At 45.6% G+C, this 72,089-nt stretch overlaps 1 protein-coding gene across 1 annotated transcript; it reads left to right on the top strand.

Annotated features, from left to right (window-relative positions):
* The first annotated feature begins 23,667 nt into the window (after positions 1 to 23,667).
* Positions 23,668 to 59,357, top strand: LOC111140313 (TNF alpha induced protein 8 like 3). Its single transcript, XM_022492598.1, has 2 exons — positions 23,668 to 23,760; positions 58,431 to 59,357. The coding sequence occupies exons 1-2, from the start codon at positions 23,709 to 23,711 to the stop codon at positions 58,991 to 58,993; spliced, it is 615 nt and encodes a 204-aa protein (XP_022348306.1). The 5' UTR covers positions 23,668 to 23,708; the 3' UTR covers positions 58,994 to 59,357.
* The last annotated feature ends 12,732 nt before the right edge of the window (positions 59,358 to 72,089 follow it).

Genomic DNA, 72,089 nt, shown 5'->3' with positions numbered 1-72,089 from the left:
AAATATCTTTGGAACCTGCTGCCTTCTCTCCAGCTCCACTGCACCAACCTCGTTTATCATTTCTCACTGGACTACTGGCCTCCCCACAAACATTCTTGCCCCTCAAGTCTTTCTCCACACTGCAGCCATGAGGTTATTGAAAAAGAACTCTGACAATGGGTCTCCATACCAGTTTAAAACACTTCCTGGCTTCCCATTACTCCTTGGGAAGAAAACAATACTTACCTTTCCAGCAGCACAGTGGGTGTCACCTTCTGTTTCCCTCTGAGATCAGCTGCTTTTTGACCTTTTGGGCAATTCTTTTAATACACCCCACTCTCCCCCTCCACCACAGACCTTTTATATCCACCTCTCCAATTCATAACTCCCAGCAACATTTCTTAAATCCCTTTTTTGTCCCCTCTCTTCCTCCAAACATACTCCAGAGCTTCTAATTTGCCATATGCCTGTTTGGCCCGACATGTTGGACATGTTGTTTCTTTTCCTCCTCTCTCTTTGCACTTTACAAAACAAACCAATTTCAGTTTTCCAGCTAAACTCTTCCCATGCACAATTCAGTCTTTCTACAGCATGAAAGTCCTGAAATCCTTCTAACAAATGGAAACTTCCTAATCATGGGAGTGGGGAGAGAAAGGGCAAGAAGGGACATAGGGATCAAAAGTTAATGCATAAAGGCAGCATTATCCGAACCAAGAGGAGATGAGGGAATATTCAAATCCAAGTGTCTTTTAAGATGTGGTGAAGAGAAAAAGCAGTAAATGCTTGCTTTTAGGAAATGCTTTTAGGAAAATGTCTACAGTTTTGATCTGACCCTAAAATGCTGAATATTCAAAAAGGTCCTAACTCTATGATCCATGTGGAGAGAATATGACATAGATATACACAAAACCATGACCAAGTAGATAGGATACCACAGAGGGTTCTCATGTTCGGGAGCCAGTGGCTGGAGAGACAAATTCCAAGAAAGTAGGGCAAGCATGGGGAAGAGTGGTGAGCTGACATATTATGTGTCGACAGAGCCAGGCATGAAAAATGGTGAGTGATAAGCAGCACTGACAAAGAGAGCTAAATTTTTGTGATTTTTCTGAAGGTTAATGAGTCATGAGTCAACCATTTCCAAGTAAACATTTCAAGCTGCATTTCTAGGTCTTTGGGCAGTAATAAAAATGAAGGAGTTACATATGCATTTTCATTCAATTTTACTTTATTTTAGACATAACTCCAGACTTGTAGAAAAGTTGCAAGAATAGCTAGTTATTTTGTACAATGTCCTCAATTTGGGTTTGTCTGATGCTTTGTCATCATTAGATTCAGATTGTGCCATTTTGGTAGGAATGCCATATAAGTGGTGCTGAGCCCTTCTCATATCTCCTATCAGGAGGAGGTATGTTTAAATTTGCAAATAAAATATAATATGGAGGGATTATTCTCTGAATAACTGTGTAGAGATTATGTTTACTATAAAAATGAGAACAAACTGTTCCTAGAGGAACCACAGTAGGAACAATTGTGAGCAATGGAGGTGTTTTGCGAGATGACACCAAAGCCTGAAGTTGTTTTCTTCCTGTCTACAGAAATTTTTCTGTGTATCTAAGACCTGAGTCCATGTAAGAGCATTTGGCCCTTAAAATTTTTTAAATCATGTAATTTAAAAAATAAGTCTTTATGATATATCCATAAAATAGAATGTTATGCAGTCAATAAAATGATGAAAGATAAGAATCATATGAAGAGACATGAAAAGATGTCCAGAGTAGGTTTTATTTTTTTTTTTGTTTTTTTGGTTTTTTTGTTTTGTTTTGTTTTTTTGAGTAGGCTCTATACCTCACATGGGTCTTAAACTCACAAGCCAGAGATCAAGAGTTGCATGCTCCACCGACAGAGTCAGCCAGGCACCCCCAGAATAGGTTTTTAAAAGCAGGGTACAAAGCAAAAATGACGGAAACCATCAACAAAACTAAAAGACAACCTATCAAATGGGAGAAGATATTTGCAAATGACATATCTACTAACCAGTTCGTATTCAAAATATATAAAAAACTTATACAACTCAATACCCAAAACAAAAAAATCCAATTAAAAATGGGCAGAAGAGGGACGCCTGGGTGGCTCAGTTGGTTAAGCAGCTGCCTTTGGCTCAGGTCATGATCCCAGCGTCCTGGGATTGAGTCCCACATCGGGCTCCTTGCTCGGCAGGGAGCCTGCTTCTCCCTCTGCCTCTGCCTGCCACTCTGTCTGCCTGTGCTCGCGCACTCTCTCTCTCTCTCTCTCTGACAAATAAATAAACAAAATCTTTAAAAAAAAATGGGCAGAAGACATGAACAGACATTTTTCCAAAGAAGACATACAGATAGCCAATAGACACATGAAAAGATATTCAACATTACTCATCATCAGGGAAATACAAACCAAAACTACAATGAGATATCACTCTATACCCAAGAGAATGGCTAAAATCAACAACCCAAGAACCAACGTGTTGGTGAGAATGTGGAGAAAGGGGAACCCTCTTGCACTGTTGGTGGGAATGTGAACTAGTGCAGTCACTCAGGAAAACAGTATGGAGGGTCCTCAAAAAGTTAAAAATAGAACTACCCTATGATCCAACAATTGCATTACTGGTATTTACCCAAGGAACACAAAATACTAATTCAAAGGGATCCATGCATCCTGATGTTTATAGCAGCATTATCTACAATAGCCAAATTATGGAAACAGGCCAAGTGCCCATTGACTGATGAATGGATAAAGAAGATGTGGGGTGTGTGTGTGTGTGTGTGTGTGTGTGTGTGCACGTGTGTGTATGTATACACAATGGATATATATCCCCCTAACGAAATAACTAATGAAATAACTCACTCATGAAAAAGAATAAAATCTTGCCATTTGCGACAACATAGATAGAGCTAGAGTATAATGTTGAGTAAAATAAAGAGAGAGAAAGACAAATACCATATGATTTCATTAATATGAGGAATTTAAGAAACAAACAAGCAAAAGGTGAAAAGAAGAAAGAGAGAATATTGGGTTAAAGAAAGTTCTACAGGTTTCTTAATACAGAACTCATCGAAATCCTTCATATTCAAATGGACACTTTGAATCTCTAAAAAAGAAGTTGTAAGTCCATTATTTTTCAAAATTATTTGACCTCAGAATTTTTTTTTTATTTCATAGAAGATTCGTGTTCAGGAAAGATCCTTGTGAAGGTGACATAAAATGGAAACTAGGTCCCTGAGCCACTGCTTGGGGCTACCCAGGAGACCAACCTTACAAGAAACGCCAGTGATAGGTTTTAGCTAGGTGGGAAAAACATTTTTATTGTATCCAGCCACTTAACCTTCAGGATTGTTTGTAACAGCAGTTAGACTATGCTGTCTAATACAACAAATGCATGCAGGTTTTTAAGTTATTTGCCAAAGAATAGATTACCTTTTTCAGTCTGGGAAGTTTTGTCACAAACAATAATAAGGCACAAGAATTGCAACTTTCTTAAGACTGGGGCATTGTGATAAGCACTTTGCAAACATCATTTCAGTTAATCCTCTTGACCACCCAGTAGAGTAAATACTATTGTTGCCACATTCACAGATGAAGAAACCAAAGCTCTCACCAAGGCCAATAACTTGGAGACAAGAAGTCCAGAAAATGAATTCAGGTCAACTGATTTCTGGAGCCTTGCTCTTTATCACGTTGAGGTCCTGCCTTGTAAGCCCAGGTTGCAAGGTCAGAAAACCCAGATTTCAGGTGCCATGCATTAATTACCTAGACCAACAGAACATACAGATGACTAACTGACTTTTAGCCTTTTTATTTAGGTGGGTGGTTCTTAACCAGAGGTGGTTTTGACTGTATCTGGAGATTTTTTTGGTTGTCACAACTGGGGAGGTACTACTGGAACAGTACTTTTGTGGCCAAGAACACTGTTAAAACATTGTACAGTGCAAAAAATCCCCCCACTTCCCACAAAGAACTAGCTGATCCAAAATGTCAGAGTACCAAGATTGAGAACTTTGGCCTAGACATCTTATATATTTTCCTGACAGAGCTCAAAATGTCCTACATTCCTGCTGGGTTGAGAAGCATGTTTGAAAAGTCTACTTTCTGCCTCAATACCTATACCTAAATACCTAAGTAAGTGGATCTTAGTGCTCAGGGATTTTGAACGTTGGCCTTTGTGGAAGGGAGTCCAGCCCAAAGAAGACTGACCGTGGATAAAGAATGTGCCTGGCAAAACCTCAGGAACACTATATGGTGGCAGAATAGAAAATTTCTTGAAAGAATGCCAAACCTTTTTGGTTTCCTAGTAACATAATTTTCCTGAGATTTCTCTTATATTTGAATATGCAGCAACTCTACACCTATTTTAAATCAAGGCAACAAAAGAAATTTAAATTATAGGTTTGTTTTTTTTTTAAGATTTTATTTTATTCATTTGACAGACAGAGATCACAAGTAGACAGAGAGGCAGGCAGAGAGAGAGGAAGGGAAGCAGGCTCCCTGCTGAGCAGAGAGCCCGATGTGGGGCTCGATCCCAGGACCCTGGGATCATGACCTGAGCCGAAGGCAGAGGCTTTAACCCGCTGAGCCACCCAGGCGCCCCTCAAGACAACAAAAGAAATTTAAAAAAAAGAGATGACATAACAGACTCAGAACCTCCTTAAGAAGGAGGGAAACCTAAAAGACATCTGGTCCACCCCCTTCCCTCCCCTCTGGTATATGGTGCTGATGTTTCAATACCATATGATTGCAGGGTAGGAATGTCACCATCACAAGGATCCTGTTCCATTTCCAGAATATTCTGTAGAAAGTTTTCCTCCCCAAGGGAAGAAACTATCTTCTCTGAACTCCATTGGCTGCCCCTAATTCAATCCAATGTTGGAGGTTGGTAGGGAGAAGGAAAATAGGTACAAAGAAATTACCTTTTAGGGAAAACTTACTGGTCCCAGGCAGTATACTCGGCACTTTATGCATATAATTTTTATTCCTCCAACAATCCATCTAATCCTTCCAATTCTGTCCTCAGCAGCCTCAGTAATGATCATGTACATTCTCTTGCCAATGCCTGTTGACTCTTTCCTTGATGAAACATCACAAGGTCTATTTTCACATAGAAAAAACCTTTTGGCACGCTGTTCATTCACTCAATCATTCAGCACACATTTACTGACTACCTTCTTTGGGCCGTGTTTGTGCCAGACTTTGGGGATACCACTGTGGGCAGGCTGGTCTCTCAGGACAGCAGAACTGTTGTATAGTCTTGGCAAGGAAAGCCTTCAGTTTGAGCAGTCATTATTGTTATCTATGCCCAAAACTCCCATGCTGTTGACTAGCCTACAACATCAGGGACTCATCTTGGAGAAAGTGATGTCTAACTGGAAGGTAAAGCTCAGACGGGGGGCTTCACCAGGCAAAGGGGATGACGAGTGTTCCAGGTGGAGTAAGTCCTGTGTGGATACCATGAGTGCACTCAGGTCCATGTGGCAAGAATGAAGAGCAAGGATCTGGGAGAGACAAGAGTCATGGGGCTGGGCCCAAACCTTCATGAGTCCTACAGGTCCTGTAAAGGAACTGGGTCTTTAGCCAAAGGACAGTGAGGACCACCAAAGCTGGGAACAACAGGATTAATACAACTTTTAGAAAGCCAGCCTTGAAAGCTATGTAGAGAATGGGTCAGAAGGAGTACAGGTGTCAGGGAGTCTGGGTGGGAAGCCCCATAACTGTCCTGTGTCCTGCAGTTGGGGGAGGAGGCAGAGGCAGTGGGGACTGCGAGATGAAACTATGGTTATGGAGGGGTTGGAGGACTCTAGTCATTGCCCATGATCTCCCTAAATTCACCTCCAAAGTCACCCCAAGTAAACAGATCCTCAAATTTAAAGCAGGGTGTTGGCTATGCACCTATAGCCAAGAAAAGGCCTCCCATTCTGTCCCTCTTTTTTTTTTTTAAAGATTTTATTTATTTATTTGACATAGAAGTCACAAGTAGGCAGAAAGGCAGACAGAGGGGGAGGGGGAAGCAAGTTCCCTGCTGAGCAGAGAGCCTAATGCGGGGCTCAATCCCAGGACCCTGAGATCATGACCTGAGCCAAAGGCAGAGGTTTAACCCACTGAGCCACCCAGGCGCCCCCCACATTCTGTCCCTCTTCTACCAGAAGCTCCCCTATAGTGAATTTTATCCAGCCTGGAGAAATGGAATTATTTAGGGTAGATAGGTCTTCATATTTAGACATGGGACACAGAGAGGGAGAGGAAGAAAGGATGACCCCAATCCCTGGCTTAAGCAGCAAGAAGATGGAGTGTTTCAGGAACCAGGAGAAAGTTCATGTTCAGTGGGGAGGGGCCAGGTAGAGCAGGGGGCACCTGCGGGTAGTCCAGGTGCAAGGAAAAGGATTGGGAGCCCTGGGAGAATCAGGGTGTGGGAGAAGACAGAGGACAAAGGAATGAGCCTGACAGGAGAGTGAACAGCCTTTTGACCTCCATGAAATCTTAGGGATGTCTGTGAAACTCACAAACTGCTTGCCACAATGGCTACCCCCCATGGAAACAAGTGTGGCTGAGCTTGGCACCAGGATGGATATGAGAGAAAACATCCAGGAGCCAGAAGCTGAGGGGACCCCATGACTATCCTAGACATGGCTTCATCAGGCTGTGGAGATGTGTAGGATAGCAAGAAGGAGGGGTATCTGGGGAATTTTACCTAAAATAAAAGGAAGTGATATCCCCAACCCATATCCAAATTATGTTCATCTGGGGTTTTGGTACAAGAGTTCATTTGCAGAAGGAACTCCATTGCATTACCATCATCCCCTCAAAAAGAAGTCTGAAAACAACAGCATCAAAAGGGAATATTACTTAGCCATAAAAAAGAATGAAATCTAGCATTTGCAATAACATGGAGAAATAAGTCAGTCAGAGAAAGACAAACACCATATGATTTCACTCAATGTGGGATTTGAGAAACAAAACAAATGAGCAAAGGAAAGAGAGAGAGAGAGGCAAACCAAGAAACAGCCTCTTAACTCTAGAGAACAAATTGCTGGTGACCAGAAGGGAGGTGGGTTAGGGGGATAGGTAACTAGGGGATCGGGGTTAAGGAGTGCACTTACTGTGATGAGTGTAGAGTGTCCTAGGAAAATGCGGAATCACTGTATGGTACAGCTGAAACTAATACAACACTGTTTGTTAATTAATTGCCCCCTGAAAGAATGATCTGAGAGGCCAAATTTCCCTATAGTTTTATGTCTGGGGGCTGAATAAAAACAGGCTTAAACAATTGCACAGAAGCATCATAATCTCCTGGAAATCTCTTGAGGTAGCTATGAGGTAGATGTGGAAACTTTTTTTTAAATTGCTGAAAAAATAATTTGCAGTTTGATTGCTATATGAAAACATTTTTTATATCATGTACATTTTCATTTCAGGCTCATCTTGTTGAAATAGCATTGTCTTTGTTCAGTTTTTTTTTTTAAGATTTTATTTATTTATTTGATAGAGATTACAAGTAGTCAGAGAGGCAGGCAGAGAGAGAGAGAGAAAGCCTGATGCGAGGCTCGATCCCAGGACCCTGAGATCATGACCTGAGCTGAAGGCAGAGGCCTCAACCCATTGAGCCACACAGGCGCCCCTTTGTTCAGTTTTTGTTTTGTTTTGTTTTTCAGCACATTGCTAAGCAAGAAGAGGCCCACGTTCTGCCTGCTAATAGAGTAGTTCGGGTACCTGTCTTGTATGCTTCTGCTTTCCCAGCCTAATCAAGTTAGTCAACTCTTTAAGACTAAAAAGATCCCATTTTTTTGTATCCTCAGAAAATATCCTCAGCAAGCCCAAGACCATCCCTCACAGGTAATAGGTGCTCAAGAAGATTCTGCAAATCTGAAGGAAACTGGGGAAGGCAGCAGCATGGCCTTTTCCTCGGGGCAAAAAAGGGGGTGGGGGGTCACAGGGCAGCCATCTGGAAGGGCACCTGGTCTTCTGTTCTGAGTGTTCCATGACAGTAGGGACTGGGCCATAACTCATTTTGTATCCCCAGTCCTTGACACCCAGAAAGTTAAGAAATTTGCTAAGAAAAACTTAGCAAATGTTTGATGTAAGAGGCCAGGCATTAGGGCCAGGAAAAAGAACATTTGTACATCAAGGGAAGTACTACAAATCCAGGCCTTTCTTCCCCTTGCCATCAGGGAATTCCAGACCAGAGGATCAGCCTCGATTTGGGTGCTGGCATGTTAGAGCCCTCACTGGTGAGGAATGGCAGGATCCGCATTCCTGGTGGGTAAACAATGGGAGCAAGGGGCACAGATCAGCTCCTCAATGCCTGGACTCTGCGGAACACAGAGCCTCATAAGCCTCAATTCAGAACTTCTTCCTGAATACATTCAACTGTTCACATTTTTTTCTGGGAGGGGCTCTGGGGAAAGACAGATTTGGGTTTCAGCCAGAATTTCACCAATTAGCAGCTATGTGACCTTGGGCTAAATGACTTAGCCTTTCAGAGCCTCCATTTTCCCATCAGTAAAACAGAGATAAAACTTAGTAATGCCCATCTCATCAGGAAATCTCAACACACGTAAAGCACAGTAGTTAGCACATGTCAAGTACTCAGTGAATTTCCCAAGTTCCCAAGTGAACTTCCCAAGGCGAGACTTACCCAGGGTGAGCCCTGGCTAAAACTGCGAGGTGGGACATGTGTGTCCAATAAGCCCTCTCATAGCTCCTTTCCCTGGCAGTGATTGCATGCAAACAGGCCCCACCCCAGGAATGGGGTGGGAGGACTGGCAAGGAGCGTAAGTGGTGGCACTGGAACAGGACCGGGAAGGGCTGGGGCTAAGGGGAACCAACATGCAAGGTGGCCTGCTCCCACCTTGGTGTCAGGGGTGGGGGGGGTGGCCAAGTAAAGAGTGTTGAGGCCATCCCCGGGGGCCCCTACGGAGCTTGCAGAAGGATGTAGTGGGGAGGGATGGGGAATTGGTAGGCTGTTTCCAGGGCCTCACCCAGGCCATCTGGGGCTTTGGATAGAGCTCCTGGACCCTCTGGGAGGGAGGCTATCATCCACTAGTGTTTACTCCAAGCCTCCCAGGCAGTTGGACTGGGAATCAGGAGTAACAGCTCCCACCCACCCCCATCTCTGACTTCCTCATGGACCATGTCTCCCCTGAGCTCCCAGACCCCCTTGCCGGTCCCCCAGCATATCACTTGTTCCCCTGCTCAGGGCTTCACCCTAGCTGCTGCCTCTATCTGGGGTGCCTTCCCTATATTGCCCACTGACTCTCTCACCGTGTACGGCTTCTGCCTGGCTGCCACCCCATCCAAGAGAACTTCCCTGTCTGTCCAGGTGAAATATCACACTCTTCTTCCTTATCACTCTCCAGCCCCCTTACTTTCTTTACAGCATTTATCACAGCTGACCCATGATACATCTATTGGTGAATTTATTGTCTATCTCCTACCTAATGCATGTCCCATGAGGGCAGGACCTGTGTTTACTCCAGTATCCCCAGAGTCTAACCAAAACCCTGGCACCTGAGCATGTAGCTCAATAAATATTTGCTGAATGAGGGATGAGTGAGTGCATGAGTTCCAAAGCCTACCTGCTGGCAGGTGAAGGGTACCAGCATGCTGAATCAGCTCCAGAGCAGGCCAGGACTGAGCCAGAACCTCGTGAAGCTCACAGGCACTAGTGGCCAGGGCTTGGGAATGGGGAGGAAGGGCTAAGTGCCGAGAAGGCAGCAGCTCTCCTTGGGGCTCCCATATACCTGCTTCAACTATCCACCCAACAGTACTGTTATTAGGGAACTCTGACACTCTGACAACTTGCTTTGGATTCAAGGGTGTGAACCACTGACGGTTGGAACCTCAGGCCCTGGGGCCAGCAGGGGAGAGGTGTTGAGCTGCTGGCCTCACCCAGATCATACCCCTTGAGTCACTTCATACCTACTAGTAAGTCTAACTCCATTTAAGCCTTAGTTTCAGTGGCATTACCCAGAAGAGTGACAGCATGTGGCTAGAGCTTGGATGGCATTCTCATCCACAAGTCAGTGTTCCTTCTCTCTGATGCTTCAAATCACTGTCTGGCAAAGGACGCAGCAAGCCAGGTATCACTACCCGGAACAATTCAGGACCCAAAGTGCAAGAGTGTCCCCTAAGCCCCACTCACAAGCCCATGGTCATGATGCTTGCCCAGTCTGCTCATGGTTGAACCCATTGAGAGGGATTATTTTGGTACCAAGAACACATTTCTCTAGTTCCTGTCCATATGGGGTAAGAATTAGCAAACACCTCTCTGTGACAGCACCCAGCAGACTCTTACATTGGTGAGTGACAGAAACCTCACCCACAGCCACAGCGGACATCTCAGAGGTTTTCCCAAGAGCCTTCTTGAAGCAGCAATGATATTTTCCAGAGAAGGGTGGGGCACAGTGGAGATAATATGGAAGAGGGAAAAGAAAACAAAACTCCCATTCTGAAAGTGATGGTTGTGTAGGGGGCTGTTTCTTTTAGGCCTGTCACTGCTCTGTCTCCTGTAAATCGGCTTCCTTGCTGGTTGCACCCCAGGGTACTGAATCCCTCCTTAGCCAGGGCCAGTTACAACAACACGCCATGCCCAGGAAAGAGATGTGCCTGCACAGTGTTCACTTGGATGGGATCTGTTCTATGCCTGGGGAAGTATTCTAACTTATGTGGGCTTCCAAGCTGTCATCAGTACCTGCCATAACTACAAAGTGAATGGAGTTTGAACATCAGGTCTCCCAGTTAGCTGAGTTACCCGGGACAAACTTATTATCCTCTCTGAGCCTCAGCTTCTGCATGTGCAAAGTAAGACAACTTTAAGCCCATGTGTGATTTTATCAGGATTAAATATGATTAAGTAAAATTGTGTACATAAAAAATTTAGAAAATGCCTGGGAATGCGCAATAGATATTATTTTCCCGGTCCAAGTCCCTCACTGTTTTGCTTACTAAATAATATTTGCAGGGAATAATTACTCCTTCTAAATCCTGGCCTAGAATGCCCCTTTAGTTTCTTGTATCTTATTTTACAGAATGTAGATAGAATATGTTTGGCTTTTAGCTCTGATAAAGCTATATATTGGAACCAGTTCAGTCCAAGAACACTCTCAAATACTAGGGTGATTTGAGGGATATCTGTTCTCTCATGAATTCAATTATACCCCACCTTGCTCCAAAAGTATTTTGAGGAAGCTTACAAAAATAAATACAGTGGAATACAAAGAGATAAGAATAGTTGTTCTAAGTTGATCACAAAGTTGACCAACTGGTTTCTAGAAAGTTTCCTAGAAGCCAAAGCAAGCAGGGAAGGCTGAGCAATGGTAAGACTCACAGAGTTTTTTAGATATCAGCTGCCACCAGGAAAAGACAATTACTCCTGCACTAAGCTCTAAGTGAGCTCTGTCCCATCTTCAACACCATCTCCACAGAAGAGCTGCCTCTGATCCTACCTGTTGGTACGAAACGGCACCTACCTGAGGGCTACTCAGGAGAGACCTAAGCACAGTAGTTTTCTGCTGGTCTGGCTTGATCCAAAGGTAGGATTTGATTCAGAGGAATCAATAAAATACATCACAAACTGCCCCAAAACTTTGAAGCTCACAACTACCATTTTGTCTTGCTTAAAATCTCATGGGCCAAGAATTTGGACAGGGTACAAAAGGGATAGTTTATTTCTGTTCCATGATGGTAGGTGCTCACATAGGGGCAACTCCAAAGCTGGAAAACGGAGACATCTTCACTTATATGTCTGGTGGTTGATCTGGTGCTCACACACGACCTTTTGATGTGTCCAGGACTGCCTCACTGCATGAAGCCCTCCGGATAGTCAGAATTGTCATTGGTAGCTCAGGGCTCCAAAGATGAACATTCCAGAGAACTAGACAGGAGCTGTCTACTCATCTCTGGCCTACCTTCAGATGTTATGCAATGTCCTTTTCACTGGATTTGGTTAGTTACAAGCAAATCACAGCCCTCCCTGATTGTGGGGAGAGGACATAGAACTGCTTCTTGATAGAAGGCCTATTAAGGTACCACCATGGTCAGATTCTGGTGAAAGTTTTCCCCTTGGGTTGTAGATAGCTACCTTCTCCCTGTATGCTCACATGACCTTTTCTTTGTGAAAGCATGAATGTGGGGGTTTGGCGGCTGGGGAGGACCTCTCTTGCTTCTCTTCTTATAAGGGCACTAATCCTAACATAAGGGTCCCACCCTCATGACCTCATATAACCCTAATTACCTCCCAAAGTTTCCATTTCCAAATACGCTGGGGATTAGGATTTCAACATATAAATTGAACACATTCAGTCCATTACACCATGCTTATAGACATGCCACCATTCGGTAGAAAATGACATCAATTCCTGAATATTTCCAGATATCTGGAGTCTTTAATCAAGTAGACAAATCACCCACACACATGAATTTTTCACTTTCTTTCCAACTTTGTCTTACAGCTAAAACTCAAGCCAGAGACTATGACATAGATATAAATAGACCCAGAGCATCATTATATATAATTTGGAAAGGATTTCACTGGTGCACATCTGTAAGCAGTTCAGGCACACTTTCAAGCTGTGTTTACATGATACCAAACATCTGGATGAAAACCGAAAAAAATAATCAATTTGGATTGGAAACAAAACAGAAGTACAAATCTCAGTACACGGGCCCTTGGAATACTGAATGCAGAACTGATCCCCATACTCCAAGAATGAGATAATAGTGCACAAGAAGAGCCATTGAAATGGCCAAGGGGCAAAAGGGGCTTCCATGGGAAGAGAAGCTTAAAAAAAAAAAGAACTCCATTATGCAAACCGGGGATGGGAAGGGATGAAATCAAGGACTATGAAAAACATGAAGAATACAAATCTTAAAAAACCAAAGTGCTGGAACCAGGAGCTTTGAAGCTTTAAGGCAAGGATTTTAGTTCAACTGAAAACCCAATATATCCTGGCTATCAGGGAAAGTAGCACCCAAGAGACTCGAGCTTTGGGATAGTCAAGGAATTATTCCCTTACACAAGGAATTATTCCTTTACACATCACAACCTATTTCCAGTTTTGGACAGAAACCTTTCTAAAATGTACTTCTTCCCCAGCCTCCTATAGAGATTACACTACCCCTAGATCACCACTAAAGCCCTCATTGCGTACAGTAATTAATAATAATAATAATCTCAAGTACCAATGGTTCCTGCTAAATGACCCCCTGAGCCCCAAAATAGTTCTTGTCCCTGCTTTTTTCAGAATTCTTCAAGTTCCTCTTTCCATCTCTCCTCACCTTTTCATTCTTGTGGCATGATTAAGACAGGTTCCTTTAGACACAGGCCTTGAGATAGGATTGGAAGGCAAGTTGTTTGTTTGGGAGGTGATCCCAGGAAGCACCAGCAGGGGGCTCAGAGGGAGACAGGACCGAGGAAGCAGCCCATACAGGTGCATTACTTACAGGTGCAAGAAACTTAGCTTTGGGAGCAGCCGGGGCTCAGGGCACTGAGACTTCCACAACACTGTGCAGAGCTGTTCCACAGGAGGGGCAGAAACCTAGATTTTATCCCAAGATCCTGTCTGTCATTATTTAAAGGCTGCTCCCCTTAACAACCTGGCACTTCCAGAAGCCTGCAGGTGTTTGCAGTAGGAAGGCAGCAGGATATGGGGGAAGGTGAGTGCAGGGGACAGAAGCTCCTCCACTGTGGTTCTGGAGCCGTATGGACTGGTGCTCCACCCCTCTCTTTTATTCTTGCACCAGAATTTCAGGGTAAAGAAGGAAGACTAGACTATGGCTGAGAGCCTAAGGGACCCTCTTTTAGGTAAAAGATACCTTTTATGATAGCCCAATAAAGTCTTAACTTCTTCTGGTTCTTGGTTATATTCCTAAAATGTGCTAAAAGACAACTGGTATTTAAAAAAAATTTTTTAAGCCACTCAAAAATATCCAATCACACTAACTTCTGAAGCAGAGTGGGAGTCCACAAATTGCAGGTTGTATTAGGCAATCTCTCTAGAGATAAAAGCTGGCTTATTCATAGTACCTCAAATAATAGGATATGCCCAGACCTCAGGTCTGTCCAGAGTGGGGTTACAGTCTCAAGAAGGATGCGTGAGTGCAAGTGGGAAAACTGAGACAAAACCAAGCATACCACCTCAAGTATAAACCTTCTGTGGGGCAAGCTCCTGGTTGGGGAGGGGACTTGGTCAGAATAGGCACAGGAATTAGCAGGGAGGAGAGGGGCATGTTCATGTGAGATGACAAGACACAGACACATGAGATGACAAGCTGAAGGTCTTCAGAACTTGCATCTGAGGAAGGCTGGGACAAACATCCCTGACTTATTTAAAGTCACATATCAAGTTCATGAACAGCCAGGACAAAAATCCAGGTGTCTTCACTCCACCACAGCAGAAATTACCCAATAGCTAGTGGTCCCGAGACAAAGCCAAGAAGAAGATGTGGGTTCCAAGAACACCAGGGCACGCTGGCCGAAAGGTCCTGCAAGGATAATTTCAGGGAGAAGGGGCCCTGGGCCAGGCCAGAGAGTCAAAACCTCTAACAAAGCACCCTGACTGATAAGAAGGAGGCAGGCGTTCTCTGTCTACTTGTGATCTCTCTCTGTCAAATAAATAAAATCTAAAAAAAAAAAAAAAAAAAAAAAGAAGGAGGCAGGCGTTATGCTGGAGAGAGGAGGAGCAAGGAGCCTACACGCCAGGAATGGGGCTGCAGCAAACAGAGCCAGAGAAATTAAATGTGGGGCAAGATAGAAGCAGGGAGAGACAGAAACTGGGTGGGCATGGAACAAACCCATCCCTGCTTAGACTCTAGCTAGTTCTCTGTTTTGATATGTATTCAGGGCTCTTCTGTGCGTGGGGAGCAGTGCAGGATAGTAAAGGTACAAGCTCGCAGATGAAAAAGATGGAGCTTGAGCTCTGGCTTGGGTGTAGCAGGATTTGAGCAAGACTGGACAAAGCGTGGGTGACACAGGAGAAGAGCGGAGAGGAGGGAGACTGCAGATTTGGAATCAAGAGGACTGTAGAGAAATGGCATTAGAATTTGATCGGACCGTGGATGCCAACGTGAAAGAAAAACACAAGTCAGGGAATTCAGTAGAAGATTCTGAGCCTGGGGGATGGGGGGCTGTTGGCACCGTGGGTGCTGATGGAGACTTTGGAGAGATGTGATTCTTTGGAGCAGAGAGTCCATGTGGTGCTGACTCCACCCTGCACTCTGTATCTGGGAGAGGAGAGCATGATGGAGCTGGGATCCAGTGTCCAGGGCTAACCTCTCTCCTGTGCACCACTCCCCATTCCTGTTAACTCTTACAGCAATTTCGTTGCCCTAAGGAAGGAGACAGGTGTCCCCTACACTTTTTTTCTGGGATAGAAACCCAGTACAGGATCCTTGGACTTATCAACTTCACCGAAAGAAATTAAAGTATGAGTTATAGGAATGTGAAGGGTGAAACGAGTTCCTGGATTCTTGACAATTATGTGATTTGACAAAATCCACACTGGAAAAAAGTAACACAGAGTTTGGAAGGAGACAGGAATATAATTAAGCCAACTGGAAATATGGCGTCAATGTGCCTGTTTGGGGGAGGATTAGTGCGTTTTAACAAGGTCACTGTGACTCAAATATTGTACTGTCATGATGTTATCCTGAAAGAGCTTCAATAAATCTAACCTCTTGTGAACGTCCAGATAATACAAATTTGGAAAGATCTAAAAATCAGCTAAAACTGATACTGACAGCTAAAGAAGAAAGTTGTTGAAACACTGAAAACTACGATGGGATGATATGTGTTAGTGGTTTGAACTAAAATAAATTTGGTATTTTCGGCTAGGGAGGATTTCCCATCTATGCCATACTGTCTGAGATGTTAAGATGCTCACATCCACAGTTAAGAGGCCAGGGAAGTAACAGAGATATGCCCAGGGGTCCCTCTAAACGATGACACTAATTTATGGCTTTCCTCAGAAAATGATCAGAGGTTTATGGCAACGAGGGATCATATTTAGTGCTTGAAAGATTTCTCCCTTAGAAGTGTTGATGGCTTCAACCAAACAGATTGGCTTTGAGCACAGAAGGGAGGAATCAATTAAAGAACAATGCTAAAGGGAAGACTTGGTGAGAAAGAAAATGTTGGCTAGCAAGGAAAGAGAAATGGAAATTTTGAAAATCCATTAGAGAAGAATAAGGGAGGGAAGAGAGTGGGGAAGGGAAGAAGGGGAAGGGAGGGGAAGAAGTAGGTGAAGGAAAGGGAGAGAAGGGGAGGGGAGGAGAGGGGAAGGAGGAATGGGAGGGGAGGAAGGAGAGGAAAGAGGAAGGGGAGGGAAGGGAAAAAAGGGAGGGGAGGAACAGAAGAGGGGAGAGGGAGGGAGGGGAGAGGAGGGTGAGAAGGGGTAGGGAAACAAGGAAGTCTTTGATGAGATGAAGGAATTAAAGAGGGGTTGGTCAAGTCCTGCTTTTGATAATTCCATTCCAGGTGGAGATGGACTACAATACTGGTATGCAAGAGGTGATAAAATGGGGAAAGATCAGTATTGAGGGGGAAGATTTGAGAGCTGAATTCAGAAGCAGATTGAAAACCAGATGTAGTAAAGAAGAGTAAACAGCCCATAAAGGAGCATGGTACTACGATGAGTGTCCTGAACTAGGACCAGAGACCTGGATTCTAGTCCCACTTCTGCCTCAAACTCTGAGCAAGTCACTCCATCTTCCTGGGCTTGTCTCTTTGTATGTAAAGTGATGGGCTCAGACGAGGGGACCTTGAACATCCCCTCCCTCTTCTATAGCCATAGACTCAGTGAAATCAGAGACTTATATAAATGGAACCTTCCAGACTGGAACATGTATTTAGCTTTTCTAAGTAAAAAATGCTTTGAATGGAGGGGAGAAAAGGTTCCACTCAACACTTGGCGAGCAGTATTTGTTCTGTAAAATAATTAGCAAGTAAGCATTATTGAACTGGGTTGTCCCATAATTACAAGAGAATTAAAAGGAAAAAAAGAATTTAGGAGACTCAATTTTCCCTCACATAGATCAGAAGAGTGATTAACATAAACTATGGGTGGATGGCTAATAAAGATATAAGCAGGAGGAGAAAGCTAAGATCAGATGAAAAGAGTGCCAGTCCAGGGGTCAGGAGCCTTGAGTTCAGTTCCAACTCTGACTCTTCCAGGATCTGGACATGTTATTTCTCCTCTGTACCCCAACTTCCAAAGGAACCTAAAGATCATGGATGCCAGCCTCTCATCATGTGGTCATCCACCTGTAATCATTAAAATAGTCTTTCTGCTCTCTGTATGTCTAAACTAAGAAGAAGATCCAACTAGGAAGAAGAAGCTAGTTTATGTATTTTCAGGAGTAGTGCGGGGAACTGGGCACAGAGGTGACTGAAGAGCTGAGAAGGCAGAAAGAGGACAGCAAAGCAAGAGACATTAGCAACAGCAAGGAGCCATTGCCACACTGAGCTGGAGGGACTGAAGAGAGGAGGTGCTGTTGCTGGAACCCAGAGGCTGTGGTCACCTGATAGAAGCTCCAACCACAGTGGGTCCATCTGGTGGAAGCTGGAGGGGCCATGGAGGAGATGTGGCCACTGTCAGAGGTGCCAAGATCTAAGGGATAGACAGTGGCAGAGAACATCCCTGGCAAATGCAGACTGCCGGGGTCAGCACTTCCTCCACACAGAGCAGGGAAATGGCAAGAAAAGGATCTGAGGACAAGCAGGCCAGGAATGGCATGAAATCCAAAGTCTACCTTCTTACCGTGTTCACCTATGGTTCCTGCAACAGCCTAGGGTCTGGGTCTTCCACACATTTGAGGACATCCCTGCTGTCATGCCTTGTTTTCTTTCTTTCCCAGCATGATGATCAAACTTCCTCACACAGAATGGTTTTCAAACCTCTCTCATCATCCTAATTTCTCTCCTCTGGGAGCTCCCTGCTCTGTCCCCTTAAAATGGGTCTCCAGATGTTCACAAGACCCCAGGTGTCCATAATACCAGGTCATACACAGGACTATTCCCGCCCTTCTCCTGGCAATGTAGCTGTTCTCTCACTGTTGACTCACACTGAGTTTATGAACAATCAAGACGACATATCTCTCCCATGTGATTCCAAGTCTTCTCTGACTTGTCCTAGCAGGGTAATGTACATATTTGATAAACACAACTAAATTCATTTTCTAAATCACTGATTAAAAAAAAAAAAGTAGAACAGACCAAGGACAGAATCTTGTGTCACTCCACTCAAGACTTCTGTCCAAATTAACTCGGAACAATGACTCAAGGCTCGCTGGGTAGGGTTGTTAACCAGCTTCAGATTCACCTAACAACAAGAGAATTTGGCAAGATTTTATCAAAATCTTTACCTAAATAACAATTTATGGCATCTGTGGCAATCAGTTCCCTTCACTTTGCACCTGAAGAACAGAGAGTACTCAACTAATATTTGCTACTTTGAAGGCAAATAAAATTATCTTGATTTATACACCTCGACACCTAGTGACCCTGTGTAAAGGAAGTCTGCATGGTCATTTTAATGAGACATGAGAATGTATCCATGTTGGCTGCTGGTGAGCACCATTTTCTTCTCGAAGTTTGTTCTAGACTTCTGCTAGCAGGCACCAAAAATGTCACCAATCTGTTACTCCTGGCGTTTATTCCTTTCTTCCTTTTGAAAACTGGGGCAATATTGCCCCATCCAGTATTTGAGTACTCCCCTATTTTCCTGAAAACCCAATATACCCCAGAAAGAGCTGGGCCAGAGCATAAGAAAAATTGGGCCCTCATTCTCTTCCTCCTCCCTCTCTCAATTTCCTTCTCCCTGTGAATCAGTTATTTATTTGTTTATTTATTTATAGCTGGAGTAGAGGAGGAAGAGAAAGACTCCTAAGCAGTTTCCACACTTAGCACGTGGAGCCTGATATGGGGCTCAATCTCAGGACCCTGAGATAATGACCTGAGCCGAAATCCAGAGTCAGATGCTTAACCAATTGAGCCACCCAGGAAACCTTGAATCAGTGCTTTAGAGTCACTATAACTACATTAGTTGCTCCAGAAGCTATCCTATAGGCAACTCATGAGGGCAAAAGCTAAGAACATAGAATAACTTAATGCCCAACTGCCCAGGTCCCCACACCCTATCTCCTACAAGGTGACTTGATTTGGATAGGGCTGTGCAGGGGACATACTGTCCACAAAGAAAAGGTGAAAAGAAATTTTCCACTCCTCCCCTCAACCCAGAAGAATCTCCTCTGGGCTCAATGAATGCTTAGAAAGTGCAAAAATGAACTCAAATGACTCACTTCCTACTAAGAAGGGACAATGCCCATGACGATTCTTGATAATCTTAAACTCTTGATATATATACAGCAATTATTTTGTTAGATGCAATCATCCATCTCTCTCCCCACTATAAAAAAACAAATGAAGTTGTTGAAAGTTCACAGACATTGATTAAAGATGTACGCAAAGATTTAGGCATGAAGTGTTCACTAATGCTGTCAGTTATACCAGAAAATTGGAAACAACCTCAATGCCCAATAATAAGGGATTGTTAAACTACATGATGGTATATCCCCATACAGTAGAATACTGTGCAGATATTAAACATTGTGGCAAAAAGTAGATGGAATGATGTTCATAACATACTATTAAAAGGAAAAAGCAAGTTAAAAAAGCAGAATGCTACACACAAAGAGAAAAGTTTTTCAAAAGATGTGTTATAGTTACTATAACTAGTGCAATTATGACTGGATTTTAATTTTTCCACAGTGATACTCCTGAAATGAGGAATGGAGGACAATAAAAATTTATTTTTGCTAGCCAGAAAGAAAGAGGAAAGGCCCCCCCCTTTCAAGGTTGTCTTCTGCCAGATGAATATGAAGCCAGTTCAGACCCCACAGTCCAGCTTGCCTAGAGCCCCATGAAGGCCACCTCACTCTGGGCAGAGCTTCCTTGGTGCCACAATCCACCTCAAGACAAGTTATTTAAAATGGGGCTGCCCTAGCCAATCTCACATCCCGAAATACCAAGGGCCACTTCAGCCTAGAAAAAATGGCAGTGCCAGAGCCCTGTGAGGTTTTGAAGCTGAGCAGCAGCCCTTAGCGCATGAGAGGAACCTCCCTCCTCTCTCCAGGCTGCTTGCCCAAAGGTTTACAGACAGCTCCCTTGCCATCCCACAAGAGGAGACAGGCAGATGAGTCATAGCACTGGCTTAGATTAAAGGAGTATTATTGTGTTTGCAGAAATGGATCTACTTTATTATCCGTTTCTTGACACCTTACATATAGATAGGCTTTTCCCACCAGACTGGGCAAGTTTCTTTAAAAGCCAATGACTTCGTTAGCTAAAGCTAAGGAATGACCAATAAGAGTTAGAAACTCATCTGTCTGAAAAGCTGCCAGGCTGAAAAGATGTAGTGGAAACACTGAGGAAAGTGGTTTATAACCCTCAGACTTTAGATTCAAGTCTGCAAAGTGATGCCATTCTTCTAAAAATACACAGAGGAACTACAGAAATCCTTTCCTCTTTTCTAAGAGCTTTTCCTTTCCTTCTTTTTCTTTTTAAAGAAATATACTAGGTCTGGCTTGTAAAGGAGATTCACCACCTCAGATTTCACTGTTTTCATGGGGGTGACGGTCGTGAGATACTATTTTAAGGACTTCCTTCTCTTATGCAGATTTTTCCACACTGGGAGGACAGATAAGGTATGTTCCACTAATGTTCCTCATTAAACCCACATGTGTGCCAGCAGTCATTTCCCTTTGTCTTGCTATCCCATGACAACAGATTGCATGTCATAGGAAATTGGAATGGGGACCTTATTTGGTTTGGATCTCTCTTCTCCATTGTTTAATTCCACATTCAATTTTTCATTCTAGGTCTGCTTTTTTTTTTTTTTTGCAGAAATATACTATGACTGAATATAGGAATAAATAAATGAATAGGTGTTATTTTTCTGGACTCATACACTTTTCTGAAGCACTTTGACCAGCATCCCCCACCCCCAGCATTCTATCTCTGGGATGAATGTACTAGTTATTCAGTAAAGATCCAATGACTGATGGGCCTGTATGTACCATAAATGTGTGCTCTCCATACCTTGTTTACCGTTAACCAAGTTCCAGTAGTGGCTTCCCCATTTCCTTTATTGCTGTGATGTACAGATACCTCCATGGGACTCTGTCTCTCTCATCCGTCAACCTAGACCATCTGTCCATTAAAACAAACAAATAAATAATCATTAAAAAGCTTCTACCAAGTGCCAGGAAAGGAGGTGTAAGGGAGCAGAGAAAGTTTCACATTCCCTGTTGTTGAATCTAGGGTTGGCTTTCAGAGGAAGCTGGATGTCTTTTCAATCTAATATACTCTGTTCTCTGCTACCATTCTTGTTTTTCCTCAAGAATGCAAAGCTATGGGGCATAACTAACTGGGTAGCTCAGTTAGTTAAACAAATCTCTTGATTTTGGCTCAGGTCAAACCTTTGGCAAGGTCTTGGGCTCCAACCCTGACTGGAGCTCTCCAGTCAAAGCAGAAAGCAGAGTCTGCTTGGGGTTCTCTCTCCCTCTCCCTCAGCCCATCCCCGCTTCCCCTTCAGCGCACAATATAAATAAGTAAATAAATTTTTAAATCTTAAAAAAAAAAAGGAATGCAAAGCTATGATGGCAAACTCTTTAAAGGATACCAGCTATTATTTTTTTGAGTATCAACTTTTACACAACTGTCGCTGTTACTCTTTTCATTTAAAAATGCAATTTTAAAATATTTTTTCTAAATGGGATCCATTAGATCTAAGAAGTAATGTTCTTCCCACTTATCAAACATTAACTGTGTGTCAGGCATTGAGTAATAGCTTCCACAGTCATTATTTCATTTACTCCCTTACAACTATCCTATGAAGGAGATGCCAACATACAAGGAAACTGAGAGTTTAAGCCATTTGCCCAAGATCACACGGCTAGAATGGGAATCTTTTGACTATTCCACAGAAACCCATCCAGCTTTTGTCAACTAAAGCCCCTGAGTTTGGCCACCTAGAAAAATGTTTTCTGAGGACGCAAAGTAGAACCGTACTTGTATTCTATGAAGCCCATACCTTCACTAAAAGAGGCAGTCATCAGGTAGCCAAAAGGCCAAACTGACTTGTTACACTCTACCCTACCAGCTGGGAGCAGGTCTGGACATCAGACAAGCCTGATTTCAAGTCGCAGCTCACTCACTCACTGGACATGCGACCACAGAAAATTATTTGCTCTCCCTGATATTCAGTTTCCACATGTATAAAATGGAGACAGCAATATAGGTCGGATTCTATGTAAATACCAACTTTCAGCTCTTTTTGAACCCCAAAAAAGGCATCTGCACGTGGTTCAACCCAAACTCTTCAGTAGGTCGCTGTACAGATTAAACAAGAGCGCACAGGAAACAATTAAATGGCACTTTTAGGTAGACTGTGTCCTCCTGACTTCATTTCGCTCACGTCAATATAGTCTGCATTTTCGGTGGCACTTTATAAACACAGAGGCTGGCCTGAAGTTACGGAAGTGCTGGGAGTTGATAATTCAGGAGACAGTATGACTGCATGGATGGTCGAGAATTAACCACCAGCGATCTCCCGATCTCCTGAGGCCTTACAGCTCCTGCTCAGGGCGTTCCCCCCCACCGCCCCCGTCGTTTTGTCTCTTAATTACTAAGTAAATTCACAAATACCTCTTTCTACAAAGTGAAAGGGTAGGCGCTTCGGAGCATGTGGCGCACTCCTCATTAACACGAGGTTTGAAAATCCCATTCTCCGCCCGAGTCCGGGGCGCCAAGGGGCGGGGCCGGGGCGGCAGGGTGTGTCCGCGGCGCGCGACTGCCCCGAGTTAAGCCCCCAGCTCCGGCCCCCAGCTGGGCCCGGCTGCGCTCTGCCGCCAGCCCGTCCCGCCCACGCGGGCAAGAAGCGCAGCCGGAGCGTGCGTACCTGCCGAGCGCTGTTCCCTTCCTCGCCAGGTGTCTGGCCCTGCCCTCGCTCCTCACGTGCATTATCTTATTTACTCCCCCACAACATTCCCGGCAAAAGGCAACTGTCATTTCCCCATCTGCCAAGTGAGGAAACACCTCAGGGAGGTTGAGTTTCTCGCCCAAGGTCCCGGAGCGGTGGACTCGGATTCCAGCCAAGGCAGCCTCAGGACTCCCACACAGAACCCTTTTTTTGTTTGTTTCATTTACGGGGTAGGGGCGCTTTTTCACCTCAAAAGCCAACCAACTTGGCCATCCGCAAGCGACCGCGCTCGGTCTCGCCAACCGGCACGACCTCACCGCGCGCCTCAAGTCCAGGGCTGCGGGCGCGGGGCGCGGGTAGGAGGAGCGGCACCGCCCCCGGGGTATTTAAGCCCCGTCTGGAGCCCACGGGGCCGGCCGCTCCCGCTCCTCCCAGCTCGCGCCTCCCCTCCCCCTCCCCGCTCTCTCCCCGCGCGCCCCCACCCTCCGCCCGGCGCTCGCCTGGCGCGCAGGCAACGGCCGGCGGGGCGCTGGGAGCCGGGCGCGGGCGGCGCTCGCCTCTGCGGAGCCGCCCCCCGGCCGCCGCCGCGCATTGCCCAGCCCGCGCCTCCAGCGCTGCCGCCGCTCGGCTTCCCGTCCTGAGTGTGCCGCGGTCGCCGGAGCCCGGACGCCGGCCCCGAGCAGCCCCGCAGACGGGCGAGCGGCTGTGGACGTCCGGCCAGCAGCCCGCAGCATGGATTCGGATTCCGGCGAGCAGAGTGAAGGCGAGCCCGTGACCGCCGCAGGTACCGAGGGGCCGCGGCAGCCCAGCCGGGAGGGCCGGGGCCGGGAGGAGGGGAGTCTGGGGCAGGAAATCGCGAGTATTTCTCGGAGCTGCCGGGCGGGAGGCCGATCCCTTCCAGGCCGGGACCGGGGATTGCTCCGCGCCGTGAGTTTGCTGTGAGGTTTTCCACTGCGCTTGGGCGCGCGGGAGGGAGAAGAGGTGCATCTGCGGGTGGCTCTCCGCGTAGCTGCGTCCTGCGGCGGGCTCGGGTCGCCCGGGCTGGGTGGGGGTGGGGAAGAGTTCGGGAAATCCGCGTCCTGTAGTTTGCTGCAGCGAGGGTTGCAACACATCTGCCCTTTGAAATAACTTTCTGTGCGCCGACCCTGTCCTCGAACCCTGGCGCCAGGGACGCTGCGGGACAGGTGACTCCGGCAAGGAAAGGACCCGCGGGTGGACGGGCAGGGGTCAAACCACAGCTAGTGGCTGCGGTTCCCGAGGCTGCTACACCAGCGGAGCAGAGGGGTTCGCCCATCGCTGCCCCACAGAGGCAGAGGAGGTCCCAGCGAAGAAGTCCGGGAACGCAGCCACGGAGGGGGGGGGGGGGGGGGGAGGGGTGGTGCTGCGGGGGCGCAGACGCAGGAATCGGGCTTCGCCTTTAAGAGTCGCCGCCGGCTTTTCACAATCGATAGTTATCGAAGCAATGGGTGGGTGCTTACTTTGGAAAAAATGAATGTCCTCCCCCGCCTCTCCCTGATACTGAGCAACAGGAGGAAGCCACCCACAGCCTTGGGTCGACTTACCGCTGGGTTCTGCCCGCCTTCACCGGTCGGCTCCACCTGCCGCCCACGGGTCCACGCACCGTAGAACTGATCGCCCAGCCCACCTGTCCCCGGCTTTCGACACCCTCGGGGGCCCTGAAGGCTAGCCGCGGCCGGCCGGCGGACTTGTGACCTTAGAGTTGACCCTCCTGTCACAGACCCGAGGTCCTAGACTAGTCCCCACTCTTCCCTATGTCAGGCCAGCATCCTGAGAGTGGGGACCAAGTGCCAGGAGGCACTCTCAGCCCAGGCGTCCAGGCGTGGGTGTAGGAAAGGCAAGCTCAGGAACCAGGCAGGACAGCGCCAGACGCTGTGCCAAAAGCCCTACATAGATGATTCCCCTACATCTGCACAGCATCTAGCCAGGTGGTTATTAGTTCCATTTTACAGAAGCCCAGAGAAGCTACGTAGCTTGCCCACGTCTCACAGCAGGGAGTAGCGAAGGGCAGAGTGATTCCCTGTCCACTACATGGTACCCCTCCGCCTCTCACAGGGCGGCTGTGGTCAACACCTTTGGGTGGGTGGAAGAGATGAGGCTGGTCAACAGGTAGGGTGGCATTACCAAGATGCCTGCATTGAGGATTCCTCCGTGTGTGTGTTTGAGTGTATGTGTAAGGGTCACCTCCTTTGTGCAGGTAGGTGTGGATATAACAAATTGACCTGAGCCCTTTGCCTACTTGTATGTTTCTGTGGCTAGGAAGCACCAAGATTTTGTATCATGCGGGACTTGTGGATCTCCTCATATCTGTTTAAAGTTCCAGTAGGTGTTTATGTATGTATCTAAGTCTATCTGGAAAGCTGGGGCAGGGTTGGGGGATGCTGACCTCGACACTTTACTGTCTCAAAATTCCAGGAACTAACTTGCTGTCCCCACCCCACCCTCAGGTCTCTTACGCAGGTTGATGTTTCAAGGAGAGGAGAAGGAAGCTTAGAGAAAGAAGAGGGAGGAGAAGAAGGGGGAGGAGACACTCCAGAGGAGGAGTTGGTGCTTTGGTAAAAGGGAAGGGAAGGAGTTCTCAAGAGTCCTGTTTCTTCTCCACCAAGTCTTCCCAGCCCCGGTTATCCCAGATGTGTGCGTGTCTGTTTGTGTCAGGCCCCTGCGCTAACAGCAGACCTTACCACTGAGGTCAGATGGGTCCCATGAAGAATAGGACAGCCAGCTCTATGAGCTGTCACCATGTGTTTGTGCCTTGCTGTTTCCTACAGTCATTTCTTCTTCTCTGTGTGTGCACGAATCTCTCAAGCTGAACATTTAATTGAATATCACAAGCCATTCTGCTAAATGGCATTCCATCTCATTATTCATAGTCTTAAACTATTTTTCGTGACAAAGCTTCAGAACTAGATGCTAATTCATTGCTTTGCTGTAGTTGCATCCTGTCAAATGGAAACCCTTGCTGCAACTTCAGATACAGGTTAAGTGAAGCTATGTTATCCTTAGGGGTTGACCTTTGTCTCCATACAGGTACATCTGTGGACCTGTATCTGTGCAAGCTGGATGTGTTTGTAGCTGGGGACAACAGAGAAGTGGGACTTCTTGGAGTATTCATTGTGTGTGTGTCTGTGTGAACCTACCTCTTGAGGAGTTAAGATATGAGGACTGCTTCTTCCTGAGTGGCCTTCCCTTCTAGAACTTGTAAAAAAAAAAAAAAAAAAAAAACCAGCCCTGCCATGAGATGTACCCTATTAAGGTCAAGAGCCTGTACTCTTGGAATCAGAAGGACCTAGGTTTCATTCTCTACCTGTTGGGCAAGTATGTTAACCTCTCCAAACCTGTTTCTCCATCTGTCGAATGGAGATAACAGTAGTACCACAAAGAGGTTGTGAGGATTAAATAAAATACCACATGAAGTGTTCCCGGTAATCTTTCAGTACATGGTAGCTGCTATGTTGATTATCACCTGACTGGATTATTTATTGTAAGAATACTGCTAAATAATGTACAGCAGTGCTTTATAAATTGTAAATCAGTAGACATGTGTAACACGTATTATTGTTATTATTATCATATTAATGTAATTGCCTGAGAAGGTTTGTTTTGAATTTCACTCATTCTCTCTGGGTGTGTGTGTGTGTGTGTGTGTGTGTGTGTGTGTGTGTGTTAGCTTGGTAGCTGGTTTGGGGGAGGTTATCTTTAATTTACCTCTTCTTATCCTCCTCATCTTCCAGCTCAAGGCATGAAGATGGAGACATTCAGAACTATTACCTTCACCATCCCCCTTTCCTCTAACTCTGGGTAAAGTAACACAAAGCAGAAAAGCCCTTATCCAACCCACTGGCTAACTTGGAGATACCCACTTTCATGCCATTTCAAATGAAACAAGAGGAGGTAACCCTTCCAACCAGTGAACCGTTTTCCTTCAAGGTAGCAGGAGGCCCAGGAAGTCCTCATCATTCCCCTTGCATTTTTACCCATCTCAGTCACCTTCCCAGTTGCAAATTGGCAGAAGAGTAAGAAAGTCTCCGAGGACAACCTACTCTTGACCCCTTTCAAGAGATGTTTCCAAAGATCTCCCCGGTGCCTGTGGTGCCCTCATCGAGCAGGACAGCCCTGTGCATAGTGGGTGAAGCGGGGAGATGAGATTTGTCTCCAGCTGCACTGTTTTTCAGGAAGCACAGGATGAGGCTTCTGTGTCATTCTGCTGCCTGAAACTCTACTCTGCCTTTCTGTCGTTTGGGGTTCTTTCTATGATTAGGAAAGAGGCAGGGTTTATGGAATACTGGATTCATTCCAGAGACCCAACTTGGCAGTCTATCATTTGGCAAACCCACCATCCATCTCTCAAAAATTTTAGCACTTGGTATATTAACTCGACAGTGATTAAGAATCTTTCCTAAGAAGCAACAAGCAAGTAAACATTAGCAGTGTCAGCTTTTTCTCTTTTAGGCCTGTAAAACAAAGACAGTCTACCCGGCTGAGGGCAAACAGGCTCCTTCCACTCACAGCTAGGTGGTCCGGGGCCGTCAAGCTGGTGGGGTTTCTTCACAATCCAGGCAGGTGCAACAGAAAAGCATTTCCAAGCAATGGAGTCAAGATATGGTAGGGAAGCTTCCACACAGTAAAGGAAATGGGAAGACAGCAGACCTCTAACCCTGCCTTTTCTATCCTTCTCATCACCTAGGTCCTCAGTGTGGTCCTTGTGAACAAAGTAGCAAGGTGGATTAGGCAGGTAGGGTTCAAGTAGGTAGGATTCCGTAGGTGTTTAAGAAGAGGAAAGGTGTTCCAGAAGTCAGACACCACTTGAGCAAAGGCCCGGATAAGCAGGGAGGTGACTGGAGTGGAGGGCATATTCTAGGGAATACTGGGAAATAAAGGTATTGGAGTGATGGGGAGGGCCACATAGAAAAGGATTCTTAGTGACTAGTCCTGATGGGGCCAGAGAGGACCCTGATGAGCTGACCGTTATGCAGAAACAGGACTGACTGAGAGCTGGGTTTGCAGGAACCGCATCCGACAGACACGGAGTGCGGGACTGCCTAGGCTTGGAGCACCGGTGACTGGGGTGGCCGCGGTATCAGGGCAAGTGGCAGCTCTCAGGTGAAGCAGAAGAGGGAGGATGCAAGTGCCATTTCTGAGAAGCAGACGACAGAAGTGCTGACAGACTGCATAAAAGCAGTGAAAGGAGAGGGAGAGTGGAAGAAGACTGGCATGCCGCGTCGGGGTGAGGGCCGGGAAATACAGAAGACGGACTCCCCGACCCACGCTTCCCAGCCAACCCCTTCTTTCCATCAGGCACTTAGCGGTGGTGTTTTGCTTACAGGCACTTGTCCGCTGTGAGCAGTAGACCATGCTAGAGCCCTAGCTTCAGGGGATTATGAGGTTCGGCAGTCTGTTGATTCTCATTGTTAGGTTCCTGGTGGAGACTGTTGGGTAACCCTTGTTAACTGACAGATTGACAGTGGATGGGCTGGCCAGCCTGGAACGGAGACCATCTGAGGATGAGGTACCACGTGCCTGTTAGTCACTGTCTTGTGTCTTGTTCCTGTTTGTGGACATTTCCAGGGGCCTCTGCCTTGTCCACACACTGTCTGTAACTGCTTTATGGGTCAGGACCTTGTCCTGTGCTTTCAGGTTCCTGAGATTTTATGGGCATAATAAATGAATGTGCATCTTGAGGAGCCTCCTGGGAACTCTGCACTGAGAGACCAGACAGCCAGAAACCTTTCCTATGCAGTGGAACTGCCAAAGCTTGCCTTCAGTGTTTTAAGATTTCTAATGCTGTCTGGGACCCTGTGTTGGGAAGTATGGGGAAGGCAGAGAGGTAAGGACACTATCCATTCTGGCTCCCAGGGCTTAAGATCAGATGGGGAGACAGGACACGTACAGAAATGGCCACAGCCTGCACCAGTGCATGAAGACAAGACTCCTGACCCCTTGCCCTGGGATTGTACCCAGCCAAATTTCTGTTGTCTTAATAACAGCCACTTCCCATTGTGTGCTTTAGGGTTATTCTGGTACATTCTCGTCTCTTGTCCTGGATTGTTAGCTCCCTGAGGGCAAGGATGGGGTCATTTTCACCTCTATCACCTCCCACTAACACCTTGGATCCTGAACACACTGGGAGGTGTCTGGCTGGCTGGCTGGCTGGCTGTGTGCCTGCATGGATAAGTGAAGACAGGCACAGCACAGGGATACTGCAGGTTCAGTTCCAGATCACTGCAATAAAGCAAATATTGCAGTAAAGGTAGGCCAGGGAATTTTTAGCTTCCCCAATGCATATGAAAGTCACATTTACACTGTAGCATAGTCTCTTAAGTGTGCAATTGCATGATATCTTTAAAAAAACAATTTACATACCTTTATTTAAAAATCCTTTATTGCTCAGGCACCTGGGTGGCTCAGTCAGATAAGCATCTGACTCTTGATTTCAGATCAGGTCATGATCTAAGGGTGAGATGGAACCCCACGTGGAGCCTGCTTAAGATTCTCTCTTTATGGGGCGCCTGGGTGGCTCAGTGGGTTAAGCCTCTGCCTTCGGCTCAGGTCATGATCTCAGGGTCCTGGGATCGAGCCCCGCATCAGGCTCTCTGCTCAGCGGGGAGCCTGCTTCCTCCTGCCTCTCTGCCTACTTGTGATCTCTCTGTCAAATAAATAAATAAAATCTTTTAAAAATAAAAAGATTCTCTCTTTGTCCCACCCCCCATCTCTTTCTCTCTCTCAAAAAAAATTTTTAAAAATATTTTACTGCTAAAAAATACTAACCATTATCTGAGCTTTCAGTGAGCTATAATCACTGATAACAGATCGCCATAACAAATGTTAATAATAATTTGAAAGTTTGAAATATTGTAAAAATTACCAGGATCTGTCACAGAGACATAAAGTGAGCAAATGCTGTTGGGAAAATGACACTGCTAGACTTACACCACCAGGGTTGCCATAAACCTTCAGTTTCAGGGGGGGAAAATCTGCAAAGCTCATTAAACCAAGTGCAACAAAATGAGGTATGCCTGTATGTGGATGGATGGATAGATGCTGTTGTAGGCTGTTTCCCCAGGAACTGGACTCTGTGATTGAGGTTGGCATGCACTGGGTTTATTTGGGGAAAGAGAGGGAAGGGGAGGGACACTGTATTAGGCATAGTGAGAAGCTGAGCTCCAGTGCACACCCAATAATAATAGCCTCCAGCTCTGGAGCTAGAACAGCCCTTCAGAACTGTTCTGAGTCAGCGTGAGGGGCCAGGCCTTCATGTCCCCTTATACAAGGGGATGAGATGTAGGCCATCTCGTGGCCAGATGTAGGCCATACCAAGGAACAGGGTGCAAACTTGGGTGAAGCTGTCCCCACCCACTGAGAGCTATCTACAGGCCCCCAGAGGCTTGTGGCATGCTTGGCCCTTCATTCTCCATGAGGAACCTGAGCAGGACATTGAGACACCCCATGCAGGTGGTCCCCAGAATTCTTCAGGAGTGTTTCATTAGAGAAGGCAGCCCTGTCTACCAGCAAAGCTCAGGGGATAGTCATTGAGCTGTAAATTTTACCTAGACCTCCCTAGGAAAATTTAGATTGCCAGATGAAGTTAGCCATTCCAGACCTCATAGCTCTGCACCCAGTTGTTGAGTCCATTCAATCTAAGAGGTATTGGCTGATCACCTGTTTCATGTTCAGAGTGGCACAGGGTGCTATAGTCACATAGAGAAATAGAATTCGATGGGACCCTACCCTCTAGAAATTTGCAGCTTTGTTGAGGAGAGAAAACACCCACCCAAAACTGAATCTACAAGACTGGGAGGCATCAGCAAAAAATGCTGTAGGGGGACGCCTGGGTGGCTCAGTTGGTTAAGCAGCTGCCTTCGGCTCAGGTCATGATCCTAGCGTCCTGGGATCAAGACCCACATCGGGCTCCTTGCTCGGCGGGGAGCCTGCTTCTCCCTCTGCCTCTGCCTGCCTTTCTGTCTGCCTGTGCTCGCTCTCTCTGACAAATAAATAAAATCTTTAAAAAAAAAAATGCTGTAGGATCTGGAGCAAGAGGCATTGTGGTCTGGAATTCTGGTGGTGAGCTTCATGGAGGAAATGGGCCTTGAGGGTAGCCTTGAAGGAGTGAAAAATTTAGATGGGGGTAGAAAAAAGAGAAGGTGGCAAGGCTGGAAGCCTGTGAGGAGCTTGGCCTGACCCAGTGGGGATCTCCTTAGATGACCAGCAGCAGAAGGGAGTTGTCATACTTAAAAAGTAAAATGGTGGGGGGCGCCTGGGTGGCTCAGTGGGTTAAGCCTCTGCCTTCAGCTCAGGTCATGATCTCAGGGTCCTGGGATGGAGCACTGCATCAGGCTCTCTGCTCAGCAGGGAGCCTGCTTCCACCTCTTTCTCGGCCTGCCTCTCTGCCTACTTGTGATCTCTCTCTCTCTCTCTGTCAAATAAATAAATAAAATCTTTAAAAAAAAAAAAAAAAAGTAAAATTGGGTGTCATAGTGGTACTTGTAGCCAATGTGTAAGTTTCTAGAGCTGGAACAAGAATATGTGTGAGTGTGTAAATATAAAGCCCTATTTCTTATGCTATTTTTTCCTTTAAAAATATGGCACCTGTTTTTTTATTTGTCAGCAAAACCAAATTATAGTCACACTTTCCATTAGCATTCTCCACTAACTGATTCCTTTTCCTCCAGAGTTACCATTGGCTCCTACTTGAATTCACATGCAGATCTCTATAAAGGCACTATATACATAATTTGGTTTTGTTTTTTGCAGTCACTTGGCTTGTAGCTCTTCATGTAAAATGCCTATGTAGGTGGGTGTTTGGGCTGTATTCTGTGCAAGTATAGAAATAAAGGATAGAGAAAAATTTAAAAAACAAGTTTTCTCTAACAGCCTGATCTAAGGAAACATATGAGAGTGAGTACCCTTTTCCCCACATATATTAAGGTATGCCAAAAAAAACTATTACTTTTTTGTACATCAGAGATGGGTTTGTTTGTTTATTTGTTTGTTTGTTTTTAGGCAGTTGCGTGGTCCAAATTCTGATGCTGCTTTCAAACAGTCTTCACGTTCATATTGGCTTGCCTAAACATCATTGCCTGGGAATAAATTTGAGCCTGTTCATGGAAAATCTCCTAGTGTGCAGACTATAAAAATGGAAAGCTTGGCGGCACAGAAAGTGCTAGACACACCCTAATAGAAACCAGTATTTTGTAACTTGGCTCTCCAGAAAAAAAGAAGAAAAAAAGAAACTTTGGTGGTATCCAAATACGGGTTTAAACTGTTGAAAAACCCCAGGAGCAGCCACTGTCTTGTAGGTTCTCTTCTCAAAAGTAAAATATGCTTTCTGTGAAACTGTTCTAACCATGCAAGGAAACATTTTGGTGATACATAGTTTTATGGAGATTCCTAATTGATATTTTTATAGTGGAGGCCTCCTGTTTCACGCAAGGGAAGAAGTTCTGTCACGGGCTGTTCTGGTGAGCACGCATGTCCAGCAGGTCTGATTTGGGGTCTGTGGGTTGTGCTGGGAAAGTCAACAGAAATTTCGGTGTAGAATGTGGGAGGGAGATGATGGGGCCTTCTGCAGGGCAGGCCTCAACAGCGACTGTCTACCAGTGTGCTTCCTTGGTTTCCTTAGGATAACACTGACACAGCAAGGGAAGACTGGGGTTGGGGTTATAGAGGAGAGGGCATGGGGTTTAAGAAGTTGTGGCAAATATCTAACAAGATAAGAAGCTGTGAGGATGCTCTTTGCCAGCCAGAGTCCAGTCCCAGAGGGCTAGTCCTAAATGTAAAATAATAGTGATGTTTTGAATTTTACTCATTTATTTCACATTAACTAAGCACATACAATGTATTCAAATCTGGACTGATTATTTATGTGATATTGAACCCTTATACCAGCCTTCTAGGATATGTACTAGAAATAGCCTCATTTTATAAACTCGGAAACTGAGGCACAGAGAGGTTAAATAACTTGCTCAGGAATGTGCATCTTGTCAGTGGATATGAAGTCAGGGGAACTCCAAAAATAGTGCTCTTGTACAAGGTAGATTAGGTAAAGTTGTTGGATGCCACCAGGCTCGTTTGTATCCCCCTCCAGCTCCCACGGGGCCTAGAATCCTGACCATTAGGTTCCTTCATGAGGCTCCTTCTGGTAGGACGTGCCATCTCCAGAAGGCCCTGTGTTAAGCACCAGACATCACCTGCACTAGCCCAGTTGCACATTGGCAAGGACTGGCTGGCCCAGATTCCTGTTCTAGAGCTGGTGAAGTGTGGTTTGGGAGGGAGATGGAGAGAGGGGCACCAAGCTCCTACCGGGAGAGAAGGTTGTAGAAGGACCCTGAAGCCGTGCACCTCTCCAGACCATGGGACGTGGTGGGTGGTGAATATAGCAAACACTAGAACAAGAGAAGGACTGAAAAGCAGTCAGGAGAGGTGCTGAAGACAGACAAACATTCTTTTTATCAAAGTGTACTTAAGCTTACTGGGTCCTCAGGCATTTTTTTTCCACTCCAGCATTAAATCATCTCAGATAAAGAATTCCAAGGGCATGGTAACCCATTGGATTCGAGGATGAGCAGAAACCCAAGGATGAGCCTGCCTCACAGTGAAGAGAAGTTGAGATTCAGAGCTTGATTATTGGGGTTTGGGTGTCCCTGCAGTCTCTTACTTGCTGCTTTTTAGTAACATTAGTTTCTGACCAAAGGAATGCAAGCTCATGGTAGAATATGTGTAAAAATTGGTACAAAAAATCGGTACAAAAAATTAGATTGAGCCCTAAGAATAGATGTGCTTTTCCGAAGCCAAAAAACAATCCTGAAAAGATGCAAGGGAACTTTCTTAGGGGAGGGAGCAGTCTTTTTAAGAGAACAAAAGCCCCCCCCAACGCAATGTTTTCTTGGGGACATTAAAGCCTCTGGTTATACTGCCAAGCAGTGTCAGAACCAGAGTTGGAGGCCAGATCCTCTGGCTCCTCTGTCCTTCCCAAAATCATACATAATTTTTAGAAAAGGATCAGAGTTATTCTGGATGTTGTGATATCAAAGGGACCCCTGCTCTGTGTCCTCCCAACACCCTGTCCTGTGTTCTTGCCACCCCTTCCCCACCAGGCACGTCTGCCCAGAACTCAGGCCACCACAGACCCACACTAGGCCTTACCCTTCTGCATGGCCCCTCCTCCCCTTCGTCAGAAGGGCCCTACACAGAGCCCTCAGAAGATTTTCATGGTTTTTAATAGCCAAAAGATGTTTACTGGGTTTTATAGATGCCCAGTGACAATTGCAAAGGCTAATCTACTTTTGAGTTTAATATTTACTGGCTTCAGGAAAAGATTTATTGACTTCTAGTTCTCCAGTTTGATTTTTATCTGTGTTTAGATTGGCTGTTTTTGTAAGGAAACAGGGAAATTTGTTCATCTGTGTTAACCTCTCTACCCTAGGATTTAAGGGTATTCATATTGAATGATTCAGTCTCAGTGAAACAAGGCAGGCAGAGTTCAGTTAAAACAGAGTCAACTTTGAGAGAGCCCAGAGTAGGATCCAGTGGGAATTCAACAATAATATCTTGGCTTTTTTTTTTTCCTTTCGAATTCTCTGACCATATGTAATCCTGGTTTTCCCAAACTCTTCTTCCATTGCTCCTCCTGTGTCCATCATTAATACTTTTTTCCTACACATGTCTCTTCAGGCTGAGCCCTCAGCCTGGTCTTTTCTGACAATATACTTTCATTTGGGAGAGACTATTCATTCTAAAGGCGCAAGACCAAAAATTCCCCAAGCTGCAGTCTCGCCCAGTCCTCTCTCCCAAAAAATCCTGCCTTTCAGGGCATCTGGGCCTTTCCTCCTCACTGGCCAGGAGGCCCCTCGTCTCAGCACCTCCACAACCACACCATTACCTCTCCCTCAGCTTTCCCCAGGTTTTCTGTGGCCTCCTTAGCCACTAAGTTATTCGGAGTGAAACAACGGTAAAGGCAGAAGAACAATGAAATACCCTGTACACTTGAGCCACGGCAAAACCAGGACATGGATAAAGCAGGAATTATTATTCTCAGTTTACAGATGAAGATACAGAATCAGAGATTACCCCAAATCACAAAACAGGTGCTGAATTTTCACTATTAAAAACTGCACCTCCACCCCCACCAAAATGAGGGCAGCGGCAAACCTACGTATCCAGCCTAAAAAACAACATTCGGTCAAATAGCTACTGAACGATTAAATACATAACGACATTTCCACAATGCAGAATATTATTCAGCTGTTAAGAAAAATTTGGGGGGCGCCTGGGTGGCTCAGTGGGTTAAGCCTCTGCCTTCGGCTCAGGTCATGATCCCAGGGTCCTGCGATGGAGCCCCGCATCGGGCTCTCTGCTCAGCAGGGAGCCTGCTTCCTCCTCTCTCTCTGCCTGCCTCTGCCTACTTGTGATCTCTGTCTTTTAAATAAATAAATAAAATCTTTTAAAAAAAAGAAAAATTAATTTGAAAAACATATAATAATAGAGGGAAGAGTTTGCAGTATCATGCATAATGAAAGCTTGATAATCTGTGATCTCACTTGTGCTCCATACATGCATATACACACATATTATATGTACATATATTTACTTATACACACACACGCCCCTATACATACATATACATACTCTCGTTTTTATAGAGAAAAGGGGAAGAGTCTCCTTTACACTCATTCACATAAACTTTTTTTTAACTTTTTAACTCTGGAACAGAATTAACCATTCTATATGATGAGTTTATGGGTAATTATAATTTCCTTCTTTGTACTTTTCTTCCAGATATTTCACAGTGAATATGTATAACTTTTAGCAGGACATGTTAATTTAAAAGCAACAATCGAGTAAGATCTGGTGGCCTAGGCCACTGCTCATCCTGTGGGCTTTCTTTTAGTTTTGTCCAGTTCCCTCCATCTTCTTCCTCGAAAGTAGTTCTTCCCTCACTTCCCTGTGATCTTCTTTCCCCTCAGACAAGTCCTCCCTGAGTCCCTCTCAGGGCTTCTTCTGGTGGGGGGCATGCTCCAGGCTTCTCAGCCCTCTTCCTGCTCACCCACTGTCCGGGCTGTGGCCCTCCACTCTCCCTGGTGCATCCCCAATCTGGGGCCACCTGGCCTAGCCTTCGTGGGCCCTCATGACATGAAGAGGAAGTGTGGGCCGTCAGAATAGGTAATGAGTAGGTAATGAGCTCATAGATTTGGGGTTCAGAGTCCGGCACAGGGTACCAGAGCCTCTCAAGCCAAATGCAATGCTGGAATGAGCTTGCTGACTCAGCCATCTTGGCCCCTGAACGTGGCCTCACTGATGCTAACTGACTGTCAGTGTATGCAGCTGGCATGACATTTCTCTATCCCTGACCTCTATCCCGAATACGAATGACTATGACTTTCCACTTTTTCATTTACACATTGATTTTGTGTCTTTATTACTTTTACAATTAGAAAAAAAAGAGGGGTGAGCATTTAAAACCCTATTATAGAAGGATTTTTAGCTTTTAGGAGGTACTAGTCTACTGCCACCATTGGTCTGCCATTCTGAAACAAAATTATTATTGAGGAGCTGTATGATATTAAATATCATGTGTATCTATTTGTGTGTGTGTGTGTGTGTGTTTCTAATGGAATTAGAAATTTAACTGAGGATTTCTTATGCAGAGGGTTTCTTGGAGCTGAAAATAAGAGACATTGTGGCCCCAGTGTTCTTTACTGCCTCCCTATGTCCACCTTATTCTACTCTAGCCAACCAAATAGGGTTAGCCCAGTCAAGAAGCTTATAGGAAACAGAAGTGCTAACCATTTCGATTCACCTTTATCAGAATTTTTAACCTAGGATTTTGTCTACTTTCTTGGTTTGTAATATACAAAATGATTATTTTTACCTCTTTTCAGATATAAAAATATATATTGACTATGTTCACCCTCCAAGAAAACTTCATCCTCCCATTTAAAAAAAAAAGTCACTTAATTTTCCCATGGAAAGCAATGTCAGTTCTTTATTAAGCAGCCATATCTCCTTCTTATCAATTGCAAGTGAGTGAATATGACCACTGTGATTTTTAAAAGAGAGATCAGGGAATAGGAAAGGCAGAATAATCAAGATAGGAGTGAGTTCTTAGAGAAAGTAGGCATTTATGCCAATAATGGATGATACATCCTAAGACCAGCATTTGTAGTAAGCACCCAGGAATTATCTCCAGAAAGCTGTCACCAAATACCCCCATCCCAGGCTTTCCTTCACCCCAGGAGGGAGGTCAGTGATGAACTGAGGCATGGGTGGGATGAAGATGTCTGGTTCCAAACATCCTTGGGTTTTGTTTGTTTCATTTTTGGTTAAGAAAAAAAAATCACATAAAAATAATTCTGCCAAATTGTCATAACTCAATGAGAGAAACTGGAGTCTAAGTCTGAAGATAGTTGATAATTAAGGGGCAAGATTATCTTAAGGCAGCCTGGAGGCAGACAAGAATGAAGAGCAGCTGGTCAGGACATCAGGAAGTTGGGTCACATGGCAGGGAGGCCAGAGGGGCAGGGGTCGCAAGAAGGGCCACTCTCTTGAGTCACTAGGCCTGCAGCGGTCCTGCCTTTCATGGTTGCCCAGCCTTCTTGGACCCCTTCACCTGGAGGATAGTACCTCTTAAAGAGTCCAACACTGAGAAAAGCTGGCTCCCCAGCAGCAGCCTCCTGACCTCTTACCTCTTGCCATAAGCAAGTCTCACTCCTGACCTGTCCCCTTCTGTCCTGTCTCCCTGACCCCAGATCACTATCTCATCCTTAATGCTCCCCTTCCCTGCAGCCTTTCCCACCCAGGTGCATCTCTCCATTTCCTCTCCCTGGACCCCCCACTCACCTCAGAAGCCCTCCTAGGCATTAGAGGAATGAAGGCAGAGGAAATTCTGAGACATGCGGCCATGAGTGGTCATGAAACAAAGATTTTAAGCTTCCAGAGAGAATAACCAGGCCCTTTTACCAATGGACTAGTTTTCCAACTAGCAGCACCAAGAGCTAAACAACAGTGGTACAATGCCATTGAATTCTCAAAGCAAAGGATTTCCCAGGTAGAGTTCTGAATCGCATCTGCATCAAACCATCAGTCGAGTGTGTGGATGGAATAAAGTCATCGTAAGACACATTAAGTGTCCAGAACATTACCCTACCACTTTCCCTTCCTTAGGGAGCTGCTAGATCAGGAGTCAGCCAGCTGAGGCCCCCAGGCCACGTCTGGCCTGCCACCTGTTTTTGGATGGCCCATGAGCACTTTTACTTTTTCTTTAATGGCTACATTTAAATGGCTCTATAAGTACCCAGATATATTTGCCTTTTGGCCCTTTGCTGTCGGGCTCTTTCAGGTAGTTTGCTGATGCCTGTGCTGCGCAATGTGTTCCACTGAAACGGGGTGTAAGTTAAGAAAGAGGAAGCCATGAGATAGACACAGGAGAGAAGGGAAGAAGGATGGAAGGAGCACCAGGGTGGGAGCCTAGCGGGGGCTTAAGAGGGAGAGGTGCCCAGATTTGGACCAGTGCACCGAGAGCGCCCCAGCAAGTCTCCAAGAAAGAAAATTAAAGTAAAAGATGAGTTGATGTGTCTGAGCCCATTGAGAACGTTGTATTGTGCTAGGAACTTTGGGAGTAAATTAGTGCTAGGCAGATAGAAAACCAACCGGAAGAAAAACAAGGCAGTGTTTAACTCCTGAGAAAATAAGATGAATAAAAAAGGAAATGCAGTCATGGAAGCGATAGAGCATACATGAGTCAGCTATGAACGGTATCCAAGTCACAGTAATGTAAATCACTGAAGTCTGATTTAACCAAATATTATAAACCAGAACTAAATGGGAAAGTGGAAGGAGAAATGAATGGGGGAGAGCTAATTTCTCAGCTTCCATAAGAGGAAGTTAAAAGCGAAGTGGAGGACTAACAGTATAAGCATGTAATTTATGTCTTTAGGTAAACATAAAGAGGTAATTTTTAGTTGAAATAGCTAAAAGAGTTTGAAGTGTTTTGCCATGAAGAGCCAGCATCCAAAGTGGGCCAGAAGATGCTGCATTTTGGATAAGCCCTAGAGTGACCAGACTTTTAAAATAATGTACCCATATCACTTTGAAAATAGATTTCTAAAATAATAAAAAGGAAGCGTGACTGGTGAGCTGGAGGAGTGATGTCCTGGCAAGCATGCCCAGGTGGGAAAGAAGCTCAGTGGGGGGGTGACCTCAGGCCCCTGGTTGGAGGAGACAGGCTTCAGTGTCCTGGGGCCACACTGGTTCTGATTATCGTTACTTCTCCTGACCTAAGTGTGAAGACATTTCAATAAAATGTCAAGACTGATAACCACTTGCTCACGCAATGAATGTTCTCTGGGTTTCAGTCCCTGGCTGGAGCCATGGGATGACTACATCATGATGCCTGCCGCCCAGCCACTCACAGACAGGCGGCACATGACGTCACTAATCCAGCTGGTGTGCGGTGGCTCTGCACTGGGATGCGTAGACTAGAGGGAAATGTGGTGGCGGGGATGCATGCTCAGAGGTCAGAAGTCCTTCTGTGGAGCCTGGCTGGTCAGATAGGAATCGGGAGGAAGGGGACGAGGGAGGCACCCATGTCCAAACCAGGGAGCAGGACGTGCAGAGGCGCAGAGAGGACCTGGGAGTGATAAAGCCTGGTACTGGGAGACCTGGGTGTGGCCGGCAGTCGGGAACTCAGAGTCTAGAGAGAATGAAGCTGGAGAGGGGAACAGAACATAGATTCTTGGCCCTGCAAGCTGGCATGCCATGATAGAGCCTGTCCTTGTCTTCCCCCCCACAACATTGCTTCCTGACTTGTCACTACTGGTTTTTTGAGGTTTACATTTATTTGAGTTCCTACTATGTGTCAGAGACAGAACTGTGGACACAGCAGACAGGACTCCACTTCTACAGTTTGCAGTGGACAAACCAGTGAAATCAGGCAGGAGGTTCTTAAATAGGCCCTGTGTTGGGGGTGGGGGGTTCTGGCTAGAAGGACTGTTCAGGGGAGGGGTGAAAGGGAGAGCAGCACAACATGTTTGCATTCAGGTAGAAGCTGCATAGAGTAAAGTGTGCGGGGCTGGGGCAAGGATGAACCACTTTCTCTTTGGGCAGAAAGGTGGGATGACAGGGAAGTGAGACCTGGCAGGAAGAGCTGGCCCTGAGGGTTTGGGCAGAGCTCCCATTGGCAGCTATGTCAGCACAGCGCAGCCTGCTGGGGCTGGCAGTCTGTGGCTTGGTCTGTGGGAGCTGAGGCCAGCACAGGGACAGGCCTCGGGGAGAGTCTGCCGACCGCCTGTTCTGTGGTGACCACAGGCTGTGGTCTGATGGAGGAGGCAAGGGCCCCAGGAAATTTATGGAGGGGATATTCTGGAGGGAAACCACAGAAAAGGAAAGCTGGAGTCTCCAGCGTCAGTGCCCTGGGTTTTTCAAGGAGAGAAAAAGGAGGCATTGCATTGCTGAAATGGGCAGTTGCAGAGCGAGAGCTCAGTGGATGAAGGAGAATCTGAGAGAAAGGAGCCTGAGAACCCAGCCTACGGGTATCCGCTCATATGTCGTGTATGCTTGGTGTTGTTCTTCTATGGACTTAAAAACTCCATTTCTGATTCTGAAGAAGTTAATATAAAATTAGCAGAATCATCTAGTCCAGCTCCCCTGTTTAACAGACCAAGAAACCAGGAAGGTGAAGGCTTGGGCCCATGATACGCAGTGAGCACAATGGGGGCAGTGGGGCAGCCTGGGGTCGGCCTCGGTCCTCCACGCCCTGCTGTCTGCACAGTGACTGGACACAGGGACAGGGGAACAACTCCATGGTCACAGCTCTGTATCCTGATCTCACAGGACGGCCATTGTCAGCATCTGGGGGTGACCACACCAAATGACTTGATTTGAAATGGTAAAACAAATCATTTAGAGACATATCCTGCCATGGGACAAGTATGGAGAAAGTTTAATTTAGAAAGGAAGCCTCAAAGAAAGACACGTTTGTGTGTAACTTCCAGGAACACGAGTTCTCCACAACTTGTTTGGTTCCTGAGTGATGTGAGTGGGACCCTCTTGGCTGACAGCGGTTCTGTCTGAAGAGGGGTCCCAGCTGAGCCCAGGAGTCCAACCTTGGAGACTTTGCAGGTGAATGAGAGACCTGCCGTCTCACCTCCCGTCTGCAAACTCCATTCCCTGACATGGCCTTTCCCCTGGGCCAGAAATGACCACGGCCCCAGTGGATATCCCGAATGTGGTCTGACTTACGTCTTAGATTTCAAATCCATGGACAAAAAACAAAAAACAAAAAAACGCCACAATTACTACTGAATATATGTAAGGGGTATTATTAATGATATATTACATGTGCCCCTTTCCTGCTGTTCCGCTTTCAGATTGACTGAAATCCAAAAATGTCATTGTACAATATTTATTATTTCACTTTAAAAAGAAAAGTAAGTAGAACATTGAGCAAGGCACTGTACCATCTGCCAAATCATCTCCCATCTAGAAGTACCTTCTGGTTTCTTCTCCCTCATGTGTTCTGACCTCTCTAGTACAGCTACTGTTTATTTATTTATTTTCTTTTTTATTTTTTTATAAACATATAATGTACTATTAGCCCCAGGGGTACAGGTCTGTGAATCGCCAGGTTTACACACTTCACAGCACTCACCATAGCACATACCCTCCCCAATGTCCATAACCCCACTACCCTCTTATTTATTTATTTTCTTTAAACTCACTAAGCTGTGTTAATCTAATCACAGCACCTTCCAAGAGCCTCATTCCTTTAGGCTTACCTGCCCACTATCTCAGGCCATTATTTTGTTTATTTTTTTTTTCCAGTATAGACTGGAATGTGTTCCATCTTATTGCCTGATTTTTTTTAAGGTTTTAGGTTTTATATCTACACTCCAAACTTGAAGAATTCCAAAGGCTGACATTTTTATTACATCAGTCTGTTTACTAATTTCACATATTACCAAGTTGGCATCCTCCCATGGCTCTGAATGCGGCATCCTACTGGTGTCCTTGTTAACAGTCTGCTGGCCTGAGCCTGGGTTTTCAGCACCTGCTATGGAGAACAGTGTGGGAGCCACCAGCAGAGAGGGGATCACCCAGAGAGACAGATGTGGCCCATGCTACTGTGATCCCCAGCAGCTCCTGGGTGTTAAAATATCGAGTAAGCCTGAAGGGATGTGAATGGGAAGGCTCCGGGGGTGGCAGGAGGGTGGGGGCTGCTGCCATGGAGAGAGAGCTCCTGCTGGAGTTGAACACAGAGGGTGTGGTGGGCAGCACCGCTGGTGCCCCGGGGGACGCTGCCGCGTGCAGGGGTGCAGACGGGCAGGACCCAGCTGGGCCGCACAGGTGACTTTCTGGGACAGGCAGGGCATGAACTTGTGCAGAGCTCAGAATGTTCAGCAGGTACGCCATGCCTCTGCACACCGTGCCAGTGTGGATCCTGAACAGATAGACTCTAGGCCTCAAAGAATGAGAAAGAGCACTCTACATCATTCAATCGGTTATTCGTTTACAGACATTTATTGAACAACTTGTACGTGGCAAATGCTGCCCTCATTGGGAGGATACACAAGTCCTCTGAGCATCAGTCCCGGAATAACTCCAGTGCTGCACTGGAAAAGGACCACACTGGACATGGGTGCGAGCATGGGTGCGAGTGTCCCCCGTCCTGGAAGGACGTGAGTGCCGGAGAACAAACCTTCACTGCCCCTCTGCCGCCTGGGCAGGGATCCATGGGATTCTGTAATGGGCATGGAAGACCAGGGCAGCTGGGGTCAGGGCACTAGCCCCAGAGGAAGCCCACTGAATTTCTGGTACTGCTTGGCTGTCACCTGCCTGTCTTCAGCCATTTGGGCTAGGGCAGAGCCATCCATGTGAAGGGATGAGCTGCCCTTTGGAGTCTGATTTCAACGTGTCCTCTAACGTCCAACAAGCAGGCATCTGATGGGATGAGGTGGATGGAGCCAGGGCTTCTGTGGGAGGTGCTCCTCCTCGGTGTCTCCTACCACCTCATGGCTTAGGAAGGGGCAGTAGAACGGACTCCTGGATGTGCAGGTAGACACCTTTGGACACCCTTTCCCCCATCACACACCTGCTGCTGGTTATTTGTTACTTTCTATAGGTTAGAATATAGGGTTCCTTGATCATGTGTCTGTGGATATGAAAGTGTGTATGCCTGGGAGAGTGTTTGGTAGAATATACACATGGTGACTGTGACGCATGGAGGGGTTATGGGAGACTCATTTTCTTCCTTTAGTGTATGCATCTTTTCTGACTTTTCTCAATACTCATTAATCATTTTTTGTAATAAAATTGTTAAAGAAAATATTTTGAGAAATATTTTATCTTAAAATAGAACAAGGAGAACAGTATTGAAAATTATACCTGTGGATAGTGTTAATTGCTTTATTCCTGAGAGTGACCCATCATTCACAGCAGCTACCTATTTTGTGGGTGCTCTAGGGAAAGAAAAGAAAAATCTAGAGACCTTAAAATAAATGTTAAAAAAAATCGTAAGTATGTGTTGATTTTAGGGGATTATTGCTCTTCTACACATGATAAACATTAAAAGAAATTGATTCTCCACTCATCCCCAGTCTCAAAACACAACACTTGTCACAAATGGCTTTATGGGTGAGTTTTACTAAACCTTTAAAAAAGCAAGGAAGCTACACAATCCATTTCATGAGGCTAGTTTACTCAAACATCAAAATCAGACAGGGACTGTACTAGGAGAAAGTTATAGTTCAATCTCACCTTTGAACATAGTTGAAAAATGCTGAATACAATACTTACTATGGAATTCCTCAGTATATTATATGTGTGTATGTTACATACATACTTATACACTATACTATATATAATGTACATATGTAATATGCATTATGATGAAGGAAAGGCAATGATGATTTAAATCAGAAAGTCATTTAATAATTGGTTAGATTCACATGTTAAAAGGGATCAACCATATGGGGATCTCAATAGGTACAAAGGAAGCATTTGATAAAATTAGATACACATTTCTACCTTCAAACAAAGCCTTACTAGCAAAACTGGAGCAGATGGAAGATTCTTCCACTTGATAAGTGGTATCCATCAAAAACCCATAGCAGAGATCATATGTGGCCAGGGTCAGGGGTGGGGAGGATTTTAGAGGCAATTCTGGTAGTTGAGAACAAGACAGGGATGCCAAATAGCACCCTTATGATTCAGCATTACACCGGAGGCCCCCAACAGTGTAACAAGGCAAGAAGAAGAAATGGGAGGTAGAAGAAAATCATTTTGTGCTGGCAATGTAGTTGTCCATATAAAAACATCTGAGAGATGCTACCGAAAATCAATTAGAATTAATTACAGAACTCAGGAAATTTTCTCAATTAGAGATAAATATACAGGAATCAGTTGGATTCCTACATATCACCAACAACCATTTAGAAACTATAATAGAAAAAAATTATACTTGCAGTAGCAACCAAAACCATATGATACCCTGAAGTAAATCTGACAAAAGATATGCGAGAATTTCACAGGAATGACTCTTAAAGCATTATGGAAGGACACAGATCTGACAAATGGAGAGATATATCATGCTAATGGATGGGAGGCTTGATAGCATAAAGATCCCTGTTTGCTCTAGGTTAATATAGCATGTTCATGGCATTTGGTCAAAAGATCCTTAAATTCATGTGGAAGAGTAAAGGCAAGAAGAGTCAGGACAATTTTTTTTAAGATTTTATTTATTTATTTATTTATTTGAGAGAAAGATAATAGAAGAAATAGAGTGCAAGCAGGAAGGAGGGAGAAGCAAGCTGCCCTCTGAGCAGGGAGCCAGATGCAGGGCTCGATTCCAGGATCCTGGGATCATGAACTGAGCCAAAGGTAGAAGCTTAACCGACAGAGCCACCGAGGTACCCCAGTCAAGACAATTTCTAGGAAGAATAAAATGGTGGGGGGAGCCTTCCCTGCAGCCTATCAAGATTTATTATGAGTTCCAATAGTGAATACGGTGTGGTGCTGGTACTAAAATAGTTTAGTAGAACATAGTACAAGACACGGGCCTGTTGTAATTTGGAAATTTGATAAGAAAAAGGTGGCCCAACGGGTGAGTGGGACAAGGATGAACTATTTGATAAATTGAATAAATTGTGAGGAGACAAAGGTACCTCATGCAGAATGCAGGAATAAATGCCAAATGGATTAACGACCTGCAGGTGGGAAGCAAAACCTTTAAACTTCTGGAAGATATATGAGATTCACTTCCCACCTCGTGGCAGGAAAGGATTTCTTAAAACAAGATACAAAACCCACTAACAATAGAGGAAAACATTGATAAATTGGACTGTATTAAAAATCTTAACTTCTATATGACTAAAGACACCACAAATAAAATGAAAAGGTAATGCTACAGACTGGAAGGAGATGGTTGCAACTCATGTGACCAGCAGAGGATTAGAGTCCATAGCATACTAAAAGCTCCTGCAGGGGAGCCTGGGTGGCTCAGTCGGATGACCGTCCCATCTGCCTTTGGCTCAGGTCATGATCTCAGCGTCCTGGGATTGAGTCCCGTGTCAGCCTCCCTACTCAGCCAGGAGTCTGCTTGTCCCTCTCTCTCTGCTCCTCCCCCTGCTTGTGCTTGCTTTCTCTGTCTCTCAAATAAATAAATAAATAAATAATTTTTTTAAAAAAAGAAAAGAAAAAGAAGCCCCTACAAATTAGCCAGAAAAAAGACATACAATCCAGTGCGGGGGGGGGGGGGGGGAGCGGTGGCTGGGAGGGTAAGGCAGGAGTTAGTAAATTCTACAAATAAGCAATTCACAGAAGAAGGACCTGAATGCTCAATATACACAAAAATACGTTGAATTTCCCTAGCAGAGAAAGATATATTACAACAAGCTACTACTTTGTACCTATCAGATTGGCAGGAAATTAAAAGGTGGGCTGTTTGAAGTGCTGATGAGGAAATGGAACTGCAGACACCCCTCAGCTGCTGCTGAGAGTGAAAATTAGTGCTATCTGCTGCGAAGCAACCGGCAGCCTCGGGCCCAGGAGCCGGCGGTCACCTCCTAGATGTAGAGCCCAAGAGACTGACGTGTGTGCACAGAGAGACAGGTCTGTGGACGTCTTTGCTCGAAGAAAGGGGAAAGAACTGAATCGTCCATCATCAGGAAACATGGGGACATCGTATAGTCACATAAGCAACTCCATGCCTGAATACGATAAATCTTGAAAGCATGAGCGTGATCGAAGAGTTGCAGAAAAATGTGTGTGGTCTGATATCCTTATCTGAAGTTTTAAAACACTCTAAACAACATACTGGTGATACATGCTTTCTCGGGAGGCAAAACTATAAAAACGTGGAGGAGACAGACACATCAGCTTCCGAAACACAGATCTGGGGAGATAAAAGGGAAAGAGGCAGTTGAAAACAAAGAGGGCATTTTCCCTAGCTCTGTCTCCCAGGACAAAATACTGAGATTTGTCACACCTGGGCAGGGGCCAAATGACTAGAGTTTGTCAGATTATCTTCCATTCTGTCTAGGTATTTGCTATGTGTCATGGTTTTTAAAACATTAATTTTTCCGAGGGGAAAAAATAAATCCATTTCCGTTTTTCAAGTGGGCAGTAATTCAAAGCACATTTAAACTAATTGATCTTTGTCACTCGAGAATGGCAGTTTAGCGTGGCGGGGTGAAGCACGGGACTCTGGGGCCGGCTTCCGGGTGTGAACCCAGCTCTGCCGCTCCCTGAATGGTGGCTTCACATGAGCTATTTAATCTCTCTGCTGCGGATGCCTGGGATGGAAGACGTAGAATGCCATTGCTGCTGCTGCTGCTGCTGCTGGTGCTGATGGTGCTGATGGTGATGATGACTGGCATGTGCTCATAGAGTTGTCGCAAGGGTGTGATGAGGTTGTGTGCATTAAACACTACGGAAGTGGGCTCTCTTATCATGCCTGAATATGACCTACCGTCCAGACAGACCCCAGTTAACTTATTAGATTCAAGGGAGAGTGGGGGAGGGGATGAACAAGCTCTGGTTCAAGAAATCATGTAAGTAGATGTTGTGTTTGGTGGTGGTGGTTCTTCTACTGCAGTAAGACAAAAATATCTCTCAAATCGCCAAAATTGACCTGTGGAGTTGGAGATGACTCAACCCCCAGCGACTTCACCCGTATCTGCCTCAGTTAGCTCTGCTAAGTAAAATCCTCACTCGTTCACTTTTCAGAGCTAGCTGTAAATCAGTAGGAAAAACAAAATCAGTATGTAACTGTTGAAATATATAGAATTCCCTCTAAAAACGAAAGCGACATCTATCTTCAGGTTTTGATGAGTATGTGGCATTGTTCTATCACATAATAAGAATGGTTTTTGTAGTTAAATGATGAAATGTAAATCTCCTCGCTAGATGGGGACTTAAATTGAAGCCTATTTAATGTCTCAAATAAGTGAGAAATCACAGACATTCGGAAGCCAAGGATGATTTTCTGAAAGCAGGTGCCAGAAGGCCAAGATGGCAGGTTTTGTCTGGAGCTGATCTGAACTTGGGCCCAACTGCAGTTCTGCTGCTTACTAGCCCCATAGCTATGAGTGAATTACTTAAATCTGCCATGGCTCAGATTCCTCATCTGTAAAATGAGACTCACCATCCCTCTTGAAGCACTATTGGGAAGATCAGATACATGCCGTCCACCATCCCAGGTACATAATCTGTGCTCAGTAGTTAATAGTATCTGTAACGTGATTCTTAATTAAATGAGCTGCTCAGTGCTGATGGGTGGGGGTTTGAAGGGAGTCTAAGACAAAATGAGATAAGGTGCTGATAGGTCTTACAGCTGACCCTGCCAATTTCTCTTCACCTTACTTAGAACAAGAAGTTATTTCAAAGCCCAGGAATTTTTTGAAATGAAAACAAACAACAACAAAACAACTTGGTCTTCTCCTTAAAGATGATCAAATGTTGCTCTTAAAAGAGTAATTATTTGGGACTCCTGGGTGGCTCAGTTGGTTAAGCATCTGCCTTTTCAGCTCCCGTCATGATCTCAGGGTCCTGGGATCGAGTCCGCACGTTGGGCTCTTTGCTCAACAGGGAGCCTCCTTCTCCCTCTGCCTGCTATTCCTCCTGCTTGTGCTCTCTCTCTCTGACAAATAAATAAATAAAATCTAAAAAAAAAAAAAAAAAAAAAAGGAAGAATGATTCAGTGCAAAGTGTTGCAACAATCAGAATCAGCTCTCCTGTAAGAAGTGTCCCGTTTTGATTACCATTGCTTTTCTACATTTTTGCACAGCATCCTGAAATGTCCCGTACAGCTGGGAAGATTCATCATGCCTGGACCCCCAAAAACACTCATTTCTAACCACTGGATGAATGACTCTCAAAGACTGAGCAGCCACCAAGGGCAAAGCCCAAACTCTGTGCCTGCTCCTGGGCCTGGGCCAACGGCAAGATTTCCAGCCAAGCCCGAGCTGGTGGGGAACAACTGGCCAGTGCGACACCCCGTCCTCCGCGTTTGCTTATCTGGCAACCTAGTCCTTCTTCCTTCCACCCTCCCTCCCAGTCCTGCCATACCCAAGCCCGCCTCTCACTTCCTACCCTCATTTTTTACTTACTAGAAGGGGCAGTTTGGTGGTGGGCCCAAAGAGGGGAGAGAGAATCTCTAGGAGGGATACAGTATGGCCCCGACTAAAGGGATTCCCAACAAGCTGTGAATAGAGACTATGCTTGAACCAGCTAATGTTAGATAGTTGCATTTTTAAGAAAGAACCTGTTTATCTCCAGGGATTCCCCCATTGACAAATTCCTTAGGGAAGATGGGTCTCTTCACTGGCTCCTGCTTGATGGAAAGAGGTAGAGTTTGGGTGGGCAAATGGGACACTCAGGGTGGGGCAGGTTGATGTGAGGTGCCTACTGGGCAGGCTCCCGTGACCTTCTCCAGCCAGACTGCCCTACGGCTCTGGAACTCAGCATGCTAAAAACTGAATTCATCCACCCCACAAGCTTCTAGATGCCTCTTCCAGTTGATGGTACATTCCTTGCCCCCTGCCCCCAGTTAACCTAGAAGAAGCACTCAGTGTCATCCTTGACTCATCCCTGCCCCCCGACAGTCGTCCGTGCTGTTCCTTAGTACCCCCCCCCATAGGACAAGCTAAAATCACAATCACAAGCGCATTTCACTAATTGTTATGGCTTCCTACTACCTTGGGGAATATCTCAAGGCAAGAAAAAGTGTTTCAAATCATCTTATTAGAATTTTTGAAATTTTTACAGCCCGTTTCTTGTCAGATCTGATTAGATCATTACTTTTACCTTATAATTTGGCTGTAGAAAAGCTCTTACGATGAGAAGGATAATCGTCTGCTCTGCCATTTCCTTGCTGTTTACTTATGCTGGCATGATTAGTGTATTGTCTTCAGTTTTGGTGCTTGCTGGAATCTTCTGAAATCACTGGTCCATTTTGTGAGGGTTTAGTTGAAACTAAATAATGTAATCACTGAGTCTGTTTAATCAAACACACATAAACAAATGCTGAAATAAATCAAAACTTGTGAGAGGGGATAAACAAGTGAGGGATACACTAAACACCCCCCAAATCCTGAGAGGGGGACTTTCCCCACTTCCCTTATGTATCCCAGTCAGCCTGCATGTTCAGTGTTAGGAAAACTTCATTTCTCTCCTGAGGAGACAGAAACAGAGGTTCTAACATTTTCATTTTGCACACTGCTCCCCTGCATGTCAGGGTGACCCCTCCTGTAGGACCCACAAGCCACCTGCTTCTTACTGCAGTAGTGGAAATTGGGGGGACCTCAGGTCTTAGGCACAGAGGAGCCCAGGAGATACGCACTCAAGGCAGGTGGCTCTCTTGGGTTGGGGGGGGGAGACCCAGCCTCGAAGAAGTCTCAGGGTGTGCTCTGGGTGTGCTCAGGGGTGACCTGCAGTCAGAAAAATGCATTCCTGACCCTCCCAGGCCATCCACGTTTTACTGTGATGCCTTTTAAACTATCCCAAAATATCTTCTTTAAGTCTCAAAAATGCCATCTCAAGTATGAAAGGGACTAGACCAACAAAGGGTTTTTTTTCATGGGCTTCTAAGCTTTGGTTATTTCTCTGTGGAGAGAGGGAAGGATCCAGGTTTTAGCTTGTCCCCACCTCAAAGACCCCACCATCACTCAACGATCTCGTTTGACTGTACCTCCTCTAGTGCCATGTTTTTAATATTCCAGCAGTACACAAGCCACAGCTTTATACAAGGAAAGGACAGTGCTTTCTAGTTGACTCCACTGGAGATGCAACGACTCAATTAGTAGTCTTCCTGGAAACCGTAACTCTGTTAGGTTCACATTTCAAAACACTACTTAAGGTTGCTTAATAGTTTTGTCCCCATAGCTACATAGGGACATCCAAGAACTGAAGCAGAGCCAGCGTCTTCTCTAGAAGGTGTTTTGTCATTGTCATGGAGATCCAGTCCTGCAGACCACCTCTCCCCCTAAGCCAACCCCTTTCCATATTTCACACAGAGAACAGACGAGGAAGCAGGCAGGGAGAGGAGAGCGTGTCACTCTCCCCACTGGGTCCTGGCCACTTGTCAGTAGTGAAGAAGGGAGCCTGCGGGACATGACCAGTCCAGTCAGCTTTTCTGGGTGCGTGTGCAGGTGAATAGAGAGGAAGGTGCTCATGAAAGTTCCAGTAGTTTGTGAGGCTGCTGCATCCGAAGGAGGCTTGCTTTTTTCCCCAACAGTTACATGTAAGTGATTAAGTGCCAGAAATTTGGACTACCACCGATCACCCTCTGCTCAGGGTTTTGCCCTTCCCATGTTCCTTGTCTGTTGGGTCTCCTGCTTCAACAGATGGTGCTTATTAAGTGCCACATATTGTTTTCCTCTGGGTACCGTCTCCACTCCTAACTTCTCCTTCTCACTGTTAGCTCACTCTCTTCCTTGCTATCATCATCTTAGGCTGTTTACAGAAGTGACATGATCCCGTGTACAGCACAGGCCATGACAGATAAATTTCCAGTTTTATTATTTTGACACAGCTATCCACACACGCTTTCAAGTTTTCCCCACACTCCTTTACCGGAAGCAGAAAAGTTACGGAGTCCAGAGTAGGGAGAGGTGGGTGGAGTCTGTCCCCCAGTCCCTCCATGCCTCAGCACATCCTGGGCGGATGCTCAGAGCTCCTCATCCCTCATAATCAGCGTTTGCTTTATTTTTCCCAAAATGTACTACCTGCTCTTACCACGCTAGAGCTCATCTGCCTCTTTTTCTGCCCACTCACCCAGCTCGGTAAGATCTTCCTGCTGTGTGTCACCACCCGTTTGGCATTTCACCATCTGGAAGAGCTTAGTGTTGTCTCGAATGTGGAAACATCACTTGTACTATGGCTGAACATCATTTATAGAAGCACCAACTCAGCCGGCCCCAGCACTTTTCCGTTTAGTGAGAGACCCACTTAAATTATCTTTTGCTTTCTCTCTCCAAACTAATTGGCCACCATTGTCACGCCAGTCTTCCAACATGGCTCTGGTACTTTTCTTTTCTTTGTGAATATTCCAAGAGGGCTTATTCTCAGAGCACTGACCTCACATTGCTCTCACTTGAGCTTCTCCATCAATCTTAGTGTAAGGAAACCCCTGTTACGCTTCAGTGATCAATTTCACAGCTTCCTCCATCTTGTCTCATGGTACTGGCCAGGGGAGCTGTATAGTAGCTGCATGCTCACATTTTTATCTCCATTCTCAGAGACTCTGAGGTGTTGTAAACAACTCCTTAGCTTTTGTAGCTAGGGAATGGGAACTTTTGTACAAACATGGTTAAGAGAATTATCCCTGGCCAGAACAGCCCTCCAAAGGCTTGTACACAGCAACAAGGGGACAGTCTGCGCCAAGACCTAACCTGGATCTCTTGGTGTTTTCCCAAAACAACTATGTGTCCACCAGTTAGGCCTGTTTCCCCAAATATCCAAGTACACTTACAACCTTGGCTCCCAAAACTTGCATTCTTTCTCTCAGCCAGCACTGTTTCTCCCTGACAGATCACCCACATAGTCCCCCCTGCAGAAGGCTGAGAGAGAAGAATGGAGGGAAGGAAACAGGCCCAAGATTTCTCTGTGCAAAAGTCTTCTGAAGACGACTGCCTCTCTGGCTCTCCTTGTTGTACACACCCTCCATTTAATCATGCACACATGTTGGAGACATTGGCTCTCCTCAGCCCTGCCCAGCCAATCCCTGGGAGTTGTAAAAGTTGACCAGAGTGTCTTGATTTTATTTCTCTCAGTCCTATCCCAGCATTTCTCGTAATATATACAAGATGATTGTGTGTGTGTGTACAAATTTTGTAAGGTTCAGGAAGTTTGAGAAGTGGGTAGACTAAACAAAACTACACAGGTATCTTTACTGTGGGTCTTCTCAAAGCCTTTAATAAGCTACCGGGTATGATAAAGCCTCAAGAGCCAACCATAATCTGTGGTCATCCACAAAGTCATTGTAACTCACCACAGATCCTTCTATCCGAGAGCACCTAGCACGATGAGTGTTCTGGCGTATCCGTGTTGGCCATGTCCTGATCAGTGGGTCTTTCACACAGCATGTCAGAGTCACCTTGCAAGCTTGCATTACCAGCCATCTCCTGAAGATTTTCCTACTGGCAATCGGGGGTAGAGTGGGAGAATCTACTTGTTTGTTGTTGTTTCTTAAAGCTTTCTTGGTGATTTTGATGATCCATAGCATTTGGGTTCCTCTGCTCTAGACTGTTGCTATTTCTGGCTTCAGAGATGCCACACCTGTGACCCTCCTGAGCCCTCAACCCTGGAAGCCTGTACCCTAAGTCCCCTTATACATAAATAACATATTCTTATACAGTAGAGATGGCTGAAAACTTAGCAGGAAAACCACCCCAAGCCTTTGTGATTAAGGGGAAATTACTGGCCTGTACCTTTACTTTAGAAACCACTTTGTAACATGGTAGCCACCCCCATCTGTCCATATTCAAGTCCCCCTTTGGCTGTCCCCAGCTGTTCTCACTCAAGCCATTCTGGGACATTTTGCTTGTTTCTGCATTTTGATTCATTTGTCTGTGTCTCCCATCCCTGTGGGACCATATTCAGAGCAGGACCCAAATGGATATTCTGGGGCGATTTCCTCCATAAGCACTTCATATAGAGCCAAGCTAGCCAAAATATTAGGCAGACTAATTTGGCCAAACTCATTTATTGCCAAACTAATGGGAAGTGCTCAATAACTACAGAGCAACCAAAGGACAAAAGGGACTTTGCCCAAAATGAGCAAAAGGGGTTAAGTTTACAGAAATGAAAAGTAGAGAGAAGGGCAGATTTTGGTAAATGTGGCAACATGAGAGTACAACTTACCTGCTGAGATGATAGGCAGGTATGTATGATTTTCTACCACCCTCAGAAATTTTTCTTCAATTACTTCTCTGTTCAATTTTTAACTCAATGATATATGCCTCACTGGTGGTTTCAGAATAGGGTGACCGACTTTTCCCAATGTGCCTGCCACTGATCTAGTTCCAGTCCTGAAAGTCCTCTATATGGGAAACCCCTCCATCCTGGCAGCCCCGGGCAGCTGGTGGCTCTACTCAAAAGACAAAAAGAATACCCTGACCAGATAAACTTGCTACATCACGTCTATCCACCTGAATTATTGCTGCTGTAACAAAGCAAATTACCACAAACTTATACCTCTAGAGAACAGAAATCCCAAGTGGGTTTCACAGGACTAAAAATCAGTGGATCCACAGGGCTACACTTTTCCTGGAGGCCCCAGGGGAGATTGTGTTTCCTTCCCTTTTCTAGTTTCTTGAAGCCAGCCATGTTCCTTGGCTGGTGGCTCCCTCCTTTATCTTCTCAGCCAATGACCACATCACTCTGACCCTTTACTTCCACCATCACATCCCCCTCTGTGTCCCATGCTCTCCTGCCTCCCTCCTTCACTTTGAAAGACTCTTGTGATTGTATCAGGCTGACTGGATGATCCAGGGTAATTTCTCCATCCCTAAGCCCTTAACTCAGTCCCATCTGCAAAGTCTCTTTTGCTGGGTCACACTCACAGTTTCCAGGGACCAAGACACGGACATCTTGGGGCTGGGGGTTATTCTGCCTACCATACCCAACCCTCTAAAAGTTGATAAAACACCTCAGTGTATTAAAGGAGTGTTTTAAAGTCTCAAAGGAAAAGAATCTAACTGCTTAACCCAGTATTTTCCAAACTTATTTGGTCAAGAATCTCCTTACCCCAAAGAGTGCTTTTTATCACCTCTTGGAATCCTGCTGCTCTTGCTGAAGAGAATTCCATGTAGTGTGCACACCGAGAGTCCAGACCTCCCATTTGATGTGCAGACAAGGATGATTTTGAGGGAATTGATTTATAGATCTGATTCCTCTTTCTCACCTCAATACATACTCTTTTCTACACTTTCCTACCTGAGGAACAACCTGAGGTCAAAGCGTGGTGGACCTCTCTCCTTTCCACTCTTGTAGTCAGAGTTCTAACCCATAAAGACTCATATGGGGGCTGACTGACATGCAGCCGGGGTGCAGAACCTCCCTGGTCAGACACAGGAAGGACAGGAAGCTCTGGTGCTGGTGGTGCCTCTTTGAATCAAGGTGCCATAATCCACCCCTACACATTTCATTTGGAAGTGCATCTCCAATAAAAATTTATTTTTTATGTTTAGTGTTTACCAGCATTTTAATATTATATATTGTACCCCAAAACAAAATAGCTCACTCTAGAAGAAATGTTTTAAGACATGAAGATTTATGATCACTAGAATCATCTTTTAATTTAAATTTCAATTTGTATGCATCCTTTGGCTGTAGAGAATTGTGATGAATTGATCAAATAAAACATTTTCAAGCATAAAAATACATTGAAATTCTCTGGGTGTCATGTCATGAGATAAGGGGGGGAAGAACAATGTAATATTTCTAATTTTTTAAAAATTTTTATTTATTTGTCAGAGAGAGAGAGTGCCCAAGAAGGGGGAGCAGGAGGCAAAGGGAGAGGGAGAAGCAGGCTCCCCACAGAGCAGGGAGCCTCACCCAAGGCTCTATCACAGGACCCCGGGATCATGACCTAAGCCAAAGACAGACACTTAACTGACTGAGCCACCCGGGCGTCCCTAACATTTCTAATTTTTAAAGAAGAGCTTGCTCTTAACATTTTAAAATGGATAATAATGGGTGTTGTATCACTGTAGTGCTATGTTATTTTGGACATATTTAAAAGAATGCTTTAACAGGCTAATTTTTTTTTGTTTTTTTTTTTTTTAATTTTATTTTTTATAAACATATAACATATTTTTATCCCCAGGGGTACAGGTCTGTGAATCGCCAGGTTTCAGGCTAATTTTTAAATACTTTATAATATCTAGAAATTATATCTTTTAACAAATTATAACTATTTAACCTTAAGGTGAAAAATACTTGCTGTCAAGTTAAGGGTGTAAGGAGGTGCATAATTTTTTCAAAATTCTTATGGGAGTATATGAGCAAAAGGTGTGACAGCTACTGGTCGAGAGAAGAATGTTGGCGTTGCTGGAGGGGAAAAGACTAGCAAGGAAGCCTTGATAAAATATGTCAGCTTCATTTCATCTAGGTTGCCACAGAATGGGAGAAGATAATCGCAAATGACAGTACAGACAAAAGGCTGATATCCAGGATCTATAAAGAACTCCTCAAATTCAACACACACAAAACAGATAATCATGTCCAAAAATGGGCAGAAGACATGAACAGACACTTCTCCAATGAAGACATACAAATGGCTAACAGACACATGAAAAAATGTTCATCATCACTAGCCATCAGGGAGATTCAAATCAAAACCACATTGAGATAACACCTTACACCAGTTAGAATGGCCAAAATTAACAAGACAGTAAATAATGTGTGTTGGAGAGGATGCGGAGAAATGGGAGCCCTCTTACACTGTTGGTGGGAATGCAAGTTGGTGCAGCCTCTTTGGAAAACAGTGTGGAGATTCCTTAAGAAATTAAAAATAGAGCTTCCCTATGACCCTGCAGTTGCACTACTGGGTATTTACCCCAAAGATACAGATGTAGTGAAAAGAAGGGCCATCTGTACCCCAGTGTTTATAGCAACAATGGCCACGGTCGCCAAACTATGGAAAGAACCAAGATGCCCTTCAGTGGACAAATGGATAAGGAAGATGTGGTCCATATATACAATGGAGTATTATGCCTCCATCAGAAAGGATGAATACCCAACTTTTGTAGCAACATGGACGGGACTGGAAGAGATTATGCTGAGTGAAATAAGTCAAGCAGAGAGAGTCAATTATCATATGGTTTCACTTACTTGTGGAGCATAAGAAATAACACGGAGGACATGGGGAGATGGAGAGGAGAAGGGAGTTGGGGGAAATGGGAGGGGGAGACGAATCATGAGAGACTGGACTCTGAAAAACAATCTGAGGGTTTTGAAGGGGTGGGGGGTGGAGTGTTGGGTGAGCCTGGTTGTGGGCATTAAAGAGGGCAGAATGCATGGAGCACTGGGTGTGGTACATAAACAACGAATTCTGGTACACTGAAAAGAAATTAAAAAAAAAAAAAACAAGTGTCAGCTTCAGCTAACAGAGTGAAGCACCTGGTGCACTCAGCACTCCTTCCCTGCCCCTCCCCCCGCCCCCGGCCCTGCCCCCGCACCCAGAGTCACCAGTGCCTGAGGCCCTGGGCACACAGGAGGCCTGAGACCAGGGCTCCCCTGTTGGTTCCCTTTGTACCTTGACTGTAGGGAACGTCTGGCGTCAGGGTCATTTGACTGGGAAGTTGCTTGAAGATTCTGTGGTTTCAGACTTTAAAGAGCTTGAGCTCCCTGGGCTGTAGGATGCTCCTGGCCCCGACTGACTGCCCTACTGCTGCTGACCCTGCCACACCAGCCCCCCTCCAGCCCAAGCCCCTCAGGACCTGCAAGGAGAAGCCCCAGAGCAGTAGAGCTGTCCTGGAAAGGCCCAGGGCTGAGGGAGCAAGGCGGGGCCCATGAGGAGAGGGGAAGTGGGTGTGGGGAATGCGTGGGAGCCTTGTTTAAATTGTGTGGGAGTGTTTTTTGAGTCTGTCCGTGAGACCCGAGCATCTGGGTGTTAATCTCTGAGCACTGAGCCATAAGCCCCAGGTGGGCAGACCATGTGGAACATGGGGGCGGCCAGGCGAGGCTTGCGGGACCTGGCTGGCTTGTATGGCCATGTGTCCATTCTGCCTGTCCTGTTACTTCCCTGTGGCCACAAAGCACTGGATACAATCTCTTTGGATCCTAGAAGGGTCTTCAGTCCTCAAAGGAAAACTTTTTTAATATAAATTCACACTGTATTTTACTACCTTCTTCTTCTGCAGTGTTTCTCTGGTATTTCATCCAGCAGACGCCATTTCATCCCTGTGCCCAGAACAGAGCTGGGAGCTGTGGGAGACACCGTCTCCACCCTCGGGCAACCCACCTCTCCTCTGGGCCAGTAATACACGTACACGCTATAGCGGGATGGGCAGTGGGTTTCTGATGTCAGCTCTAGCTAACTGTCCACACCACGGAGTAGTTCATCAAATCTAAGGCACCACTGATTATAAGAGGTTCTTTTATGTGCTCTTAAGAAAAAGGTGCTGCCAATTAAATTGTGAGTGACTGCTTTCTTTTTTACTTAGAAATGTTATACTTATTGAAAGGTCCTATGCTTAGACATAGGGTGTTTTTTTTTTAACATCTTTTACTCTTGTTCATTCATAAAGTGGAAAAGAAGAGAACCTGATTGACTTGGAGGTGTTGGTGTGTGTGTTTCGCACACAGTGCCCTTCTGTTGTCTCTGCCAACTGAGGGCATCTGAGTGCTCTTGACTTTTCTCCCCAATCTCTGGCTCCTGTTGTGCAAATTGCTTGCGTATAGATAAAGACAGCCACAGTGCATGTGTCGCTGGCAACAGTGACTGTAAGACACACAACAATTTCCTAGATAGGGAACATGAAAAAAAAATACACCTTAGACTCAAAATATGGATTCTGAGACTCAGTCAAAAAGACTGCCGTGATCGGGCATCCATGTCCATCCAGGGAATGGCATTGGCGTCGGTGCGATGTGCTTGTTGTAGTAATTTGCACAACTGAATAGTGGAGTTCTCTGTGAGCTAAGAGGGTCAGGAAAGCATTGTGCATGAAGTAGCTCTAAAAGGGTGAGATTTGGCCTAGAGAAGAGGAGGCCACTTCCAGAGAAGGAAGAGGGTGATTAGAAGATTCAAGAGGATAAACAAGCATGGTATGTGGAGAGGACACTAGCAATCCCAGGCTTGGGTGGAGTTTGGTGAGGGAGCGGTGGGATATAAAGGCTTGTTTTTGCTCTAGGAACGTAAATTCAAATTAGTGTCTTTCACTTGTGGAATCATAATAAACAGCTCTCATATTTCTCTAACTTTTCTCTCTTTCCTCACACTAGGTCCCGATGTTTTTAGTTCAAAGAACCTTGCCCTTCAAGCCCAGAAGAAGATCCTGAGTAAAATCGCCAGCAAAACCATGGCAAATATGTTGATCGATGACACCAGCAGCGAGATCTTCGATGAGCTCTACAAAGTCACCAAAGAGCACACCCACAACAAGAAGGAAGCCCACAAGATCATGAAAGACTTGATCAAGGTGGCAATCAAAATCGGAATCCTCTACCGACACAACCAGTTCAGCCAGGAGGAGGTGGTCGTCGTGGAGAAGCTCAGGAAGAAGCTGAACCAGACCGCCATGACCATCGTCAGCTTCTACGAGGTGGAATACACGTTTGACAGGAACGTGCTCTCCAAGCTCCTGCACGAGTGCAAGGACCTGGTGCATGAACTGGTGCAGCGACACCTGACGCCCCGGACCCACGGGCGCATCAACCACGTCTTCAACCACTTTGCCGATGTGGAGTTCCTCTCCACCCTTTATAGTCTGGAAGGAGACTGTCGGCCCAACCTCAAGAGAATGTGTGAAGGAATCAATAAGTTGCTAGATGAGAAAGTCCTCTGAATGCCTTCTCTCCTCCCGGACTTTGCTGAGTCCCAGTTGCAGCACCAGTGTGGTCCAGGTTCGAATCAAGAAACCAGGAAACCCTTGTCCAAGATGCCCATGGCCTACCCTAGTTCCCCGTCTGCCGTTGATGCCAATTTCACTCAGGTGTGTTTCTCCCCTGAGCCCACTGACGAGCTCTGTACTTCCAGTCACCTTGGTCAGCCAGCCCAAAGGACATTTCATGTCTCCTCAGCGAAGGCTGCTGTGCTCATCGAGGTGAGCTCGCTTCATCTTGGGGAGTGGAAGGAGCCCTGGACCAGGAGCTGGAGGACATGGATTCAGTTCCTGGCTTCACTGGGACAGCTATCCTCAGGATCCTGGGACCACGATGCCCACCTGCCCACCTCCCAGGGCTGCTGGGAGGTTCAAATGAGGCAACATATGTCCACACTTTTGAAAACTCTAATGTAAGGTCTTATTATTTTCTCTCTGGAATGTGAGAGGGATCCACCTGGATTTAGACTACTAAGCAGCAGAGAAGAAAAGAATAATAGTATCTAGTGGGCGGGGTTTACAGTCTGTCTCTAGATGTGCTGTTTCAGACACAAACGAATACAAAGGTGTGAAAAAGCATAGCAGCGGACTGGAAAAATGTTTTCCAAGAGCTGTGTTTTTAGGTCCCAGATGCAGGTTTATGATCCTGCAGAGGGAGTCTTTCCAGTGGGGTGGGGGTGAGGAGATTTTCCCACTCCTGACGCAGGGGCAGAGAACTGTGCTCCCTGCAGGCTAGGCCTCCCCCTCTGAGGGGCGGCGCCCATGAGGTGAGGTGTGGGAGGGCTCATCCTGGCAGCGTGGGAGCCGGGCAGAAGGAACCCCTATCCACCTCTCCTGGCCTTTCACATCCCATTGTGCTAGTTTCTTTGGTTCATCAATAAATTGAAACAACCCTTCAAACAAGAGGTTTTGGAGTTGTGATTCCAAAATAAAATACCTTGGAGTTAGATTAGAATAGGTTAAGAACAATGGGATTGAAAGGCAGACATTGCTGGGCAGGAGCTGTGCACTCAGACCCTAGGGAGGGCGGGCACAAAGGGGGCCCTGGGGAAGCTCGCTCACAGACATGTGGCCACCTTCTCTGACCCTCTCCCAGCCTCACTTTCACACTGCGGCTTCTGACGTCTTTTTATCAACTCTTAACAAACATCAGGACAGGGTATTTGCCGCCTTCTCCTGTCTGCAGGACACCACATTAGGAGACTTGCTCTCCCTACATCACTTCCCATCCCACTCTGCTTCTGGTACCTGATGATTATGTCAAAATACCACATTAGCTCAGCCGCTGGCTCAGCCCATCAGAAGACAGCTTGTGGGAGGCTGTGAAGTGACATCCTATGAGCCTCAGTGGCCATGCTGCCTCGTGTCAGCATCAGTGCACACCATCAGTTAAGTTCTTCCACTACCAGCACTCAAAAGTAGTTCATAGGAGGGGCGCCTGGGGGACTCAGTCCGTTAAGCATCTGCCTTCAGCTCAGGTCATGAACTCAGGGTCTTGGGATGGAGCCTCACGTTGGGCTTCCAGCTCAGCAGGGAGTCTGCTTCTCCCTGTGCTCCTCCCCACTCACACTCACTTTTGCTCGCTCACTCTCAAATAAATATCTAAAAATAAAATAAAAACTATTTCATAGGAAGGATGACCAGGAGGGAATAGGGACCAGGTAAGTCAGCCCCTAGCACCCCCTCACAGACCTGAGGACTGAACGTTGATACCTGGGCCCACGTGGGCTGGGGACGTGGTTCAGCAATGGAAGCTGCAGGTGGCAGGCGCCTTCCTTCCCAGTCACCCACCAGGCAGCAAGCAGACCAGCAACAGCTGAATTATCACATGGAGTCTTCAATGCCTGCCTCGGTGTACTTGTTTAATTAAGGACTCCTTCCTAGTTTTAGAGATGGTTCTAGAAGCAGCAGGTCCTTTTTCACTAAGCAGCTACCCAGGGAAATCAGACCCACCAGGACTGGGTGGAACTATCTTCTGCCCCATCTGAGGCACAGCAGGGAAGAAGGTGGCCACTCCAGAGGCCACCACAATATATCAGTTTCTGACAGTCTGTGAGTCTCTAAAGAAACTGGGTCCTCCTTGTTCTCATCTGAGAAGGACCACCACTTCCACCAGCATGTCTCAGTGAGTGCAAAAGCAGAGCATAGACCAAAATCTGTTCTGCTTCCTTAGACAGCCCCCCCCCACGCCCCGCACTGAGGCAGCCAAGGGGCGCTTTAAGTGCGTGGCCAATTGGGTGTAGCTCAAGCTTATCAACGGTAGCCGGGGGAGCTGGGCTATTTAGGCACAAGTAACCCACATGCCTCCAGAAATAGCCCAGGCCGATCCCATGTGTACAATTTAAACATAACCATTGGCATATAAACTCAAGTGATTATCAAGTGTCACCAACCAGCTGAAAAGCTTACAAATTTCAGACACTTTATGTAACAATCTAGTGAACCAAAAAAAGAATCACATTATTGGTTTATCCTAAGGACTCTACCCACATCACTCTGTGGCCCTGAAAGCCTGTTTTGGCTGGGGAAAATAAATACACACACACACACATACACACATACACACACACACACACACACACACAGATATGTCAGAGACCAGCAGATGCTTTCTAAAACAGGACTCTGTAGATGTGCATTTGTGCTCAGAACTCTACAAAATTTTTCAATAATGAGAACCCACAAAAGCAAAGTTAGAATATCTGCATTCAGGTGGCACCCAAAAGAACACAGATTTCAAGAGAAGTAGCGGGACAAAGTCATGGCGCTGAGCAGGCCACGTGCCCTTCAGAGAGCAATGCGGGGCTCAGCAGGCAAGGGTGCAGACAGCGCACAGCCTTTAAGAGTGGGGGTGGCAGGATCAGTCTGCCTCTGTCCTCGGGGAATATCCCTAGGTCTTCAGCCATCTGTGAGCACCCAGATCTGTCCCCTGGGAGGACCGCGGACTTGGGCTGAAATATCTCCCAGCCCCCCAGCCCTGGTTGTGTGCCCTTCCTCTGGCATCTGAGCCCTGCAGAAACACATTTCCTGCCGGCTGTGCCTGCCATGTGTCTGTGTCGCCTTTCCTCCCTGGGTTTGCATCTGTTGAGTCTTGACACCCTCAGCAACTCCAGGTCTCTGCTCAGTGACAAATCAAAATGAAAAGACTTCTCCATCTGTGCTTCTCCTCCAAACTCCCATCTCCCCCATCTGTACATTCTTCTGAAGCAAATCAGTACATTCACTGGCAACTCAATGAACTTCTTACATCCATTTATACTTTGAAAAAAAGAGCTCAGGGTGCCTGGTTGACTCAATCAGTTGAGTGTCTGCCTTTGGCTCGGGTCATGATCTCGGGCTCCTGGGATGGAGCCCTATGTTGAGCTCCCTGCTCAGTGGGGCCTTTGCTTCTCCCTCTGTCCTCCCTCTACCCCTGCTTGTGCTCTCTCTCTCTCAAATAAATAAAATCTAAAAAATAAAAAAATAAAAAATCAGGCCTGCATGCCCTCTGCACCATTATCTTTGGGGGTTGTTTTGTTTTGTAATTCAACACAGTCTCAGGTATCAAGAGCAAAACCAGTCAGTGAAAATTCTAGGTCAGCTAACTTGGGCTGTGAGGACACTGGATTAGCAGGGGCTGTCCAATAACGAACAGGGACATTGACAACAGAGTCGTGAATCAGATAGCCTTGAAAGAGAGGGTACCCCAAGGCCCTCCCAACTCTAAATTGTGTGGGGCCACAGACCAGACCCACCTCCTGCTCTTTCCTTAGAGGGAAGTTCTTTGTTGTGAGAGGGAAGACTCTCCTACAATCCACTCCTCAAAATGGCATCTCGGAGTCCCCGAGAATTCTGGTAGGGGGGCGGGGGGAAAGAAGGCATGGTAGCAGGGGAGAGGGAAGAGGCCATGAGTTCTACAGGGAATTTGAGATTTTTGTTTCATTCTGGCAACTTTTTTTTTTCCAAATGACATCAATGTAAGTACTTTCTGAATCTTGTGGGGATGAGACTTCATAGCTGGAGGACGCCATCAAGCCTCAGGGTCGGAGGCCAACCCATCCTGGCAATCCTAAAGAAACTCAGAGGTACAAGAGAAGCCATCACAAGCACTGTTCCCTCCAAGGAAGGGAACAGAGGAAAAACCTTACAGAGAGAAGTTGCCTGTACCCACTCACACTCTGTCCCAATGCCAGATTTACTAGAGTGCAGAATCCCAGGCGTGAAGAGTATGTGTGGTTCTGGGATCCCAGGAGCTAATTCTTTGGCTGAATTTAAGAAGGCACCTTGGGACCCAGGCTCTGGTGTCATCAGATTCCTCTGCACCCAGAAGAAGGAAGAACCAGCCAGAGTAAGCCATCTCTCACTCCCCATCCCCAACAGCCCCTCAGTGAGCTACTAACCTGTTATTTCCCTTCCTTGTCCTTCTTTTGCAGTGCGGGGCAGGGGTCTGCAGAGTAGGGGTCCCGGCCACCCACCCAGGCAGCCAGAGCTTGGGCAGCTGGGCCCCCCAGGCCGTGGTATAAAGCTCCTCCTTGCCAACTGCCAAAGCCCTTCTGGACCAGTTCCTAGGACAAGAGAGTCTGGGGTTTGGCTCCCAAGGAGGGGCTGGATGGAAGCCAGAGCTTGGCACAGAGCGAAGGCTGGAGGCTAGCCGGGGAGCAGCAATTCGTTATGTTGTGGAAGGAGAAAAGCACTCTTCCAGGCTCTGTCATTTGGGAAGGAGGAGCCTGTGGGCTGGTTCCCTCTGTGTGACTGGGCTCCTTCCGCCTCCCAGGGCTGCGTTTCCCTAGGGGTCTTACTCCTTCAATGGTAGGATGGGGCAGCCCCTGCTTTATGGTTCAGTAACAGTGACAACTTGATTTTAGAACTGGATGGTGGGTTTGGTTTGGGGGAGACAGGTATTTGGAGGTTTGGTTTTTTGTGGCTTTCATATGCAATGCAAAACGTAGGACATGGGACAAGCCATGAGCCAGAAGGTTTAGTCTCAAGCTCACCTGCTACCTGGTAACCTTGTACTTCACCTCCCTCAGGCCGTGAAAACAGAGCTGCCCTAGATCACTAAGAACCCTTCTCTTTCCATAGTTCTGTGTTCTGAGCATCGTGGGAGAGAAGTTCTGGGCATTTTTTTCCCTGTGTGGTTCTTAAAAGGGAAACTATTCATTCGTTAAATGAAGCAATAGCTTCCAAATAGACTGAGAAATGACTCCTTGATGATCCCCTTCAGGACTTTTGATCATAGATACAAGTTCATGATTTTAGAGGGGAAAAGCTTTAAGCTAGAAAATGCAAGGTAAAATTAGGACTCCAGGGGCACCTGGGTGGCACAGTCAGTTAGGTGTCTGACCCTTGGTTTTGGCTCAGGTCATGGTCTCAGGGTCCTGGATCCGGCCCATGCCGGGTTCTACATTCAGCATGGAGTCTGCTTAAGGTTCTCTCTCTTCCTCTCCCTCTGCTCCTCCCGCTTGTACTCTCTCTCTAATAAATAAATAAAATAAATAAAATCTCTCTCTAAAAAATAAATAAATAAATCTAATGAATAAATAAAATAAAAGTCCTATTTTAAAAAAAATAGGACTTGGGCACCTGGGTGGCTCAGTGGGTTAAGCCTCTGCCTTCGGCTCAGGTCATGATCTCAGGGTCTTGGGATCGAGTCCCACATTGGGCTCTCTGCTCAGCAGGGAGCCTGTTCCTCCTCTCTCTCTCTCTGCCTGCCTCTCTGCCTACATGTGATTCTGTCAAATAAATAAATAAAATCTTTAAAAAATAAAAATATAAAAAAAAAAAAACATTAGGACTCCATAAGGACCAGAGAAGGGAACAATGTGAGCCAAGGTAGAAAGCCAGTCAGTCCGCCGCTTAGCTGGGGCGCCCTGGGATTCAATGTCAGGACTAACCATCTACTGAGACATACATTTCAAACTGAGAAGTGTCAGCCTCAGTAATGTATCTCTGAAGAGATAACAGCATAAAAAGCACAGTTGTAAATAAGTCATTACTGATGTGAGTCAAATATTATAGGAAATAATCAGAATTATTTTTAAGTATATTAATAAAGCCATTCCCCCAACAAACAAGATTTTTATGGAGTTCTTGGATCTTTTTCTTCCCTTGAATGGTAAAACTCTGATTTCCCTCTATGTGGTAAACACATTACGTCACTGAACTAACTCTATTTGTACATACAAATGGCATGCTTTGAAACATCCTCAACATGTGTCTGTAGAGAATGTACTTCATGCACCCTGGTGTAATGAACTTTTCTTTAGATACCTTTATTGAGAGGTAATTCGTAAAACATACTATTCACCCATTTAAAGTGCACAATTCAGTGGACTGAGGTATATCCACAGATGTGTGCAACCACAAGCACACAATTTCAGAACACTTTCACCCCCTCAGAAGGACGCCTGGTCCTCTAGCTACTGCCTTCCTCCCCCACTCGGGCCTCACCAGCAATACAGAAGTTGCTCTTCCCCTGCCCAATAGCACAATAATAAACTTCTCAATATCGGAAGTGCAAGTTGAGCCTCAAGCAGCATCTGTGCTGTTCCGTGAGAACAACCTCACGGCGTCCTGACGGGCAGCCTCTCTGGGGAGCTGGATCCGGCTAAGTGTGAGGATGGCAGGCTAACCAGACACCTGCAGTTGGCAGCTCCCTCATCCTTTTGCTGCTCCAGCAGTGGACCCCAAGTCTATGGCCATGCTGGGGGTGCCAGAGAAGGAGCTCAGGTCTCATGTGGGGCAGAGGGCCTCAATGTGTGGACCCTGAACCACCCACATCAAGATTCCCGAGGACAGGGAATGGTTCCTTTGAAAATGCACAGTCCACCCCAAAACTACCTGAGCCAAATCTCTGCATTATGAACAAACTCCCTGGCAATATTTAGACAAAGAGTTTGCTGACCCCAGTAGAGAGGGCTTGACTTGCCATCCTTTGCATCTCTATGCTTCGTTTTTCCCTCCTGCCTCTTCCAGCTTTGAGTCTGAGTCCCTCACACTCTCCCATTGTGTCCACGAGGCCCCCCTAGACTCTCACTGTTCTCTTGTACGCTGTCAGCTGGGGCTATCAGAAGGCCTGTCCTCACAGGCTGCAAGGGCCTGAAGGACAGCTGTCTTCACCACGGTGGACACCACCCATTCTCTCCAATGCTGAGAGTTGCAAAACTGTGGGGAAGGTGGCAGGAGGCCCCCCCGCCCAATGCTATCCTGGCCATGCTGTGAGTTTCACATTTGCCATATTTTTTTTTCCTATTTCTTGTCTCTCAATTAATGAATTACCTTCTAAAGTGGCTCTCTGAAAATTTTTTTCTAAGGAAAATGACCTGGGATGCTGATCTGGAAATGTAATTTGGTCCAGTTGCTCCAAGAATAAAAGTCCCTCAGGGGCACGTTAAAGATGGCATCCTCTGCTAGGCCCTTCTCAGGCCCTTTTCTTTCCAAGGCTCCCCCTGGAAACGCCAGTGAGGAACAGGATTCTTTGGAACCTGGAGGGCTAGGAAGCAGAAAGACCTGCCTTTCTGATCTTAAAGTCCATGGGGGCTCAGCCCAGCCATCCCCGGGACTCCCAAACAGAAAAGAAGAAGGGAGCTAAGGCACACACAGACACAGGAAGAGGGTCCCAGGAACACAGAGGTTTGGTCCCACATGATTGCAAATTGAACAGGGCTACCCAATCCTTTTGGTGGTCCCTATCCAAGCTCTCTTGCAGCAAAGGGGAGCTGGCTTTCTGCCAGAGGAAGAAAGCTGGAGGCTGCCTTTCAGAAAGATATCTTAATAGCCAATGGAGCAAAAAAGGAATGAGGGAGCTCCAGCCATGTTAGGGGTGAGTGCTCACAGGCCTCCCCAAAGAGCCAAGTACCCCTCACTCTGGGTCCACTAGCACAGGACAGGACTAAGGTGCTGGTGTACCAACCCACCTGGCCAGGGTGGAGTAAGGCCCTACAGAAGTGAGGGCTTGACCCAGACCTCTTGCCTCTGATCTGACAATGGCAACTCATTTCTGGAGAGACCAACCAAGTGATGGTTCAGATTATGAAGCATACCCTGATGATTCCCCAAATTCAATCAATGAAACTGATTTCCTTGAAATCAATGAGCTGCTTCCCTCCATTCTACATAGATGGAGGCCCCTTCGCTCATTATTTGTCAGGGGCAGGGAATTTTGAGTTTCCATCTTGCTTCTCCACACTGTGGCAGCCATATTTCACTCTGTTCTCCCAATTTTTTTACTGTAGTAAAATATACAGAACATGAAATTTTCCATATTTACCAATTTTGAGTGTACAGCTCAGTGGTATTCAGTCTGTTCACATTGTTGCACAACCATCACCACCATCCGTCTCCAGAACCCTTTTCATCTTGTAAAACTGAAACTCTGTACCCGTTAAATAATAGCTCTCCATTCCCCCTCCCCCTGGCCCTTGCAAACCACCATTCTTTCTGTCTCTATGATGTTGACTACTCTGAGTACTTCCTATAAGTGGAATCATACAGTACTTGACTATTTGTGGCTTCTTTCACTTAGGACACATAGTGTCCTCAAGATTCACCCCTGTTGTAGCATGTATATGTTCTTCCCCTTTAAGGCTGAAGAAGATTCCATTGTATTTATACCACATCACCCTTATTTAGTCATCCATCCATGTGCACTTGGGTGGTTTCCACAAGTCTGCTATTGTGAATAATGCTGCTATGAACATGGGTGTACAAGTGCCTCTTTGAGAGGTGCTTTCAATTATTCCCAATGTGGAATTGCTGGATCATATGGTAATTCTGTTTTTAATGTTTTCCATAGCAGCTGTACCTTTTACATTCCCACCAACAGTGCACAAGGGTTCCAATTTCTCCTCATCCTTAACCACATTTGTTATTTTCTGGGTTGGTTTATTCTGGGGGGAGGGTTATTTTTATAGTAGCCATTTGAATGGGCGTGAGATGGTATCTCATGGTGGTTTTGACTTGCATTTCCTTACTGATTAGTAAAGTTGAGTATCTTTCATGTCCTTATTGGCCATTTGTATATCTTTGAAGAAATGTCTGTTCAAGTCCTTTGCTCATTTTTGAATTAGGTTTATTTTGTTGTTTTTAGGAATTCTCTATATATTCTGGATATTAATTTCTTACCAGACATATGATTTTCAAATATTTTCTTCCATTCTGTAGGTTGCCTTTTTACCCTGCTGATAGTGTCTTCTGATGGACAATTTTTTTTTTGTAATTTTCATGAAATCCAGTTGTTTGTATCTTCTTTTGTTACCTGTGCCTCTGGTGTCATACACAAGACATCATTGCCAGATCCAATGTCATGAAGTTTTTGCCCCATGTTTCTTCAAAGAATTTTATAGTTTCAGGTCTTAAATTTAGGTCTTTGAGCCATTTGGAAATAATTTTATTAGCACTTTATTGTAGTTTTCATTGTATGGTCTTTCATCTCCTTGTTAATTCCTATGTTTGATGCTACTATAAATGGAATTCTTTCCATAATTTCTTTTCCAGATTGTTCACTGATGGCATATAGAAATGCAACTGACTTTTGTCTGTTGACTTTGTATCCTGCTTCTTTGCTGAATTCTTATATAAGTTCTAAGAGGGTTCTTTTTGCTGTGTGTGTGGAATTTTTAGGGTAGCTGCTACTGTACTAAGAGCTGAAATTGACCAACATTAACCATCCAAACCTTCCTCTGGAAGTTACAAGATGGTCTTATGCAATAGATTCCAGTGTTCTAAAATAGATCAGACAGATTATTCCACTACAATTGTTGTATAGCAGGTGAGATCAAAATCCCAAGAAAAGGAGAGAGGTCTCATGCTCTATGTATATGTATACCCATGTGTGGGACACAAGCACCTGCTTTTTAAATTCCCAAAACCACAGAAAAAAATTTTTTTTCATTTTTTAAAGTCAAATCCAGTTGACAAATTTCCCAAAACCTTCTAAGTTAACCACAAGCAACAGGAATTCTTGAAAGATTCTTGGTAGATGTTAAGCTTTCCAAGAACGTGAACAAGAAAAACCAGGCTATGAGCATGCATGTGTGATGCCTCCAAGCCTAGAGCAGGTCCTCTGACCACCACTATTAGAAGGAAGAAGTGGCGGCATTTCACTTCCCACCTCAGCTCTCACTGCCTCTCACCCTGAGTGATAGTGATCTCATCTGCAGGCTAATTCATGCCAGGATGATGTGAGGGGAGGCTGCAGCCCCTTCACCCAGGACAGAACTGCAGCTTGACTGGGCTGCTGAAACAAGGCCTTTGTAGGAATTGGGTTCCTCCTGACTCTCCTCCCTTACATTGTAAATGCCAGGAAGAAAGGACCCACAGGGGAGTGGGTGACCCTTACAGTCGTGGCTGGCCAATTCCTCACTTGCCTGAGAGTTCCCAGAGGAAATGCAAACAAATCAGACCACACTTGGCTGCTGGCCAATGAATCTTTGAACTTCTTCAATAAAAAGTCTTTAAAACTTTGGTTCTGACCCAAATCTTTTGCTGCAGGATAAAAACCGCTAGGCCTCAAGTCTCTGTGTTTAGGGAAAGTGTGTCTGTGGCATTTGAATAAGGGTGTTTATCTCAGAGATGGTTCCTTGAGTTCCACCAGGTTCTATAAAAAGCTCACTGTGCCTCACTTGCAGTGTTCAAATCTTCCTGAATATTTGGTGTTTCCCCCCACCCCTCACCTGCTGGCTGTATCTTCTTGTGACTGTCCCTAACTCTGTCCTCCTCCTTGTAAGTCCCCTGTTGTGCTTTATAAAAAGGCCCAGAGGTTGCTGACTTTCCACTGAAACCAAGACGAGAGAAAAACTCTCCAGCAGGAGGTGTTTGAAAGGTATTTGTTGGGGCACCTTCGTGGTTCAGTTGGTTATGTGTCAGACTCTTGGTTTCAGTTCATGTCATGATCTCAGGGTTGTGAGATCGAGCCCCACATCGAGCTCTGTGCTCAGCAGGGAGTCTGCTTGAGATTCTCTTTCTCCCTCAGCCCCTCCCTCCACTCATGCACACACACTCTCTCTAAAATAAATAAATAAATAAATCTTTAAAAAATAAATAAATGCTTCAGTCACTGGTATTCACTATCCAAAGTGGTCCTAGAACCTCCAGTGTCACAAAAAAATAAATAAATAAATAAATAAATTTAAAGAATTGGTGAGCTACAAGATGCCCTGTGTTTCTTTTAGGCTAAATTGCACATCGGATTTTTTTTTCCATTCCCTCTTTGTTGCTGCTTACTTCCACAGCAGGTAATACAGCAGGTACCTGCCTTCCAAGGCCAAATCTCTTGCCCTTATAAACACAAATCTCAGGAGGAGAGAGAACCAAGTTTTCCAGGTCTAGGCATTCCTTAGTCCTGTGTGTCCTCCAAATCAATACCTTTACTGCCTCCACTTCCATACCTTCCTGGAAATAATACTGAGTCCACTCGGAGCCTCTGAGAGGAAGTCTGGAGGAAGTGAGCTGCCAACAAACCACCAGGCAGAGGTTTCTCACCCTACTCTAGCACCAATCTACCCCACTACATGGACATTCAAACAGCAGCCAAACCCTCCCCAGTGTGTCCCAAGTATGATGCTTGAAACTCAACCTGAAATCTGCCGGCGCCAAACCCACAGCACATCTGGGAATCAAAGGCATCAATAAAGTTTCCCAGAGAATCCAAAGTAGGTGGAAAAGGAGAACAGGAGAGGATTCTAAACTCAAGGAAAGAAAGATCAGAGATCATACCCAGGCATATTTTTAAAGAAAACTGGAGTGAGCAATAATTGTTAACCCATTTCCATAACTGTGCCTTTAATTAACACCTTTACAGAGTCAGGCCCAAACTGTTCATTTTCACCTGAATGACTTTTAGTGACAATCAATGGGAACCAACTCCATTTCAGAATTAATTTTCTTTTATGGCACATTTCCAGATGTGTCACAGGGCATAAAGTGTTATAAAATAGTATTCTCTATTATCCTTAGAGTATCAGTATAAATTTATATGTACACAAATGTACTGGGTCGAGGATTTTAGGACAGCACCAAATCATTTATAATGATGTACATCACTAACTAGAGAAAAAGAGGTTCTAGATAGGCCTGCTGCTTGCTTCCCTATTAGGCATCCTTTCTTTTTGCATTGGCTGCAACACACGTCATCTCCTCCCCCACCAAACAGATTTACTTTAGCCACCCATAAAACAATTTCATACTCTACCATAATGTTTATGGATTAAATGTGATACTTGACCTCATTTTGTTCAATTTTCATGTTTTTCTTGCCATTACATTTATATATTTACATGGAAATTTCTAAAATTGGCCAGAACTCTGATGGAGCAGATTAATTATGAGAGCAGATGAAATAACATATTCATAGATTATTTATGATGTTGTAACTTTCTAAAGTGCTGTGAAGTCACCTTCTCATATGAAGATAATATTGCTAGTGCTGGTATTTATGGAATGTTATAAATGAACATGTTGGATGCCTGTTTTGGGTAATGGCAGCTTTCAGGGCTTTGGAAGAGTCCTTCACTGTAGTCACTTTGTTTGACTTCATTCTTTCCTCTAGGGAATTCCTTCATGGCTGTTTAAGAGGAGGCTGACCCTGGAGGGGGGTTGCCAGGGCTGCTTATAAGTGGGTGCAGTCACTGTCTCTTGCCTGGGTAAAGAGCGGTTTCTTAGAGTATAGTGTGTCCCATCTTGGGCTGCCTTGACTCTCACACATGCTGATGGGAATGTAAAATGGTGTGACCACTGTGGGAAACAGTGTAGTAGTTCCCTCTAAACTCCAACATGGATACCATATGACCCAGCAATTCCACTCCTTGATATATACCCAGGAGAACTGAAAACATATACTCATAAAAGTCTGTACACTGATGTTCATAGTAACATAAGTCAAAATGTGGGGCACCTAGTGGCTCAGTCAGTTAAGCCTCCAACTCCTGATTTTGGCTCAAGTCATGATCTCAGGGTCATGAGATTGAGCCCTGAGATGGGCTCTGTGTTGGGCGTGGAGCCTACTTAAGATTCTCTCTCTCCTTCTCCCTCTGCCCCTCACCATCCCTACTCATGCCCGCTCTCTCTCAAAAAAATCAAAATC

This window comes from Enhydra lutris, unplaced genomic scaffold (assembly GCF_002288905.1).
Source record: "Enhydra lutris kenyoni isolate GAN:26980312 unplaced genomic scaffold, ASM228890v2 scaffoldscaffold4, whole genome shotgun sequence".
NCBI classification, from domain to species: domain Eukaryota; kingdom Metazoa; phylum Chordata; class Mammalia; order Carnivora; family Mustelidae; genus Enhydra; species Enhydra lutris.
This window is presented reverse-complemented; position numbering and strand designations above follow the sequence as displayed.

Bases quoted from the DNA above. Each gene is read 5' to 3' on its own strand.
- LOC111140313 (XM_022492598.1), top strand. From the start codon at position 23,709: ATGGATTCGGATTCCGGCGAGCAGAGTGAAGGCGAGCCCGTGACCGCC. The intron at 23,761-58,430 runs GTACCGAGGGGC...TCCTCACACTAG, and splicing joins CGAGCCCGTGACCGCCGCAG to GTCCCGATGTTTTTAGTTCA.